At 44.4% G+C, this 72,089-nt stretch overlaps 3 protein-coding genes across 3 annotated transcripts; 1 reads left to right on the top strand and 2 right to left on the bottom strand.

Annotated features, from left to right (window-relative positions):
* Positions 1-45,505: 45,505 nt before the first annotated feature.
* LOC139834323 (cytochrome c oxidase subunit 3) lies at positions 45,506-46,732 on the bottom strand. The gene has a single exon (XM_071824806.1). It carries the CDS (start codon positions 46,730-46,732, stop codon positions 45,890-45,892), a length of 843 nt encoding a protein of 280 aa, XP_071680907.1. The 3' UTR covers positions 45,506-45,889.
* Positions 46,733-49,341: 2,609 nt separating this feature from the next.
* LOC139834332 (DNA polymerase-like) lies at positions 49,342-50,433 on the top strand. The gene has a single exon (XM_071824815.1). The coding sequence runs from the start codon at positions 49,342-49,344 to the stop codon at positions 50,431-50,433; it is 1,092 nt and encodes a 363-aa protein (XP_071680916.1).
* Positions 50,434-63,511: 13,078 nt separating this feature from the next.
* Positions 63,512-68,382, bottom strand: LOC139834325 (small ribosomal subunit protein uS3m-like). The gene is made up of 4 exons (XM_071824808.1): positions 68,182-68,382; positions 67,614-67,808; positions 66,861-67,208; positions 63,512-65,446 (listed from the first exon to the last, which is right to left on the bottom strand). The coding sequence occupies exons 1-4, from the start codon at positions 68,380-68,382 to the stop codon at positions 63,734-63,736; spliced, it is 2,457 nt and encodes an 818-aa protein (XP_071680909.1). The 3' UTR covers positions 63,512-63,733.
* Positions 68,383-72,089: the final 3,707 nt, after the last annotated feature.

Raw genomic sequence — 72,089 nt, 5'->3', positions numbered from 1 at the left:
TTTCGTAAACCGCCTCTTAAGGTCGAAGATATAAAAAATAATACTAAATATAGTAGACAGAACCAACCATTAGCCCTGTCTCTTGCTGTGATTCCATTCCCGGCACCAAGCCAAGTTAGCTCGAAAGCAAGTAAAGAATTAGCTCAAGTAAAAAGAAACAGAAAGAATCAAAAGAAAAAGAGCAGCAAAGCTGGAATGAACCTTGTCTAATAGTATACCTTCTTCGATCTCACGACCCAGGTAGCAGTAGGCAAGTAGTGAATCATACCCCATTCTCTAACTAGAACTCCGAGTGAGCTTTTCAGGGCTATGACGAGGTGCGAAGCAAGGGAAAGCGGTCTTCTTTCCTTTCATGGACCTTTATGAATCGATAATATGAGGAAACGGATGCTCCAAAGAGACAGAGTGGCAAAAAAGTAAAGGTAGAAGGGGCAGTCGTCGCTGAGCACCTTTTTCTTTCCATTTTTCTAAGAAAGGGGTGGACATCTTCAAGGCGGTTCCCGTGGGGCCTGGTCGCACAAAGGATGGTAATTGCACAATGGCCCAAGTCTACCCAATTAAGAAAGGGAGCCAGGAATTGTGGATCAAAAATAAGAAAAGAGAAGTGTTTAGCCGTACCAAGCAGGCACTTCTGCCGCCGACTCCTGCCAGGTTGGCTACCTGTCCATTCGGGGGTATATAGGGTGCCCAAGGACTCCGGTCTAAGGGCGGACTGAATCTGAACTGAAATAGGGGGATAGGCTCTCGGGCGTCCTACCTTAAGGAAATGAACCGAAAGGTTCCATCCTTTAGTAGACTAAGTTTGAACGAGTCTCCATCTCCGCCTACATGTGAGAGTGGGAGTGGGAGGTCTAGGTTTAGCTCAGAGGAAAGGAGTGAAAGCGCTGTCCCGAGGGGACAAGAGAACATCGTTTCTGAGCGGCTTCTACCTTTTTTATTTGGAACGAACCGCTGCTAAGCATAAACAAACCAAGCAAGCAACAACCCCAGGAAAAACATCATAATCCTAGGGAACAAGCAAGCAAGAAAGAAAGTAAGTTCAGTCTCTTCTTTAGGAGTTCGCACCGCGTAGTGGGCTTGGCTTCTATCTATCTCGGGGAAGGAGCCAGCCCTATTCATGGCAAGGAGTGAACCCGCCAGCCCCATAGCAAAAGCTGGGGGGTATCTGACCCGAAAAGTTCTATTTAAGGGGGCAATGCCTACAACTAAGTAGATAAGACCCGGATGTAAATTGGAAATTGATTTACCTATATCAGTCAAAGCGCTATTTGAGCCTACTATATGAATCTATCTGGTACACCTTCTTTCTATCTAATGGAATATGATGTGAACAAAAGCTGCCACATCCTCAGTCAAGCATGTAGATTGGAAGACAGTCTAGAATCGATTTGGATTTATGGTTTACGCACAAATATCAGATAGGTCAAACATTTTTAAGGGCTTACCGGGAAGCCGGTCAGGCGTAGTACTTTTTCAAGTACATGTCATTCCAAGGTTCAGGAAGTTCATCCCCATGTTCATTGGCAAGGCGGTACGCGTTCCTGGGGTTGACCGCTATTACAATAAAAGATCTTTCCTTAAGGAAGGGGCTTAAGTTGACCCTTAGGGTGCTGTGCGTTGGAAATCTTTTTGATTTATATGACTTTTTTTTTCATAAGCGCGGCTGAGTTGACGTTGATAGACTTGTGCGTGCTCTGCCGCTCGTAACCTTTTTTTTCTCCCATCGATCGAATCGAGGAGGTCAAGTTTCGAGAGCAGAGCCTCTCGCTTCTGATTATCAGTCATATCGTCGTCGAGCAGAACGCGCAGGGAAGGAATCGTCGAGTTCACTGGGAAGAATGGCGTCCATGCCAACGACTAAGGAGAAGGGTGTTTGACCAGTGGCTATACAGATTGACGTCCGATAAGCCCAGAGAGCCTCAAGAAGGCGATCTGGCCAGTCTCCTCCGACTCTAAAGTGTTTGTAGCTATGGTATGGGTCTGGTCTGAAGACCAATGGGTCAAAAAAGGGGATATCCTCTTCTTTGGCTACACCAACTAATGTAGTAGATTGCGTTCCCGGAGGACACTTTCTCCATTTCGTCGGTACTGGTAACAACAGATCTTGACCTCGTTTCTTTTTCTTGTTATTTTACTTCTTGGAATGGAATTCTTCTCATGATAGTCACACAAGCGAAGGAGAAGAGGATGGGTCCCGAGGGAACTCTTTTTCTTCTATTTTCAGTTTTGATTGCACGAGCAGCATAACAACATAACTGTTTTGTGTAAGGAAGTAAGGAAAGACTCCCCTTTCTTAAATTTAAGGACTTAATTAGCCTGTCGTATATAACAGATAATGAGTCTCAAAGAGAGTTTCCAATGGGTTAAGTTCCATTCCCAGTATGCGAAATCAGTAAACACGAATATCTTTATATAAGAAACTTCTATTCCAATCCACAATCGGTCCAACAAGGCAACTGTCGTCAACTAGATCAATCAGGAATAAGCAATATGTCGTACCCTATCTGTCATATTTGTTTTTCGGTAAAGGGTACACACTAGTTTCTTTTTACTTATTCCATTCTCTGTCTTGCTAAACACAAATCCTTCTTTTCTTGTATTGTATAGACGAAATCAAAAAAATGAGAACTAAGTAGGTTTCGACCCATTAAAGGAGTCAATGGCACGCACACAAAGCAGGAGGAAATCGGTACCCCGCGAGGCTGGCGAAGTCGGCACAAGAAGTAGGCGGAGTAGAGGCAGCAGTTGCGGGCTCAGGTGCGGCTAAATCGAAATCAATATTCCCGTCTGGGGTTGGTGGAGTTGGTAGAAAGCACGGTTGGCGATAAGCTGGTACTAGTTTCATTCTTTCTATTCCAAAATCCAATACCCTGAACTGGTAAATCAAACAATGTAGGCACACGTTGGCACAGTTCTGTAAATAAGAGATGTCTCATCCGGTTGAGCTGTCGCAATCAGTCTTTCTCTTCCTTTCTTAGTAGCAGATCCAACATGATTGTATTAAACCTTAAGCAATCAGGGTTAAGCTAGCTCATTGCCTGAAAGTGGAAGCTCGTATTATACACCTTGACCCCCACCTTTTTTGAATCCTTCCTCCATATATATTGTTATATAAGATAAGTCCCATAACTGCCTCATTCAGATCGATTCCAGTCGCCGCTACGGTCACATCAATCCGTTATGGCTCGGACCCTCTTAGCAGCTGGATCCTTCGGGAAGCCATAGTAGGGATTACGTCAGTACATTCTTAGGCGAGCAGTGGGTTATATCACCCCTATTTTTTACCATCTTTCTTTTTTTAGGCATGGGACCAAACCAAGGTTGATCGAAGTTGAACATTCCTATGGAACTCCCCTTCAGACGACTTCTCTGCGCTTGCCCAGCACCTTTCGTTTTATGGACCAGGACCAATTTCACCTCAGACCATGGTCAAGTCATAACTGACTGGATAACGTTCTCTCAAGGACCTGCAAAACTCTCTAATGCTGATGATCAAACGTTGCTTCAGATGTGTATGAGAAGGAAGCGTCTCACAGGACTCTTAGATAGAAACCAGCATAGTCTATGAATTAGCATGAACAGTTTATTGAACTTGGTTGCACTCGTAAAGCGAGCGTGAAGAGAGCAGCGAAAGAAGCCCACGGAACGGAGCGGTTATTTTTCCTGACTAGCAAGTGGACAGGCTCAGATGGCGTAGCTGATGTGTCATGCTAGGTATCTTTTATTGGCCATTTTTTTTTCTCTCAAGGGATTGAAGACTTTCCTCTATACTGACAGAAGCAGAGAGGCTGGTCCAAAATAAGGAAGCAGGCTGGGTACACATGGTAATAGAACCCACTGGAGATCATTCAATCGGACGTCTTCCACAAAGTCAAGCTAGAGTAAGTGGCGTAAGATAGATGCTCACTTTCATCGACCAATGTACCTTAAATTCCTATACGTAAAGTTGAGAGCTAGAGATAGTAAATGAGACGTTCAAAGGGTGAAGCTAACGCTTCCCTGGCCACTAGGGAGTCATCAAAGTCTGAGTCCATACACTTGCTAGCTAATACTGGATCGTCAAAGATCTGATTCTATTTCATAATACCTTCTGTCTCTCTCCTAAGGGATCCAATCAGAAGGAATTCCCTCACTTCGCTCATGATAGTCGGTCGAGTTCCCTTTTCCTTTTTTGTTGAGTTTCGCCTCTCCTCCTTTCCTTGTCTCCATTCTGATTGATTCGCTTCTTCGCGCAAGCACTTGGTTCGCCCCTTACTATAACCATCCCACTCAATCTTTTACACCGATGTTTCGTACTCTCTCGACCAGGTCATCATAAGAAAATACTGCCAAATCTTTCCGAAATGAGAGAAGGAGGGAAGGCGCGCTACAACTAACTGCTGAAAAACGCAAGATTAGCGCTAAGAAGCAACCCTAGTTTAAGTACTAGCGTCCCACCCCAACGTTCTTGTACTTAAAAAGACTCTCCCCCGCTTGCTGCTCGCCTCAGCCAGACGTGGCTTATGTAGTGGTCGGCATTCCTACGTGCTCCGACTGATCCCCACTGGAGATTATATGAGGGGTCTTGGAAACTGTCGTGACGCTTTGGTGACGAAGGTCACCGGGGTGACTATGGAAGGATTCCGTGGTAGTCTCTGACTCCCTCCAACTCAATCAATATCAAGAACATGTCGTGAGCATGGGGTTTGGTTAGGCTTGGTTGAGTTTGTAATAAAAGATAGTAGGTTGAGGGGCTTCATTGATTAGTAAACCTACGGTGCTGGTAAGGTCGGGACCGTGGTCGTCCGTCTCCGCTTTGCCGGCCGATAAGATCACTGAGATTGACCAGCCAGCTGGGTAGGTTTGGCTATTCCTTTCTATTGAAAAAGGAGTCAGCTGTCTGCGCGAGTCACCTTCCTTAGGCTCCGAGTCACCTTCTTCTAAGCTCCGCTGGACGACACGGCATTCTCGTTCTATAGGCCGGCCGTACTTGTGATGGTTCCCCAGGATCCAATAAATCCACTTAGGTCTACGTTGCCGCGATATTGTTCTATGGAAGCGGGTGGGCTGCTTTTTAGAAGTTCGGCCCGGTTTTGAATAAAAAAAAAGGGGGGGAGGGATTGACCTTTCTAACGCATATTCTGTCGTACCGGCATGGCCCCACTGATTTGTTTTCGATCGGAGCATCAAGCAGCGCAACCCGGTTCTACTTGACTAAGCCCCGTGCTCGTCCAAGGAGGGAGTTTGCTTTACCCAACTCCCCTTTTTGATAACAAGGCAAAAACCTCCGACCCGACATTCATGAGTTTTGAATGAAGAATGAAGAGTGCCCTGCCCCTATTTTTTGTCCCTAAATCTTGGATTTGGAAGTTGGTAAAGACCCACCCCTTGTTTAAGTCAGAATGAGTCCCCGAGACATTGGCTTCCGCCAACAGTGAACTATTAAGGATCGCATCCCGCGCATATTCTACATTATAGCCTGCAACTAATTCAGCTTCCGCTTCTGGGAGATCAGACGGAGCTCGATTAGTTTCTGCTAGACGAGGAATAAGGAACATAACCAATACGGGGAACAAGGGAATACCGGACCATATCTGCTTTTGCGCCATGACAATCTCACTCGAATTACAGGGACCTACACATATTAGTACAGTATACCGGGGTCCCCGGCCAGAACCACACGTGCAAGTTTCCCTGCATGTGGCTCGTCCGTGCTTTTATCCGAGGCGCTGCCTGCGACTCTGCATGGGAGAAGAGGGCTGAACTGCAAACTTTCGTGTTCAGAGCATTGCATTGTCTAAGGGAGTAGGGTGAGTAAGCTGCGCCTACCAAGCTAAGCTTTCGTCGAAAAGGCGTCACTGCTTCCTTTTCGGCGCCCGCCCTTTATTTAGATGTTGGGGCAAGGCAAGCCCAAGGAAAGTCTAGGTTGGCGCTCCATCTCGGCCGGCATCCTGCTCTCGAGAGGGTGTGGTCCTTGAGCGAACTAGTCATGTGCTGTGTTGCCCCAACGCAGGGGCATTTGGTGAGGAGCTACGGTCCGGTGGTTGACAAGCCACTGATCGGAGGCGACTGGACTGGAGTGCTTTCATCAAATGATGCATGTGGGCTGAGCCATTCCCATCCCAAGTGGTGGCCCGATTCGGCCTGGCCTGGTCGGAAAGAGATTCTAAATCTCGAATATGCGCACCGAGAATAGATATCTATGTTAGCTAGCGGGGGCGGGCTTTCCCCTGGTAGTCCCGCTGCGTCCTCTGACAGTCCGTCTCGTCTCATCTTTCTTTGGCTATACTTGTAGCCAGCCATATTAGCTCCACATTCCACCCTTTTGATTTATGACGAAAAAGGCAGTCGCCCCCTTTCCTATTTAGCTTTGCTTGCTGCCTATTATGAGAATAGGTCCCGGTTCAAGCGGCCCGCCTTTCATCATCATCTATACCAGCTGCCACGCACGATCCCATAGGAACGATTTCATCGCCCTAAGAAGCAGAACGCGCCATCACCTACAGCCCTTTCCTCTGCCGGGGACTTTCACGAAATGAAAACGGGCGGCATCATCGTATGCTCGACATTAGTTGCCCTGGTGTATATCCCGGAGTACTCCTATGGCCGATCTGTCACCCATACATGAAGGCCTTGGCCCCGTCCCGTGTGGAGAATGCCCCCCCTTACGGCACGGCTTAGTCTGTTATTTTTTTTGTCAGAGTGGATTCGGACCGCCACTTCTCTGAAAGCATGGTTCTTGCCTCCCTCTCTCCTCCCTCCTTGGAGCTCGTCCATTCGTTGGGTGATCCCTTGCTCTCACGTTCGAGTGTTTGCTCGTCGTTTAGGCCGGTGAGTTACATTTTTGCTCATTGCAGTCGCCTCCGGGGTTCTTCGCACCTGGGTAGTACCAGGACCCTTGTGCCCCGGACTGCCCGCCCTATGACCCAAAACTCCGAATGAGCCTTGCGACGAGACGCGGACATTCCTCATGCTGCGGTTCCCTCCGGTCCGTTCCCGGGTTGGGTTAGGGGAAGATCCGAGCGATTGCCTTCGCGGATCCAAACGTGCTCACAAGGCGCACAATAAGAATAAGACCAATAGAGACTTCATAAGGGACCATTTGAGCTGCAGATCGTAATGCTCCTAGAAAGGCATATTTCGAATATAGAGGACGTTCCCAACAATCCACGAGAATATCATACCCAACTATGAACCGTACGAGCACATCCTCTGTCACCCCCACCGCGCTTACGGCTCTATACCCCAACCCAACTTGCTCTGGCCCTGGGTCCTCCCGCATCTCTTCCTCGGTAAGCGGACCGTGGAAGCTGGGGGGGGTATCCGCTTGGGACTGATAGAAAACAGCATATCTTTATTGTCCCTCCTAACCCCTATAAAATATAGTTGAAGTCCGGTCGCGTCGGAGACATCTTTATCAGATTTTGAGGCTTCGTCGTCCGGCTCCTCCAAAATTCTGTTAGGATCGGCTGGCTCATCCTCATCATCCGAAAAGAAAACAGAGACAAAACAGATTTGTTTCAATGACATATCTAATCAGACTTAAATTGATGTAGAAGACACGATCATTCACATCAATTGAAGCAGGCAGGAAGGGCGCGGAAGCTACCGTTTAACGAATGCAATGAAAGCAAGGGATGAGCGCGAAATCCGTTGCTTGTTCTTTCGGTAGCCTTCTTTCATTTCCTAATTTGCTTGCGAGCAGTCCTTGCATTAGTATGAGTTCGTTGACCGCGTAAGGGCGATCCATCTTGATGACGAATTCCACGATAACGAGAAATAGAAATTAATCGTTCGATGTCTGCTCGTTCTCCCCTCTTCAATTCCCAATGAACAACATGATCTTGAGCTATCATTTGTTCAATTTGGTCGATCTGATACTTAGTTAACTCATTCATCTTGATGTTCCCACTGATACCTAATCGATAACGAAGCTGAATGGCTTTTTTCGGTCCAATTCCATCCATTTTAGTTGAGGCAATTCTGACTTGTTCATCGGGAAGTGATCTAGCTCCTGAGATATATGACATTCTTTATCCTTATCTTTTCCTGGTCTTCTCGGCTGGAATCTACAATGGTTGTCTCCCGAACCAAACCCAATATCTTGACCGGAACCATGTTCTGTTCAACAGCCCAAGGACTTTCCGCACATTTTTTGAGTGAAATGACACCAGTCTTCTAGCAATGATGTGATGATCCCACTCTCATTCTTGGAGTAGACCGGTTACCAGATACTACGACCCCTCGGGGTACTCTTGGTAGATCACATTGGTCCAGCTACCTTATCGATTGAAACCGAATCATCATCAATATACAATGTTTTGAGATCCTGTTTCTTATTGTTTGTTTTTTTTTGATTTCTCATATCTGTCTTCCTCTTTTTAATAAGTCAATTTCTCCTAAAGTAATGTATGTTGATGAGATTCGATCTTATTAGCTCGATCTTGTAATAACTCTATTCTCCCTGGGTCAGACTATTCCAAAGAAAGCTCTCCTCTACCGCCATGGGATCTCGCACCCACAGCTGTCTACTCATCCTCAAACAAAAGTAAGAACTAGTTCGTTCACTTTCGCAGACAGCATCTTTTCATCCGGGTCGTACTAAAGGCAGGTAGACCGAACACACGGCACCTGTCCCAATGACTGGTACACTGACGGTGGCTTATTGGTTCCTTCCTCCCTTCCATCCTCAAGTCTTACTTTCCTTGATGCCTTAGTTTACTTGATGCCCTATTCATTCCTCCCTATATTCAATCTCTCGAGCCATATTCTAGAGTCAGGTTTTACATTACTTGCCTTTCCTTACTTTCTTTACTTCACTAGCCTTACTGGACATACCATACATACTGGACTGACTGGGCTTAGCAACTAGTTATGTCCCTATTGGACAAATCTCCCCTACACCTTGCTTCTGGGGACATTGATTATTGAGTTGATAACGCACTCCGTTTACTAACATTGAGAACTATGCCATGGAATGGAATATTCCCATTTCCGATTGTTGAAAACAAATGCTACTTTCAAAAGGCACATCAAATGTATGGACACAACGATTTGCCCACTGATTCATTGATTCATTAGCTGCGCTGCTTTTGTGAGTTCCACTGGCGTGAAACTCCGAAGGGAGAGCCCGGAGGGAGCTTATTCATTCCTTTCGTGGCTTGCCATGGTTATTTCCTTGCCCAGGGCACAGTCTGGTTATCTGTTTTGTGCCTCATCGGGCACCCAAGGGTTTATCTTATGAATGGTGCGATCCGGCATCCTTGAAGCTCGGAACTCCTCTCTGGAATTGTGACCATGAAAATGCCATTTACCCTTAGCAATGAAGAAATCTATTGAACAATCTGTTTCATTGCAATACCTCGCTCTAACAACTCCTATTCCCACGGCATTACCACAAGGATTTCCTGTTTCCCCGATCCACCAGCTACGTTCGCACACTTCCAAATAGTAAATGCTCCCGCGGTTGGAGTTGAGACTTTCTTATCCCTCTTGTTACGACGGATCGAGCATATGATTCTTTTATTGATTGAAATCATTCACTTTTCCTTGAAATCGTCACAAAGTAATTGGAAGAAGAAGTGCTTGAGAAGCTCATGGATATATTCTATGGTGGCTTCTCCAATAGTTCGAGCCATAGCTTCATTTCATTGTTTCTATAATTTTCTTCACTTTATCATTGCCCTCAAGTACAAGTCATTTCTGACAAACTTTCTTTCCCATGGTTCGGGTGGGCACGGATATGGATGGCAGGACAGGAGTGAAGATCCCTCAGCTAAGGGCTAGACCGGACGTTTCACTGTCTGATGACGAGTGGCACACAAATCAACCTGAGAAGGATTCTGCTATGTAAAAAGTGTTTATATAAACGAATTGTTTAACGCCAAGATGCCAATAGCAATGATGGATAAAGCAACTCCCACGAGTAGGGCTCGAAAGCCGGGGACTCTCCTGGCAAAGAATCTGAACGATCTGAGTTCTTTTCTGAGAAAGAAGAAGATGCAAGGCATGGATCCAAGCCTGAAGGCGACGTGGAGTGTTATTATTATCGTTACTCCAGAGGTCTTGCGAAATGCAGTTATGAAATCTGTAATCTAGATGATTCTGGTTGAAGGGGACGAGCGGTTACGAACTTTTTGTTCGATTCAAAAAAGGATTTCCACTTGAGTAAAGCTATGGTGGGAAATAAACTACCAATTAGGCAATGCGCGTCTCTATTTCTTGAATTCTCTGGTCTAGGCAACCCGAAAGCACAAAGACAAGTCTGAATTATCCGGCAGATAAAAGACACTTAAGTAACCACCAGTTGAAACTGAGCGAGGATGCCTCTCCTAATGGAAGTTACGGGCTCAAACAATACCTAATGGTAGGCTACTTTGCTACCCGAGCATCTCTTTCTTATTAAGAACGACATAAATGTTTATTTTCTACTCTCGGGAGTAGGTAAGGGGGACTATGCCCAATAAAATAAGGACTACGGTAGGCATGAAATGAAACTTCTTATCTTAGGTGTGGCTGTGTATGAACTTCGGGACTCAACTAATGAGTTCGAGGAACTGGGGAGCGCAGGTATGCACCAAGTGGTGGTGAAATGTCCTATGTAACAATTTATATATGCTCCATTTCTGCTTCTTTTGGCATTTAAGGCGTGGCGAAGCTCTTCAATCCATGTTTCTTGGGCATGCTAGTAAAGCAATTGTGATTCAAAGCTCGGCTCGAAAGCCATGTGAAGAAGTGCCTTGGTCTAGTTCTTTGATCCATTGTCCAATGTTGCTCCTCGAGGGCAAACAAAGAGGAAAGTCTTTACTCAGTCATTCGCCGGATCGGAAAAAGAAGTGATAAATAGCTCAAGAAAAGATAGGTTTGGTGGACAGCACAAGGTATGGATTCAATAAATTGCTAGGTTTGCTACATGTGAAGTAACCAAATGAATGAAAAGAGAGCTGATTTCAGTGGATTGGAGAGGGAGATCAGAAAAAGTGTAAAATCCAATAGAACAGAGAACAAACAGAACAGCTTACTTCCTCTATCCGAGTTGGCAATCAATATCAAGATCAGAGCGCGAGAGCAATGATTTCGAAAGTCCACAGTCCCTTCACCCGAACGCTGGCCAAAGAAAGGAGAAGACTAAGCTGCTCAATAGGGTCTCGAGTACGACTATAGTACCAAAGCTTGGTGCTTCTACCAGTCAAGCAATTACCACGGGTGGATATTCAATAGAAAGCCTACTTGAGTAGGTCAAACAGCGGGGATCTCTCAGTTCCAATGGCTGGATCTCAGAATCGCGTAGATGGGTAGAAGTAATGGGCAAACGCACCTAAGTTAGAGATTTCAACTACTACGGTAGTGATGGGGTGCCTGTTTCCCTAAGTTCAAAAGTGAATGTGGAAACGCTGTCTATGGTCTGGTTATAGCATCCCCTTTCTCAATTCCTTTCTGGTCAATAAGGATGGTTATAGCCAGCTTAGAAGGGAATTCTAAATGTAAGAAGTTGCTGGATGGTTTGCTCCAATGAAGAGGTACACCTAGGTAGGAGGGAGGGAGCTTTCCCACTTTGCAGCCGAGTAGTTCTGCCGCTCCGCGTTGGATAGGAAAGGGGTGGAGAAGGTTCATTTATCAGGAATCTACTTGTTGCATAATGCACATGCCACAAACGATAAAGTGGAAGCACACTCAGATGAAGAGGATGGTGAATTGATCAATAATCCCATGTCTTTTTTTGCTGAGAAATCTTGGATCAAGACATACAAGGCAGCATTGGTCAAACATAGGACTACCTAGGCTAGGTCATTCATTGCTTGGTCCGCTATATTCGTTTTGTCTTCTAGTTCTCCACAGGGACTTCCTACTACTCCGCCGAATCTCTCATCTGAGAAAGTAGGTCACCTGGGTCGGGTAAAGCAGCGTAGATAAGGCTGGAGTTTATGAACAAGTTGATGTCTACTAGGGCATTGACCGTACAAGCAGGTAAGTATAGGGCTCGGCTAGGAATTCGTTTATGCTTATATTTATAAGCTTTCTTCTCACTAGGTAGGGCGGGCAGTTGGTCTTATTGCCCTGCATCATATGAGAAGGAGTTCTTCCACGAAATAGAGGTCGTCTATGGTCTTTGTGGCATTGATGGATAGTACTGGTCTGTTGTCAACAAATAGACTGGCTAGGTCACAGTCTGCTAAGTCTACTAGTGGGATATGAATATGCATTAGTAGTAGTTATTGCTGCCGGATTGGTATTAACAGTTGGTCAAGTCTAACGTAACGTTTTTCAAGTAGAAGGATAGGGCATTAATTACCTGGGGTCGATAGGTACACCTTTATAATCAATTATTAGCACAAAGCTCTCATCTCACTTTTCATAGGTAGGCGAAAACTCTATAGTGATAGTGTAGTGTATATTGGCTTGGATTCTTTCTATTGTTATGGGAAAGGCATATCCCCACCCAGTTCTTCTTCGTCTTAATTAATAACTCCTTCCTGAACTTCAAAGTACGATAGAAACTTACTTATATCTCGTAGGAAAACTAGAGAATGAGCCATCTCCATCTCGTAGAGAAACTAGAGAGGTGCTGGGCGCAGCTGAAAGGAAATCCAAGAAGAGTCCATGAAAGGCTAGCACGATTAGGATCCTTTGTAGGGTTTATCTCGGAAGAGAAGGCTATGAAGCGAACATCTCTTCTTTGGGAGAGAGGGGAAGATCTATGCAGGACACTTAACCCGTGCCGGAGGACTGCACACAGCTGGTACAACCTCGTGTGGTACATTTTACATGTTCTTACAAGTCCGATGGTACAGTTGACCTAGTATCGAATTATTATAGATTCCGTTGGCAGCCATTGCCCCCCTGCATGTCGTCTGACACGACCGAAACGAAACTTTACACCCCCTAGCAGCCCCCTGTCGGCATCGAAAACGGAGGGAAGTGCGCGTGCTGATGTTTAATCATGCGATGCCAATGATGTAAGCGCGGGCCCGCAGGTGCAGACAGGTTCGTCGGGGGCAAGCTTCAGAGGTGGGGGGTACGATTGTGGAAGATCGCGTGGAGGCAGGGGTTGGAGATGTGATGCAAGGGTGCGGGGAATTGGGTGGAAGGACAGTCGTTAATGTGGAGTCAGGTTTGACGGGCGTGAGGCAAGAAGTGGAGGGAAGTGGGATCTAGATTAGAAGAGATAAATACGATATTCCTGATCTGATACCCGCGGACGATCCCTAGCCTAGCTTGGCAATCCCTTGAAAATGCAATGCATTTTCCCTTGAGATGAAATTGCTTTTTCGGTGGCAACTAAAATCAAAAAAAACTCTCAAATCAACTCACGCATATTCCCTTGCTTCTGTTAACTACGCATATCTCCTGTTTCTATACTTGCTAGCTAGCAACCTCTTATCACACAGAAAGCGTGACATGAATGCATACCCCCGTGTATACAACTCCTTACTATCTCTAATATACCGTTGCTTGTTCGGCGCATAGACCTATTATTATTATCGGTCAGGCTTTCCTTTTGGCAGGTGATTACTATATATAATATAGCGGGCTTTCCCTTATCCGTTCGCTTAGGTATCTGACTGTGTAGCGTAGTTCGCCGATTCCCGGGGCCGGCACGGCACAACCGGATCCCCATCCTTAGCCAAAGTCCGTACTTGACCCCGTTCCTGATCCCCAATGCCAGGGTTGAATAGTAGCCAGCCATGAGATCTATACTTTATCCATTGGTCAAGTAGCATAATTGTTTACCTGGTCTTTCTTCTTGGATAGATATGGCCCTACCTTCCTCTTGAGGAATCCGTTCATGATGCCCTGGCTACACTGACTGGACTATGCTGTGCGCTTTCGAGAAGATTCACACTACCGGCGAAAGGAAGCGGATAAGCTTATCACGAACGGCGCATCCTAGGACAGATAAATATGTATCATCCCTTTTGGAGATGACTACACTACCGGGGAAAGAATCCATAAAATACTAGTGTGTTCAATTGGAAGATCATAAGTAGGACGGATAATATCCAAAGACACCAGTCCATCCAATTCCCTAAACTTCAATCAAATCAAGAAGAAACTAAAGAAACCGCGGAAGAAAAGCAATGGTTGTTCGGGGATAGGTCCCGCAATGAAAGTATTAATAAATCTAAAGTAGATTGGCAAGAAAGAGCAGTTGGTCATCTCGGAAAGATAGATAAAGCTAAATCTAGGAAAGCAAGCTAGGAAACCCTAGATAGGAGCAATCCGTTCCACCACTCCTGAGAATTTAGGGCATAATCACCCGCGGAGCAACTGGGGTACTCAACACTGTAGTAGTACAATCGGTTGTCTTTCTCTAGCCAATAACACGGCAAGAGGTGGACGGCAATTAAGTTGAGGGTAATGACAACAAACTCAATCCCAACACTTAATGCAAACGGCTCTGAATGGTCTAAAGATACGAATTATTCGACCGAGATGGGTTTACCTCACTCGTTTGTAGAAACACTTTCGAAAGAACAGACAAGATCCACCAGATAATAAATTGGTACGCCACGCACGGCTGCTCCGGCGAGCGACGGGGGCACGGGCGCGGTGTTTCTCGCAGTTGCTCGATGGCTAGGGGAACGGATAAATCCCCTTTCGAAATGACTTGATTATCCCTCGACTAGGAAACAAGAGTACTCTTGACCATAGGAAAGAAGCTAACTCTGAAAAAGAGAAATGGAATCATCGAGATAGGAGCTAGTTCCTGGATTGAGAGAGTTCTGCCCAATGCCTAAATTGGATGGTGGATCTTCAGCTTTAGCGAGTTCACTCGTAGAAATGTCCGTTTGATTGCTCCTCGGGTGCTTCCTTCTTTCAAATCTAGATTTCCTAGAATCATACCTTCGTCCATTCTTGGCAAGCCTTCTTCTCTGATGGTATAGATGAAGACACCGGATCCCCATCCTTAGCCAAACCTTCAATTCAAGCTAGGGCAACAAAGGTTTCATCAGAAAGGGATGGATGGCCTCCACTCGGGCTTGACCTCTCATTCCGTGGTGTCATCCGTGCGTCATCGCCAAGTGTGTTACTCGATTTATCCTATAGTCATTTTGACTCCCCAAATACATTCCTAAGTTGGTGCGTGAAAGGATTACCTAATCTTGATTGATTGAAAATCATCTGGTGTCTTTCTCCGATCATAAAGAACCGGATCCCTATCCGCCTCCCCTGCCTTGGTACGAACATTACGCTCGGCTTTCCCAGCTTTGTTTCTCTTATTGCTAGATCGGGTCAATCGGATCTCTCTTCTCGGTTCTCGCACTACATTACCGACCCAGGTACATTCTTCTTGGCAGCTCAAGACCTTTCTTGTTCCTTGCTCCCAGCAAAAGAAGCTGCTTCTTAAGTGGATTTATCCGGGACTGATACTCTTTTCCGAACTAATAACCAATGATTTCCATTTTGACCAATGGATACAGCTCATGGTAAGACAACATATGGCTTCTTCCTTGAGGGAATGTTCTAGCCGCCTCCTTCCGCCGTGCTTCCTCCGATCAAACAGCTACCTAGGCTTCCTCGCATACTCGGCTTTATCTAGTTTAGGATTTACTATTCTCTGGTGGATTATCTGGTGTCATAGTAGGAATCACCCCTTTCTTCTCAGATGGTATAGATCCAGTATATTGGTCAAGGCAGCTTGCTCCAATCATGCTTTGTTTATTGAATGAAGAGTTCACTCGTAGAAATGTCCGTTCTTTCCTTTGAGTCATATCCGTAAGAAAAGAAATGAATGTAATCAAGTGGTAGAGCCATCGACATATGAAGAAGCACTTAACCCGTGCTCAACCGACCCATCTAGCTTGAGTATGATGGAATGAAGCCCTTCTTCCAATTGAAATTGAGATGGAATTCCTATATTATATTCATGATTACCTATCTTTCTATCAGAAGCTTGCTTCACCACTACTCTATATACTGGTATAACTACCTTTCATGAAAGGGTTGATTGATCTATCTGTGTTGATATTTTGAATCATCCGAAGATTGGGGATAATCAGGATTCCATGGTTTGGGTGGTACAATTCTTACATGTATGGTTTGGATGGTACAATTCTTACATGTTTTCAGCACAACTTATGAAATACGAATCCTCATACCAGGATTAATACACGGGAACTACAGGCCTTATCTTCTGGTCCGGTACTTTTCTACTTCGAGAGCTCAGATCATTTCTTCTGCTTCTTCCTTTCCTGATATCTTTTCTTTTAAGGTAGGCAAGCTTCGTACTGAAGGTAGTGGAAATCGCAAGACAGTTGCTCAACTGAAAGGTGTTGACTTACTTCAACTCAAGTGAGGTATTTCAGTAAAACGAAAGTGGAACAAATGGAATGACAGATTCCCAGATAAGTTGATCGAAATCATTGAATTTCATTATCAAAAGCAAGTATTGGTTTTAGCCGAAACATGCGCATATTCACTTTGAGCACAGCCACCCGAAGAGGATTCGAAGAACAATTGCTATTTCATTCCTTTGGCTAGGAATCGTAGGTATTGGCGTACGTATATTCGCTCGTGTCTCGTAGGAAAGTCTATCGATGAACGGAAGCACCCCCGCGTAAACCCCCTTGAGGTGATGTCTGGTAGTTTAATGTCAAGAGTAGTATACCAACCTATTTGAAAAACAATACAAGCCTTTCGAGACAGTAACCAGGTCAACTCTGCTGCTGCAGTGCCAAGGATTGCAATTTAGCTCTTTGCTTTTCAGTTGAGGAGCGAAGCCCTGTAGTAAATACCTCCGGAAAGTAAAAATCTCATATCCTAAATGCCTTCTTTCTTTTACATAAAGGGAGAAGGATCTGATAAAAGGCGAAGATAAAAGGCGGATTCTATGGATTTTCCCAGCATTTCCTCAACCAGTGGTGTTCCCATGTGGTGGTATACCAATATTGAATTTGTTTCATTCGCTATCGCTATCCCGGGCCGTGCCTTGTAGGAAAGGATCGCTCGCTACAGGTAACCCGTTAATTCGTAAAACGTATGTTTCGTACGATATTATGTTTCGTATGTTTCGTAGGAAGCCGAATCCCGGTATTCGTATAGGAATAGGTGTCTTCGGCCGATCAATTGGAGCCGAATCCCGTAGAGGAGTCCGTTTTCGTAGCAAGGAAGGAGCCCTAAGCTAGGTAGCTGTTCTTGGGATTTCCGTTCTTTTAAAAGGGCGGAAATCGCTATGTACTTACTTCTTCTTGCCGAATGGACAGTAGGAAACCACAGCTATCTTATGTAGTACTTCCTGCCGAAAGGACGGAATCACCTATTGTAACTACTGATTTACGAATTGACGAATGTATGAAAACAACAAAATTACCTGGTTATTCAACCAAAATGGCTTTTATACTTTGGACTAATTAGGCGAGTAAGTTCATAGCCTAGTGGGAAACGCTAAACTAAGGAGTATTCGTCAGTTTTCTGTTATAAAGTGCAAAGACTTCCCCTCCCAAGTCAAGTCCTACTGCCTCTATGGATCGTACTGTTGTGATTCTACCCGCCGCCACTCCCCTCGGTCGATATTTGATAGTTCTTTTTTTTTTTTTAAGTTAAGATCAGAGCGTAATCTTCCATTCGGGAAGACCCTTTTCGCAAACCTATCCCCCCTCCTCTAGTCAGCATTCAAAAAGCAAATAATATCAAGTTTTCTCTTTTTCCTAAGAGTTTAAGCCCTTTGTTTTGGGTCGCTGTCCAGGCCTAACCATTCCATGATAGAATTTTCATTTTGCCCCTCTTCCACTTTTTTCTTTTATCTGGTCCCCCCTGCTCCAAATCCTGTAGCGCCGGTCCCTACAGACCAGAAACCCGTTTCATTTTCTTTGCCAGGTGGCTAACATTCTTAATATAAAAGTCTTGTTTGTTATGGGAGTCAGGGTCGTCAACCAATTAGAAAAAAGGGGGATTGCTTCGACAAGACAGAGTCGTGTTAAGCTATCCGCGATTTCGAGGAGGACCCAGAAGAGGTTGAAGTGAAACAAACAAAAGAATCTGCGGAAGCTAAAGATGCCGAATGCCTAATGAATTGACGGCGTGGAAAAGTCATTGAAGACAGGCAAGCACCTAAAGAAAAGGAAAAGAGAAAAGAGAGGCGCCAGGCCAACCCTTTTCATGTAGCGCAAAAGTCCATCTTTACTAAAGCAACAAGCCCCAGCTGGTGATGACACTAGTGGAAGGTGGTATCAATATTTCCTCATAAGATGGACCGGAACTTTAATACACATTAATTGGAGAGAGGCCTAGTGTGTGAAGGATCCATCCCGGCGGGTTCTGCTCTCTAACCTCACTTTTCCCTTTCAAAACTTAGGGCAACCAACGAGGGATGGTCACAATAAAGTATACAAATCACTTTCAGATGTAATTGAAGGTAAAGAGGGAAGGTTTCGCGATACTCTGCTTGGGAAACGGGTCGATTACTCGGGGCGTTCTGTCATTGTTGTGGGTCCTTCGCTTTCATTACATCAATGTGGATTACCTCTAGAGATAGCAATAAAGCTTTTTCAGCTATTTGTAATTCGCGATTGAATCACGAAACGCGCTACTTCTAATGTAAGGATTGCTAAAAGGAAAATTTGGGAAAAGGAACCCATTGTATGGGAAATACTTCAAGAAGTTATGAGGGGACATCCTGTACTGTTGAATAGAGCACCTATCCTGCATAGATTAGGCATACAGGCCTTCCAACCCACTTTAGTAGAGGAGCAACCAATGAGTGCGGACGCATACACCCTTGATTAGGACTAGCAATTTGGAGATCGTCCTCGAACAAAGAGCTCAACTGCTTTTGATTTCATACCTACTTTGGATCAAAGCACTTCTTTGGCGGAGCACTAAAATAAGTACGGACACTGGGATCGACCATCCACTATTCTTTAAAGCACCTGAACCAATTATGAGAATGAACTAATAGCCAAATGTTTCTCATATATAGATGGATTCCTTCCACCAATGCCAACATTGAATTCTAGACGACGTGCTTCATACTTCAGACATACTTTACGAAAAAGGGGAAACTCGGTTTTCCAGTCGAAGTTGAGTTTTAGAGCCCAAAAACCCTCGATGAATCAAGGGAATTTGAAGAGAAAGGGCGGCTCTCGTACTTTATAGAACTTCCTAACATTCGTATTTTCGTTCGTTATATAGCGGCGAAAATATCCCATTCATCCGTTAGTGATTTCTTGCTTGCATTGGGCATTGAATATTCATGTGTAGTGACTGGGGCTTCCATAGCCGCCAGATACCTCCTGCACGCCCTTCTGGGTTTAAGATTCCTACTCCTTACTGTGAGCAGTGGGTGGCATAGCTTTTTCTAGAGGATAGCATTGGCTGTCTTGCCTTCTGGATTGTACTTCCTATTAGTTCACGGGAGATAAAACCCATCCGGATTTGAGAATATCTAAAAAAGTACGGCCTTAGTCGCGCATTGGTGTGAGCGAGGGGGAGATTCAGAACCTGCCGCTATGGCATATTGCCAGCCGATACAATTGGAAAGCGAGACCAAACACTCTAGACTCTTACTCTAAACATCGAATGCAATGCAAAATTCTTCGACAGACGGACTTAGCTGATTGATGTCATAAGCAATCTTCCTCGTATAGCGAAATCAAGAGTTCACGCTCAGCGTGAAGGAAAGTAGAAACTGCCTGGCCATGCTGAGATTGTAGTAGGCACTCGCGAGGACTATGACATGACCGGTACCGATATCTGTTCAAGAAGTCAGTACTTATGCGTTACTGAACAAAGTGAAATCCATCAGAAGAACATAGCGCATTCCTTTCTATGCCTTCGTGGAACATAGTTAGATGCCGTAGGCAAGAGAAATAGCAGGCGTTTCCTTCGGTTAGTCTACCCGAGCAGCCTGGATCCCCGTTTGTATCGAGAAGGCCTCCGAACCAGGATAAAATCATTGTGCTTTGGAGCGAGAAGAAGCCTTGCCGTAGTGGGAAAGTACCGAGCTGAGCCGATCACACAATTCCGATACGGATCTTGCCACTATCACTTTTCCATATCTTTCACCCCCTTACTCTTACTAAATAGGTCCTTGCTCTCGCCTCGGGCAGAGTTTTCTCATAGCCCTTCCTTTTGGGAATTGAACCCCGTGCCTTCTGATCAAAAGCAGATTTCGTTGAGAAGATGTCATGGTTGTCGGGGATCCAAAGTAGTTTCTCTTTCTCACCAGCAAAGCATAGAATATGGAACAAAGAAATGGTGTATAATACCCGTATTCCAATAAGAAATCACTTAATCTGCTGCCCATGTTGAAAAACCTCTTACTTGTACGAGCTATGGTACTGGCGTACCTCTAAAGTTGTGCCCCGAGGCCAGTTCATCATCTTGATCTTTTGGTTAGTACGAACGATGAAGCAGCAGATACCGGGGTTCTTGCTTGCCTTGTCTCTGACTGCGACTTGCCTAGGTATCCACCTTAGGCGCCGCTCTCTTGTTTCACTCACAATTCCGTAGTTGACTGAGCAATTTCGTCATTTCCAAAAGTGCACTTCGTTTTTCACTGGCTCGGGCGTACCCCGACCGAAGGGAGTGAAATCGGTGCCTTTTCTTTCCCATGCAAATTCATATGGCACTTCCCACAAGCAAGGGATACAGTGGTCGGTGATGTTAAGAAAGTCAGTATGCTTGCTACCTAGTAGTTATGCCCGTACGAAAGAGCACTAGTGGACTTTGAAGCAGGTTTAAGCAAAGGAAGTTTGTGAAAGGCGCCAGCTCTCCCCCAATTTACTAAGTGTTCGCTGAAGTGGAGGGAAGCACTTTCTTATCTATCTTGAATGCAAATGCAATGGGCTCCTTCCATCATACTCGGTGTATACTGTCTACTTCATCTTATCATAGAATAACTGCAAGCCATAACATCTAATGGATATGGGAATCGGGCATTAACATTGGATTGAATCAAACAACAGCTCTAGTACTTTCGCAAGACCCTATGCTTTCTTTTGATGACAGCCCTGGAGTGTAGGAACATGGTTCTTTGTTGATCGCCTCTCGGCTCACTCACCTTGTCTGTCTTCCTCTCTTGCTCCGAGCTTAACAAGCAGATGCTTTAGTGCTAGGCTGGAAAGCTATTAGCGGATCTTTTGTATAGGGCAGGCAGAGCGCTCGAGAGCTAGATTGGCTAGTGAACAAAGAACCATCCTCAATAGATGAATTTGGTAATCGAGACAGGCCGACCTATTTCTGAATCGGGTCTCTCTCTAGATGTCCCCTACGCCCTGGCCGGTGCCAAATCAGGAACTTAAACAAAAAAAAATAAGAATTGGGATGGGGATCACGAAGAAAAAGAAGAAGCAATAGTCGACCTTGTCTGGTCGAGAAATGCCCAATGCAAATGCACCGATGTACCGAAGGGAAGTAGAAACTTCTCTGTAACATGGCCAGATACCGGTCCCACCAACCTTTGAGTTATTGGCTCGCGTTGGCAGCATTCATGAGTCGCTCCTTCATGCTTCTTCCTTGTGTCCCTTGAGATTCTGATTTGGAGATGGATTCGGGCTACATGGTATATGTTTTTGCCTTTGTTCAACAACCGGCTCAACCGAAACAACCGCTAGACAATATAAATCAGGTATCTCCGATACTGCATCATTCCACTACCTTCGTCTTTTTTTGTACTCGCTTTCGTCCGGAGTCGAGCTCACTATCCGATCCCACTTACGAACTTCACGCCTAGGAGCACTAAGAGTCTAGAAACAGTAGCTTAGTTTCCTTTCTTCCATGTGAATAGCTTACCAACGGAGAAACATGAAAGTACTACCCAAAGGTGAGATGGAAGTTTGAGAAGAGAGACCGCCTATTGTACACGTCTCCTTCTTTTCCTGACTCTAGTGAAGGTTTAGGCTTTCCTACCGAGGATCCTGGCAATGAAATATTCTTCTTGAAGGGGAAAGTGGGGGCTACTGAATCCAACTCAAGAAATCATGCTTTCCAGCAAAGCCCTGGACCTGCTGGAAATGTTCAATCAAGATTGGATTTGGTCGCGGATGATCCCTTATTTGAGTGATAAGTTCGAGTACCAATTTACTGTAGACAGGGAAAGAATCACCTATGATAATAAATCCAGCAAGAATAACCAGAGAGCTAGTTGCCTGCATGCCTGAGAGTGACCCCCTACTTGTTGCTTAAGCCATATCTCTATGTTGAGTGGGTGAGTGGAGCGAGTGAAGGAAACGCTATGTCAGGGTCAGGCTGAACTAAGTCAGTCGCCTCAAAGAGTCGATTCGCATTCTTCAAGTAGAGCCCTTGATCTGGTATCAGCATTCGATGGAAAGCAAACAAGCGTCTCTGAAGTGGTGCGGTCTTCGCTTCGTCTTGAGGAGTAGAGGGTCACCAGGGTGAACAAACATACCGAACCGGGATTCCAGTACCCATAGAAAACGACCAAGGCTCGGGTCAACAGTTAGAAAATGACCTACTTAGCTCAGTTGGTAGAGCAGAGGATTGAAAATCCTCGTGTCACCAGTTCAAATCTGGTTCCTGGCACAGAAAAAAGGATCTACCTAATAGGTTCTCCCTGGACTCTACGCAGGACTTCTTTCTAAGCCTAACATAATTTGAATTTCTCTGACATTCCATGTTTCCGAAACGGATCCTATAAAATATTTCACTTTTTCTATGATCATCTCTATTTTAGGTATTCGGGGAATCCTCCTTAATAGACGAAATATTCTTATTATGTCAATGCCAATTGAATCAATGTTATTAGCTGTCAATTTGAACTTTTTGGTATTTTCCGTTTCTTTGGATGATATGATGGGTCAATCATTTGCTTCATTAGTTCCAACAGTGGCAGCTGCGGAATCTGCTATTGGATTAGCCATTTTCGTTATTACTTTTCGAGTCCGAGGGACTATTGCTGTCGAATCTATAAATTGCATTCAAGGTTAAACATAACTACAGGAGAGTTACCAAATACAAAGTTCTGTTCTCCTTTCGTTCTCTTCTTTCTTTTCTTTTTGCCATCAAATAGCTTCGATTTCCATTATCCGTTGAAAAGATGTACAATCCAATTTCTCGATTCAATAGAAGCCCAAAGAGGTGCATATGGTAGGATTTATGATTGGGCAAATCAAGTTGGTATCGACCTACTTATCTTACCAAGGCCCAGCCATTCGGCCATCTCATCTAGTGAAGCACTAGTTCTGCTTAAGCTTGAGTTGTTCTTACGATTGGCATATCTCAAGCTTTTCTCTGATTTGAATCTTTCATTGATTTTATTCTCTATTCGATTATTGAACTTGAGTCGAACTTGTGCCTTACCTGCTAAGCGTGTCTTCTCTCACCGAAACGAATGAGTATGCTAACTTTGTAAAACAGCACATGCTTATCTATGCTACTTTCCTGATCAGCTTACACAGGATTTTCTCCTGAACTGGAGCTCATCGCACCCGCATTCGAAAGATGCCCGCTGCTCTAATAAGGTTTCTTCGACTGGATTTACCACCTTGTTTTCTTTTGAGATTCGCTTTTTCGATACCTCATTCACTTCAAGGGCACCCCATTGCAACTAATGAATAATGAATTTGCTGTCTTCTATCTGGGCCGAGACCGGGATTCACCACAACCCTTTGTTGTATTTTGGAAGTAAATCCGTAGTCATGAGTTCTGATTAAAGAAAGCAAGCCATACATACATAGAGACATACATACATCAGTGGGCTGAGAAGCAAACAGTTCCCCCGCCACTCCATGCTATATTTCCTGCCTTGACCCTATCAAGCAAGAGAAGAGGGTTGGGGTGTGCTGTGATGGTCTTACCGATATAGAGCCCTTCCCTCATTGAAGGGAAAGATGCCCTCACCCGATAGTTCTTCTTGCTTTAGCTTGGATACCGGATAAGTTGATCTGATTCAAGATATCTTAGAACACAGCACATTCAGTGCATAGGCCGGCCATCATCTCTCTCCTGCATTTACTGAAAAAAAGTCTTTCAGTCATCGTCCCATCATAGATACATACTCCTCGCTTCATCCATCAATCTTTCTCTTTACTACTTAGTATCTGTTGATACCAGAATTGCTTATATTGCTCGCCCTAAGATGGAAAATGCGATAGAACCCACTTTACATACCTCCATAGGAGGAGATCCCTTAGAAGAGAGTGAAACAGGCAGTACAGCAATTCACAAGCCATAGAGAACGAAACTCGGAAGAAGATCTAGTTTCAAGTCAGCTAGGAAGACCTCTTTCTTAAATGAAAGGGAAGGGGTCCACATAAGCCCCAATTATTCCCTAGCTTGTTCTTCCTACATATCTGTAGGCGTGTGTGAATAAGAAAGAGTTGAGCGAAGAAAGGGACTAAACCCATCTGTTCAAGTAGTACCGAAGGAGTATCTCCGAGTACCGAAGGGAAGGAAGAAAAACCAAGTGAAAGAAGAAGTGCACAGCCACAGTATGGCAGAGAACAGCGTCTATCTCTCAAAGAAAGATCCGCAAGAGAAGAAAGGACCTGGGACAGAAGAAAGAACCGAACCCTATAGTTGTACAGAATTCCGTTTGTCCGCTTTCCATTTCGACCACTCGCTCCTATGTATGAAGAATGGCTCTTCCTTGTCTTCATCTTTTCCAATCGACTGCCTTCGGGCGGATCCACACACGGATATCGAGTAAGTCTAGTGGCTCATGCTGCTTAATAGTGGAGGCGGGTAACAACTGCTCTTTCTTCTCGATCGAGTAGCCACCGCATAAATTGGTAAGCTTCCCACGCCAAAGCTAGTCTTCCTTGCTTTCCCAACAAACAATAAGACCCATAGCATGTGCACCAGGATGGTCTTTCTATCCCTATCTATTCTCACCGAACTAGACCTCTCATACCCGGCTACAGGAGAGGTAACTACCTATGATTTATTTTCTTCGTCATAAATGATTTCCGCTGACTCAAGCATAGCATCTTACCCCAAGCCATTAAGCTAATATCTCCCTTGCCATTAATTCAACAAGGCTTCCGAGAAAGGCATGTTACGAACCTAAGAACACCTACCCACCTATTAACTTTATGAATTCTGAGCTTTGGACGTTAAGGAATGAGTGGAATGAATAGACGACGTACTCTCTCTAATCGGTGCAGCCTGCTGAGTGCCCTTACTCTTGGTCATAGGCTTCGGAGAGTCGCTATGGGAAAGTTCGCTATGGAAGGAAAGCATTTCACTACCTCACATCTGGTAAGTGTAGCAAGTCCAAATCCCTCATCTCATACGTTTCCCTCCACCTCCTCCGCTGGCCTCATAAGCCTCGTGGCCAGTAGGCAATGATCTTACTTGGGCGACGGAATGTGTTTTACAATAGTTCCAACGTTTGAGTAATTGAACTTGCTTCTTCACGGAGCTCCACACTTTCTTTTCTTGACTCGCAGCAACAAATAATGCAGTAATAGGTAATGTTTGAAATCCTATAAGTACTTTACTGAGTTAGGACTCTCAGCTCTTAGTTTAGTCTCGGTGCTGTTTTAGTCTAAGCCATTATACAACAATTCTGGACCCACAGCAGGAACAACTGCCTGTGGCCTCGGATGTAGATACCAGTCCCCTAGCCCCAGGAGTAGTAAGCCCGAACCGAAAAGTAGAGAGGCAGTGTCAGCCAGCGACACACCAAACAGAAACCTGCTTTCTGAGCCATAGATTGCGAGATCCTTGCAGCTGTAGAAAAAAGAGTAAGACGATCGGGCAGAACGAATGGTCATGCCAATGGCTTAGCTTAAGTGAAAGACGGATACCAATGAAAAGCCAAGAAGTCAAAGCGGAGAAGGAGTGACTCGCATGAGTCAACACTTACTACTCAGGTCCGGTAGAGCAATCTCCAATTCTCATATAGAAATGTTAATGTTATGATTTCGGTATTGATCAAAAGGTGCTGGGACCTTGGGGGATACATTAGTGCCATGTTCTATTGCGGAACGGTCGTATCCTGGTAACCTAGCCCCCGTAAGAGCTCTACCTAATCGTTGACATAATGGGTAGAAGGCTGTGCTTATTTCTCGGCAAATAGCTAAGTCGACACCCCAAGGTAGCAACTCAACTCTTCGTAGATCAAAACAAATGTTCCGTCCCTCTCTGATAGCCTTTTTATTACGTAAAGTACAGAATGGCACCTTCACCCTTTGCCGCAATAGGAGTTGTTCCCAGTACTACTTGGTTGTTCTGAAGCATCCTTTCTTTCGATATAAAAGCGAATGAACTACGCATTCGACCCTTATCAGCAAGGTCATCACTTGTACCAGGTCTTAGAAAGGCAGCTGCGGCACGTCTTCTCTATGACGTTAGGGCAAGGCTACCTCGCCAGCAATGGTTAGTGCGGTAAGGATAATCGGATGTGAACTAGCTTGCTCTGCTTGCGGAGAAAAACCAACCAAGAGGCGATGGAACCCTCAGAAAACTTCGAATATTGCCCCGGGCAGTACTGGCCATAGACTTGAGCGCAAAGGACAAGAAGGCAGGAGCTGGTAGACAATTCTGCACAAATGCTAGGTGCACGAATGCTATCGAGTACAGTGGGAAGGTACTCACGCTAAACCGACAGTGACGCTGGCTCCATACCGGATATGATTGGTATAGTTGATGTTGTTGCTTTACCGTCACAGTCTGTCCTCAAGAGAGGCATCCATTCCTGGCCAGACAAAGTTCCTATTAGTTCTCTTATAGGAAGCTAGTATACCTGAATGGCCTCCGGTAGCTGTCCCATGCAGTTCTTGCGCTATCCTGGCTCTTGCATTTCCAGCGGTCCCCACATAAAGCCTCCCTTTTTTCCTTAATACCCCTTCCTCCTCTTCCCAACCATCTTGTCCTCCTCTCGCTTCACTAATGCTCTTCTTAACTTCTTCAGCTAATGAGTCTCCTTCGTAGCTTTGTTTCACTTCTCCTATCCAATCCGGCAACAACTTGCTCACAAGGGTGTAACCACTGAATTTGTAACGACACAATGATTTGAAAAACAATCCAAAGATATGTAAAGAACACAGACAGTAAAGGCAGAAGATCATTTCCGGGTAGATAGACATACTTCCTGCTAAGATGGATGGCTTTCTTTGTTGCACCTCCACTTGAAAGACGGCTGTCAACTTCAACTCTTTGAGGGATTTGCTTTCTCCTGACCCTCAATCCAAAAGGTTTGGCGTTGCAGTTCATACTTTCGATAGCTTTGATCCTCTCTTGCACGATACTTTCCAGAAAAGAAAACCCAAGTTTATGATGCCTCACATGGTCTGGTATCCCCCAACTCTACTCAAGGTGGTTAAGAAGCAAGGCATTCAAGTCCAAGAAATTGAGAGCGATTCAAAGAGTGGAGCCCTTCTTCCCTTATGCCTGCAAGCCGGATCTATAGTGTCGGGGACATCTGGACTCTAACTTGACTAGACTCTGTGTTCAAGCTTCTGGTGATCCAACTGTAAATAAGGTCCTGGCACTCTGTAGTATCCAAATGAAAGGAAAGGAAATCATAGTTAGGGATGGAGGCTAACAATAATATTCGATCTATCAGGAAGCTCCGGGAACCCGATCGATCCGCGGTTAGTGAAATACCTCTATCTTCGATCGGAGCTGTAAGGAACAACTTTACGTTCTGACAATGGTACATAATATGTGAACTATGGCCTGCATCTGGAGAAGGACCGGGCCCACCAACTTATCCTGATTGGAAGATATGGGGAGATAGGGATGGCAGCTACTGGAAAGTGCCTACTATGACTCAGCTTCCCTCCTAAGATTAAGCTAAAGGTAAAGGTGAAGAAATGGCTCTAAGCTAAATGCAATATGAAAGTAATTGTCATGCCATGTACTGGATCGTGTGTCCCATTCCGGCTTGATTTTCTTAGCTTTTTCTAGACCAGCAACATGTTTATCTAATTCTTTCTTTAGCTTAGGATATACCAATTTCGTATAAGCAGACTTTTCGTCAGTATCAACTCCCCAACGCAGCGGTGAACCATAGGGAGAGGTACACAGATAGGAATACTCTCGACTTTGAAATGACATTTGACATAGCTCACATCACTCTTGAAGTGCTAAGATGCATAAAGGTTATTCAGGGCTGGATGGATGGGGTATAGAAGAATGGAGAGCCATACCCATACTATTCGATGGAAGCTAAAGGCTTATTACCTGCAATAGTGAGAAAGGAAAGGTTGGTGCCGATCTGATCCAATGGAAATCCCGCATATCTGCATCGACATCATGGATTTGCAGTTCGGATACACAAAGCCAAACTATGTAGGAGTCGACCATACTAGAATCCAGCACCAGTTCATCACTTTGGTATGGCAATCTCAACCCCAACTATTCTCCTTACAAAGGATATGAGAGCATGGGTGGGATGCTTTGCAATCTGTACGCTCAGAGTGCTTATGGAAGTTGTGCCCATGTAGGAGGCGCTTACTAGTAGGTGTTCGCTGAAATGCAACCCCCTGCTTATGTGTATGGAGACAGTAGGAGTCAACCCTCAGTAAGAAGGCCAGATCAAGGTACAAGTCTTAGTGCCATTTCTGCTGGGCAGCAGGAACCTAAGCCAAAGAGGTAGTGAAGTTCATGCCAAAGGAATACTTGACCTTCCTTTCATTCGTTGCTTTGTCTCCACAAGTTGGTGTCACAGCATCACCGCTTCTAGATGTGGCTGGGCCTTTTCCTCAACGCATTCGAGAGCCAGTATATGATGCAGATGACGAAGAAGCTAGTGCCTATCCAAATGGATTCGCTGATGTGATCGATGCTTACCTATTAGGTGCAAGAGCAGCATGATGGTGGTAAAATGTAAATTACTTAAGATTCCAAGGCTCAGTTAAGTAAACTCCAAGCAGATTGGGAGGTCCAGAGCAAGAAAAGAGAGCTAGAGGCGCAGAGGAAGCGTGAGCAAGAAGAAGTAGCTTGAGCACTTTCTATACCATGCCTTTGACATAATTGAGGAAGTTGAGGTCAAGATAGACAAGGGCAGCCCAACAGTGAAGTGACCCCTTTTGATGGTGTGTTCAATTTGGCGAGTGAGAAGCTATCTGGAAATTGTGAAATATCAAGGAAAGCTTATAAAGTTAGGCCAGCAGCCCATAAATGATCTATTGGAATCATCCAATGGTGGTGAAAATGCATTTCAGCTATAGACTGGCTGATGCTGAACTTCTTGCCATGGAAGGAATCACAAAATGCATTACTGTAAGATGCTACTATCTCTTCGCCTAAATGTTCCTGATTCGAAGGCCCATCAAATTCAGCATTGGGAATAGCATGGCTCATTGGTTGATTCAGAACTGTGTTATGAAAATGGAAGGGTAGACAAGATATGCCTATTTCAAAGTTACTAGGTAAAGTAATGTAAGGGATAAGTAAAGTAAGAAGAGAAAGATAGTCAAAGTTTACATCTTGAAATCTACTCGCATGGGCCAAGTAAGTGCTTCTAAAAGGAGGCTAAAGCATAAAACAATAATGAAAACTATAGGCATGTTGGATCATCTATAGTCCTAGAACATGTAGGACCTGGAAAATGAATCCGAGCGAGCGCCAATTCCCTTATATCCTTTGAGTCCGAGCATACAAGTGGTTGTAATTCATATGACTTTCTTCCTGCCAGGCTTACTGGGCACTTCGTACCATCAAAGTGAAGAATCAAAGTGAGGTAACATCCCGCCCACGCTATCTCCAACAGCAGAGATCTTAAGGGAAAGACTGAGTTGAATATAGAAGTCAAAGTTTCGATTTAGTAAGCATCAGTCAGCTAAGCCTACCTTACTTACCATACTTTGTGCATTGGCAAATGTTGTTTAAAATGCTAGACCTGCGTTCTTAGAAATCTTCCCCGGTCTAGGCGGATTCGATCGATTACCTACAAAAGAACTAAGCTGTTGCTAGGCTCGTTAGCTCCAAATCTGAATCTTATACTCCTTCCGTCCAATCTGGCTCGTAAACTTGAACTACAAGTTCTGTAGCTCCCAAACACCTGCAAGAAGTAAGAAGTGGGCTCGCTTGTTTCATCTATGAAGAGTAGAGTAGCTATCTCGAGATGTCCATGCTGAGATTCAATGGTGGAGTTTGGAGCTTCGAACCTATACTGAGCTTTAGACGGATCTAGTTTTCAAGGCACGGGTTCAATTACTTTCCTTTGTTTGCTTCTCTGTAGTGGAGGTAGGTACTATCAACATCACTTATTTGTTACTCTGAGGTCGGAAGAAGGCAAACCAAGGGTTCCAATCCGGAGAAGGAATTGGTGCGTAGATATAGATCGTCATGGTTAGGCTCACTACTTATAACAGTGGTACGTGAAGACTGGTATGCGCAGATTGGACGAAGACAGTCGTCCGCAACAGACGGGTGTTTCCAATTCAAGTCACTACTAATGGAGCGAGAGGAATTTGAATAATTTGAAAGAGAAGGCCACAGGGAGTGATCACGAGTGCACTTTCGGGCTTCTGGACCTGGAGTTACGGACATGTCCAGATGACGGTATGTTGTTATGCAGGCGTATCCATCTTCCTTCATCACCACCTCTCTCTCCCGCACCCCACGACGATGAAAAATGTCCACAAGGAAACTGTAGTCGCCGCCCACGCTGAACGTCTGGTGACTCGCACCGTCGAGCTCAGGAAACTGTACGCGCCTGCTGCGAGCGGAAAATGATTCAGAAGCGGCAATGCGCAAGGCCACCAATCTGCACGCCGATCCACACCTGCTCCGCCAGACAGTGCCGAAGGTAAACGCTCTTACTCGTTGCGCACCGGCAGCACGTCGTAGGCCCCTGCACTACGCTAAAACGATGTTTCAATTGCCAGGCAGGGAAGCCGTCAGTTCTGTGCCGCATACGCCAAGTATCATATATCTTCCATTCAAAGATACTGTCCAGCAGCAACAACCAGGTGTGTCCCGTGCGTTATCTTACATCCTTTCGTAGTCCCGCGCGCTTACTTTTGTCCATCTTTTCATGGTTCTGAGCTTGATCTAGAAATTCACTAACTCGACCTATCCCTTTCCTATAAAACATCGTATGGTAAGATAAGGACAAGGCTGGCTCACTTGGAAAGGCAGATGAGGCTCTGATACCTACTTTATACTTATAACGAGCATATGCCTTCCACAGAGAGTGCGGAGAGTTGAGAATAACCGCGTCTGCGGCTTCCCTATAACGAAAGTCCAGTGCCTTCTAAACAGAAGAAGCGGAACATGGTGAAAATCTTAGTCTTGTGAATAATTTCTATATTGGGCCATGCCCTTGATAAACTAACTCTTAGGATTTGGTCTGGTAACCAAATACCTTATTGGGGATGTCTGGGCAGTGACAGTACTTAATGATATGGGAGTCTAATCTCATAAATGTAACAAAAAAACGTTATCTTCACGAGAAAAACGGAATAAACCCCCGTCTTATGTGCGCCTAAAGTACACAATACTTAGGAAACAGGATCGCCATAGCGCCCCTTCTTAACTAATACCCTCTCTTCTTGTTTGTTGGTCAGCGCAAAAAGCAGTAATTCGAAGTTCTTGTAATGACAAGTCTCCTCGGCAGGCACCCCAACCACCTTAGGTGGAAAGCCTAAGGAGACCCCTCGAGGAAGCAGATCGAATTCAATCAAGTGTGACTATTTATTTCCCCTTCCTGCGTGCGGGTAGTGAGGTATCCATGATTTAGGATATCTAAGCCCTACATACAAGTTTTAATAAAGTGCTCGCTTCTAGACGATTGACGGGTTGGGGCATTGCCGGTGCAGGTTTGGTCGCCAGAGATTATCGAGGGAAGTTCATTGCTGCGGCATGCAGGAAGTACAGCAACATCAGAGATCCTTTTACAATTGAGCTTATTGCGTGCCGTGATACTGTCCTGTTTGCCAAGGATAGGGGCTCCGGGTGAAAGTGCAGATGGAAACTGATTGCCAGATGGTTCAATCCCTGTGGCAGGATAGGCAGGGACAGCGAGCTGAAGGGATCCAGTTGTTGCGCTCGATGCAGGTTCTGTTTCAGAAGTTCAGTAACCATCTGTCGTTCCTTGAGCCATAGATCCAAATCAGGAACAGAGCAATTGACCGGTCCCCATTGACGAGGTTCATGGCCATACAAGATCACAAAAGGAGAGTTCTTGATTGCCGAATGGTGGTGTTATACCAGTACTCAGCGAGAGATAACCATTGGCTCCACTTGTGAGGATGAGCGTGAACTCTCTCTAGCTAAGGCGTTGGAAGCAGGCATTAAGTCAGCACCGGAAGATGTTTCATAAAATTCCCGCTCCTTATAGAGCTCGTGTGAAACTCAGAACCATACTGATCCGATCTTGCGCAGATAGGTAGGGACGATTCATCCAGTAACCATGCCTAAAATCATAAGCTGACCCATTACTTCTGTAGGTGCCTCAATTCTTCCCATTTTCCTACTTATATAACTCTTTGGGGTCCATACCGCACTTGGGGACGGGATATGATTGCTTTCTTAAACAAACCTTTTAGAGCGTTGTCATCTTACCAGCACAGGACTCAATAGTAAGGACTGTCACTGCATTGATATCGCTCATGGATCGTGTTATACTTGGGAAGATCCGGCCCAAGGGGAAGTCTGTTATCCACAACCCAACCTTAGATGAGGGAGAAGTTAACGCTTGATCTTCGACCCAAGACAATGGAAGGGAGCTAAAGCCTTCTTCCTTTTTCAAATTCGTTTATGTGGAACGATAGCTCAAAACAGCATTCCATACAAACGTAAGACACTTTTAGAAGGTTTGGACCTCGCGCGGAAAGGGATGTGACCTTGTTACCCATGTTTCACCTCATCTTGTTTTATTTTAGGTGGGATCTGGATCTCTTAGACGATTTGAGCCTTCTTCTCATTTTGGATACCTTTCTTCTACAATCACTTAAAAATGGAGCTACCGTCACCGCTATGTTCTCGGGACAAGATAAGATCTCGAGTAAGATTTCTCATGAGGATCAGTGTGGCAAGGATCGGTCTAGGTTTGAGGCGTTTCGCCTAAGAGAGCCATTGAATCTCAGCATGGCCAGAGCGAACTAGAGGAGCACGCCCCACCCGTATCTATAACGCACCATTGAGTTCGGTATAACCATGCCAGGGCGGGCAGACAAAGCGTGCAGTGCCAACTTGCTACTAGGTCAGGGACCTAGCTGACAGAACGGAACTGAATCGAAGACTACCAGTTTCCTCTTGTCGACTGGATTGTTATCCATAAGGAGTCGGTCACTCGTGTCCCCTCGCTTTTATGGATCTGTGGGGTCCAAAGATACCATGGGCAGCACCTGGATACGATTCCAACTACAAACTAATGCATAGCGTAGGTCTCCTGCGTGCCTCTAAAAAGGCCGGTTTTCGTGGTCAATAAAATCACAATATCTATCTCTCATAGCCATGAAAGTAGTCATTTTTCATTCTTCATCTGAGAAGTCAAGGAAAGAAGAGTTCGTTTTAAAAGTCAGTAAATTCCTTTGGATTGGACGGTGATTTAGGATTCTTCGGATGGCATAGTTTCTTCTAGTATGATGGACAAGATGATAGCTTGTAAGAAAATCATCCACTAATCTCTTGATACCTGTTTCCATTTCTCGGGAGAGGGGAGAGGCATGCTATGAGCAATAAGAAAAGCGGAATGTAATGTACCTAGTTCGCCACACAAGACAAGATAGGCCCTCAACCATGAATTCGATTTCTTAGTATTAGTAATGAAATGATCCACAGTCGATGATTTTCGATCTTAGTGAAAAGCACAACAATGAGGACCACCGCTTTACCTTACCAACAGGAACTCCCTTCCCTTGTTTACCAACTGGAACTCGCTTGAAACCAGTTACTTTATCAAAATAGGGAATATTAGCATCTTGTTTAGGAGACAGATTGCCTTACTGCTTGCAGCTCAATAAATGAGCGGACACCCAATAGGGGACATGGTCATGTGATTGTGGAGATTAAGCATCTAGTTCAGCTCCTTGGAAAGGTAACATTCTAGTATGGATCAGAATAGGGTGGCTCATGAGCTCTAGCAATTGGGCACACGTGTTGTGTCGAAGTCTAGCTGGCTTAGGTCCCACCTCTATCACTTTCCTTTTCGTCCCTCATAGCTTTCATTTTATGATTCCCTTTACCTTTTTGATATTAATTCCATGTCACCCTTATTTATAGGTAATAGGAATGAAAGAAGAAACAAAGAATTTTCATACGGCCATTAGGAAAGGAAAATGAACCGCAGCTATTGAGGCATAGCTAAACGAGAAGTAGATAGATTGGATAAACAGCGTATAATGATAGACGCTTCTTCGGCACACATGGAGACATACCTCCCGTAGCTGACCCCTGAATTCAAGGATACTGCCGGCTTTGTTACTAACTGATAGAAACCCCTTAATACAACGTTTTTCAAAAATGTCATAAGGTAGGTAGACCCGGTCTTGCGCTCGTCCGGTTAAGTGGCACATTGTGCTAAGTGCTCGAACCGTTGGCTGATCTCAGCTGTATCGCCTCATACAAATTAGTTAAGCGAGAAAACAAACGGCTACATAGGAGCTCTATGGTGGACCACCAGCAGGAAGATCGAATGGCTTAGCGCATCCTGCGCCTACTGGACCTGACTTCGTAGGATACTCTGATAGACTAGTCGAATGGCAATGGCCTAGTGGTTGTATCTGCTTGCCGATTCCTATTAAGAATACGAGAGTGACAAATGAGATGGAGATCTTGGCTATCATCAAACCATCCTCCCTCCGCTTATCTCTTTCCTTTCTATATGATAAGTCTACTCGCGCCTCAAGGGCCGGTCATTTACGCTCTCCACTGCATGAACAGCACTCCCAACTAGATCTGTACGGCTTCCGTTGTCTCCTCCATTTCCTTAAACAAATCATCACTCACTTTGTTTTTATAGGTTACTAGGTACAGATCATCATCTAGATGAGTTGAATCAATAAATCCATCCTGAGAAAGGGCCATTTTGTGAGATTCTTCTCTGCTGACTATAACACACGTAGTGCTTTCCGGCGATATACCAAAACGGCCATAAAGACTGTTCATAGTTGTTTTGTGAATGAAAGCCATTGCTTTATCCCCTTTCTCCTTTGCCTCAAGCCTCCTTTGGTATAGATCGTGTACAAAATCGTAGAATGGTGATTTCATTCTATCAAACTGCCAGCCACGGAGTGGGACGACCAAGTACCCATGTTCTTCTGCAAATTTTAGCTCCTCAGAGAAATAGACACCTACAAACTTACCTGTAGGGAATACCAAAGTACCATCACCACTCCTTTTAAAAGGTAGAAAAGGACGCTGAATATCTTCCGGACATGTTATAAACGCTTGAAAGAAACCAAACAAGTTCTCCAACAACGGTATCTCCGAACTCAACGGCTCCCACGATTCGGAGCGATAGCGAATTCATACGAGGACTACGAAGCGAATAATTGCATTCCTTCCTGGAGGTTTTAGTCGAGCGCACGCTTTCCTCGGTTTCGAATCAAGGGTTTTTAACAAAGATAGATCCTCGGTAACGGCAAAGGGGATAGCCTTGCTTTTGAACATTCATGTGCATATATTTTCATTAGATGTGCAATCGAAATCAGTAGGAGAGAAACTTTCATCCCTATATTTCCACTGAAATGGAATTAGCGATACCTTTGCTTTTAGTTTGAATTCATGAATCCTGTTTCTAGTGGCGAGTAACTACTACGAAAGGTACGGAAAACGGGAAAGGCAAAGCACAGGAAAGAAGAATATATTCAATAATGTCATCCTTGTTTCGGTACCGGATTCAACTTCTCAACTGAGGCTTCTGCTCGTAACGTCACTCACTGGATCAAATCAAAGGGCTCGGTTTCTGCTCCTCGGCAAAGTCAATTCAATAGGAATCCGAATCCTAAAATCTCAGGACGTAAACACCTGTCTGATCCGCGTAAGTATGAACGCTGGTTTCTCCGAGCTGTTTCAACACCTCTAAGATCTCACCTATTCCTAACCCTTCAGTTCTGGGGTACTCCTGGCAGTAAGTGATAACACGTATGACACGCTGTGAACCCTCTGATAAGACAGCTATCCTTATATTATAATAGCTAAGCCATGGAATGATGGCGCCGCTTAATACTAAAAACAGTCACAACCATCGGTTCGGATAAATAGGTTTTCTTAGCGTGATACCCGAAAGAAATGCGTCCTTCATTGCTGTAAAAGACGTGTGTGACTATAAGCAACCTGCTCCTACTAACTTCTTGTTACATAGTTCTCCTACATCCCTGTTTACAGCTTTCAAGTCTTGTTCCTCAATCTACTTCCAGCATCCTGTTTCTCCAACTACAGGTACGAGGGACGCCAACCGCTTTCTTTGCTTTATCAAACAACTCCTCAACCTGTTTATAGCTTCCTCCCAGCTACAACCTGCTTCTTGCACCCGATCCCCGAGTCCTACTTCCTTTTTCCCATTAACAAAACCCTTTTTCTTCTTGTTCTTTGTCATAACGCCTATTCCGGGGCGAGTACTACTTTTTTTTACAAAATGAATTTACAAGCAGATGATTTTCCGACCCTGACTACCAATTCCCCGACTACCTCTCTGGCTTATCAATCTAGCAAGCATAGGAAATCCTATTTCGGTAATCTTACCAAACAAGCAACGGATTGAGCAACTAGCGCGAAAGCCGTTGCGCGTTAGCGCATCCGTTTTCTTGCTTGGATTCAAAAAGAAAAGGAAGGTTGATTGGAACTGAAAAGAACAAACAGGCAGGCATGCTTTCAATCTGTTGGCTAGAATTTGAGAAATGCACTTGTCAAGAGTACTCTAACAATCGACGTCTCCCATCTTCTCAGGATTAAGCACTTATCTATTATGGAAATTGTCCGCTATCTGCACCTTACTCTTACTTTACTATTACGGATTTGGAAGTGGGAAAGCCAACCTGGGCTTTTAAAGATCACTCTTGCCCGTTCCGTTCATAATTGCTTAAAAGGAGAAGTCCAAATAGTGGCTGCGGAAAAGTCAATTCTATCATTTTTAGAAAGTTCGAGAAAGGTCATGCACGAAAAGAAAGAATCAAGGAAAGAACTGACTTTGATACGAAAGAAAGACTGAATCTGACTATCCCAATTCAGGAAGACGGAAATTGCCGGTTGGGTTAGTCCAACCAAGAAAGAAATGGGATTCTTTGGGCATTGCTTGGGCCGACTTCAGTATGGCTATCTCTAAAGATCTATCACTGCACACTTGAGAGATCTCTGTCTCCAGCCAATCAAAGCGTCTATAGCAGCTCCGCCGCTTTCTTTTTATGAAGCGGCTTTCTCAATACGAAAGAAAAGGCCTAGCTTGCATACAAGTTTATGCAAATAGCATGACATTGGCTGTTGCTTGCCATATTGGACTGATGCAGCAAACAAAAAGGAAGACTAGTTTCAGCGAAGGCAGGATGTTTTCCAATGTGCCAGTTCCTTCCCAATCGTCACTCCAAAAAGTAGAGTCACCAACACGCCAGTCCCCTACGTAGTGGAGGATAGGCCGTTTCGGAAAGTGACCGATCCCTTTTTTTGCGGTGGAGACAGATTCTCTATGTATTCATAGTCCTGTGTTGCTTCAAGATAGATGGTTGGCTAAGCCATTAGGTTGGATTATTCCCAACTTTCTGCCATCCTTCCTTTTGCTTTGATTAGCTGTTGTCTTTGATCCTTGAGGTAGGCTGCTCTGAAACAGAAGCCAAGGGATGAAGTGATTGTGGTTGGCGTGCCAATTTCGAACATGGAAACTATCTAGGTGGAAGCTCTTTTAGACGACCTTGCGGGTCATCCAAACATTGAAATGAAGCTCTTAGAGCAGACAGTGAATAAAGCTATGAATGGGGGTAGCAGGCCGAGGCATAATGCCGTTCATTTCTTCTTTTGTTTCGCAAACTTCTCCATCCGAGTTCAGCAATGTCCCAATCCTGTTTTGCCTTCGCCTGCTTGGTTCCTGGTACATGAGCGGTGAGTCCACTCTTACCCCAATGAATGAGTTACCACGCTCTTAACTATCTGTAGAAGTGTGAAGTACTACTGTTTCATTTATGGAACCAACTGCTTTCGCACCGGGGGAACAAGATGGTGGTGAACAAGGAAGAGTTCTCAATGAAAATGACAAGAAGGTTTCGTCAAGTTCGATTTTGTGTTAGTATATAACATATATCAATGGCTTTCTCTCTGCCTCTGCCTACTATAAGAAATGAAAGTTGGCATGCGGATACAGGAACTGTAAAAAAGAATCTCATGGCAGATAGGAAAATCGGTGCATATTATCTTAGATAAAGAAACGTTGACTTGGTGGAAGAAGGATCCCGCTTGAATCGACTATTTGGTCTAATGGTTCGCTTGCTTTATGATAGCTAAGACCTACAATAGAGGAAGAATTGAGCAACCAATCCAGTCGGCGTACTCGAAAGCAGGTTCCACGCACTTCTTGCTTCCCTTAACTAAATAGTGCATCGATTCCTCTAGACAGGAAAACCAAATGAAAAGGATTTCAGCCAGCATGCTTTGAAATAGTAACCTCAGTAGGAAATGCAGTATTCTACTTATTTATACCTACGCAGTTGTCTTATGACCCGGGCTCACTCTACCAACCATTCGAACCGTGATGAATATTTCCCTTCCTCACTCGCGGAATGGCGAACAAAGGAAGAGTTACACTGAAATTACGCTAGGAAGGAGGATGAACCTATCACAAGACCTGTCTGCGACTCCCAAAGGGGATGTTGGACAATAGAAAGACAAAGAAGTTGGACAATAACGAAAGAGCAGCGTAGGGCTATACCTGGCAATTCAGCTTTCAAAGAAATGGAGTACTAACACGTCGACTCAAAGCATCAGCTACTTGATTTGTGGCTCCTGATTTGTAGACAATGAGATAGTTGAATCTCTCCAAATAAGCTTCCCATCTTGCCAGCATGCGATCGACATGTTGATGATCTTTGAAATGCTTCAAGGCTTGATGGTTAGTATAGACAAGAAACTCCTTAGGCAGCAAATAAACCTCCCATGTTTTCAAAGCTCTGAATACAGCATACAACTCTTGCTGATATGTACTCCATTTCTTCCTTGCATCACTTAGCTTCTCACTGAAGAAAGCAATAGGCTTCCGTTCCTGAGATAGGACAGCACCAATGCCAACTCCACTTGCATCACATTCAAGTTCGAAAGTCTTGTCAAAGTTCGGCAACACCAAAAACCAAAATCTGATAGATGCACTTTGATCTTCTTGAAACTAGCTTCAGCATGTGGACTCCAGTGAAACTTGCCTTTCTTCAAGCATTCTGTGATAGGCGCCATGTGCCGTACTGAAGTTCTTCACAAAACGCCTATAGAATGTAGCAAGACCATGAAAGCTTCTCACTTCTGAAATGGTCTTCGGTGTTGGCCATTCTCTGATAGCAGCAACTTTGGATTCATTCGATAGTGAGGCAAATTAGGAAGACTAGCACAAGGAATTAGATCAATTCGGTGCTGAATATCCCTCATGGGTGGCAATTGTTGAGGCTCTCCCAATATACATTGAAATGCAGATAGAAGTCCTTGCATCTCTGCTGGAACCTCAATAGAAGCGAGATAAACTCCCTTGACTACAAGTACAGCACATGACATAGATTCCCTCACATCTTCAACAAAATCACTTGGGTTGGAAATAACAGCAAACATGGTCTTATCCTCCACTTTAGAAATAGGCTTCTCCATGCTCTTTAAAAGAATAACAATCTGGAGATTGTTCCATATAAAGGAATAAGAGGATTCCAGACTACAGTGTGTAGCATCAACATCATATTGCCAAGGCCTCCCAAGAAGAATATGGCTGGCATCCATATCAACAACATCGCACAACACATTTGAGCGATAGTTTTTACCCAATGAAAGAGACACATAGCACTTCACGGTAATCCTCATGCTTACTCCCTTCTTGATCCAGCCAATAGTGTAAGGATTCGGGTGAGGATGTGTCTCAAGCTTCAAATGCTCCACAAGCTTTTGAGAAACCAAATTCTCACAGCTGCAGTTGTCGACCACCAATTTGCATACCTTGCCATTAACAGTGCACTTGCTCTCAAAGATTTTCTTTCTTTGTGTATCTTCAGGCTGTATTGGAGAGCACAGGAGCCGCTGAATTACACACACAACCTCTTCGCCTTCTTCTTCGCAGAATTCTTGTTCACGAGTCATTCAGATTCTTCTCTTCCAATGCTTCCTCACTGCTTGATTCTTGGTGAAAGGTGTTAACAAACTTGATCTTTGGACAGCTGCTGGATATATGTCCTTCTTCACCACACTTGTAACACTTGATGGTTCTGGAGGACGGCTTCTCTCCCCCCTTGGGCACTGTTTGCTTCGCCTCTGTTTTCTTCGCTTTAGGCGGGGCATATTTATCTTCTACCTTGCTGGTTTGGTTCCTTAAAGTGTTCTCAGCTCGAGGAAAGGATGAAGAATCCCTTGGATTCTATTCTTCATTAGTCTCTCCACCTTCATAGCAAGAGATTGGGCTTGATCGATGGACCAAATTTGTTGCATCATCAACCGATCCAGGATAAGATCATTGAGCCCATTAAGGTACCTTGCAACTTGCTGGTCTTCAGTTTCAGCAAGATTACACCTCACTTGCAGCCTCAAAAACTCCTCTGTATACTCATCAACAGTTCGGCTTCCTTTCGTACAATTCTGGAACTGAATAAACAGCATTTGTTCATGTTCCGCAGGCGGAAATCTAGCCTTTAACAGTGCGATCATCTGCGGCCAACGATTTACACGTGGTTCTCCTTTCAACCTACGCTCCTCCTGATGGCGATGCCACCAAGCACCAGCTCCACCCTGAAGCTTAAATGCCACCAAAGGAACACAACGATCGATGTGACAGAAGGCTTGAAGTTAGATATTTAACAGTGCCGGGTTGAGTTGGTTGAGAAGCTGGAGTTGGTGCTCTTGAAGTTGAAGGAAGAACCCTTGTAACCACGCAAGCAGCTATTCCGACATCCATCAGGTTAGATAGAGCACCAGCTCTTCGTATGAATCGAATTAGGAATCTCTCGTCCAGATGTGGCATTTGACACCATTGATTCATTTCCTTTAAACAATATGGCATTCGAGGCTGGCTTCTTCTCAGAGGCCACTTTCACAAGGTAAAACTCACTTGAGTTATCAGTAATTTGGACTCAATAAAAGTATCCGACCAGGGGTCTTGGTCTAGCCATTAGAGATAGAGACTAAGTTGAGCCAAGCAAAGCTTTGCTAAGAAAGCAGTCTCATGTTTTGGATAATCAGTTGGTCTCAGGTAGCCTAATTCTCCTTTCGAACTACGGAATTCGGGTTGGATATGGTGATAAGCCAAGCCTAAAACTACCATCGCTTAACCCGGTGAAGAAGAGCTTCCAATCGAATATGCTTAACAAACCCAGCCGTCGGGCTACGAGTGGGGATTTCTAGGGAGATTCAAGCTGTGGCTCCGCTAGCTTTAGTCGGCATAAGAACAAAGAACAAAATGGGTCTCCTTAGCCTTTTGTTAGCTTCGGTGGCCTGGAGTCTTCTACGGGGCATCTCTTCTTTATAGATGAGAAGTCGATTCAGAACACGCAAGAAAAGGGTTGATGGAACCATGCAAAGAGTGCTCATTAACTCACTAGCGTCCCAATAAAATCATTCCAAAGTACTTCTCCATTTCGGAACAAGCTCTTGGTGAAAAAGACTGGCGTGTAGTCCGAAAAGCGCCTATGGAAGATCCACTATTTTCCTTCGCACCAAGTCAATCTCCATGCATATATTCTGCCAGTTCTCATTCAATCTCTTTTCATCCGGGAAGCTTCCCCGCAACTCCAACTACCGGAAACATTAGCTCGAACATTCGAGTTAGAGATGAAAAGGACCGCCCTTCAGCTAGAACCCTCCCTTAAAGAAATGCAATTGAGTCAGTGACCCTATGAGAGAGGAAGAGTTCCGTTGTGTCCAGTCATCGTCTATTCAACTCAAAGAACTTCTAGTTTGATTAGCATAAAGAAAGTGCCAGCTAGGCCAGCCATTAGTACCATAGCTTTCCCAAGAAGGATAGGAGATGGATCAGACTCTTCAGCGGGAAAGAATGCGATCAAAGGAGACCCTATGAATACTACTAGCCGTAGCTGTGGTTGTGGCCAAGAAGCAGGCAGGGAAGGAGATGTCCTTCTTTAAAGGAATTTCGTCAGGGATCTATTCCTTGAATCAATAAAGCAAAATAAAAGTCTGGCAGTGCGAGAGGCCAATATGACTATCTATATCAGTTCTTCGCCTTGGTCTACTCCATCATGTAGTGAGTCGAGGTCTGTCCCTAAGGAGAAAGACGAAGCAAAACCCCAACGATTAGATTATAGGGTTGGACCCTATTTTTTCAAGAAGGAGCATGAAGGTGCCGAAAATAGGGCTTTTATCACGTTTGAGAGTTGTTCCCTCTTATCTTAGGGCTGAAAGTCTTCGAGTATCGTCGTCCTTCTATTGATAGATTCAGGATTCGGATAGATTCAGAGAAGGCCAACTTATCTCGATCTGGTCATTCACCCGATATGGGAATACCTTTTAGGAAGGCAAGACTAGAAAAAAGTCCGATTGACCGAAGATGTGAAGAAATCGACTGCATTAGCCCTTCATAAGGGAATACCTGACTCAGTCAATTCTTTAGTTGACATCGAGACCAAGTCCCATTGACTCTCTTGGAGGAAGATCCGCCAAGGGGCGAAGCGGTCCAATTCAATGTTTTACTGTTACGCTAAGTCACTCTCCTGTTAGGAAATCGATCTAGCTGCTTATCCTATAGATAGAGAGTGTCGGCAATCACCTCCGCTATTTCAGCTGTTGTCGGCATAACAGCTTCGGTAGTATACCTACCTAAACAGATAATTCGTACCATGATTAGCAGACCCTTCTCAACTCTAGCGATTTCAAGCGGACCAGTCCATCCAATTCCCTAAACTTCAATCAACTCAAGAAGAAATCTGCCCCATTTGCCCGCAGATCATCTTAGTGAGCAGTCCCTTCTACTCTTATTGGAGCTAAAGAAAGCAGTTTATGTTTCAGAAATCATAGTGCTCGTTGCCAATCCATAACCAGATCGCTTACTAATCGCTTAACTCTTTGTTCATAACATTATACGTGTATCACTGGGATCGATCCGTTGTCAAAGAATTTCCTATGCCAAAGAGGGATTCGAGATTTCACCGCAGACTGGACCTACCTCCTGGGCCGGGCACTGAAATTTTCCTTATTCGATTCATAGGTCAATCCGGAATCAAGCGTAAAGGAAGTACAGTACACTTATTTGGATTCGTCGTGAAACAAAGCTATTGTCTGGTTTCTGGTCCTGGGTGGATTATTTCTTATCATATTGTGAGGCGGATCATAAGATTGCAAATTAGGCGGATCATAAGTAGATGCTATTTTACAAGGGTGGGCTTTAGCTGAGAATCAAAAGTACGATTCCCCAGAAACACATTCCCTTTCAAGCTGAGCTGAGACGTATCCGGCACCTTTACTTGGTCCAGTGCTGCCTCCGGCACTTCTTTCTCTTTCTTGTGCGAACAAACTAGAACCTGCCAGCCCAGCCCTATCTTCCGAATCAGAATGGACTAGTGATTTTGATCTATTGCCAGAGCCCTATTCTTATGATGGAAAGATCCGTGCTCACATAGCTGTCAGAAAGTTTTACTTGCATCTATTTCAACTAGACGTGAGGTCTCTCCACGGCAACAACGAGGAGGAGGAGATCCACATTTAGAGGGCGAGGGGTTCGAAACTCGGGGAGGTCACATATGGTTGTGGAAGAAGAGCTTGTACGGGCTCCGAGGTCAAAGAAATTCGACAAGTTCTTGGTCGATCGATACCTTTCCATCCCGGGTCAGAGCAATCCCTCGGCTAAAGGAAAGGAAGGACGGAGGTACTTTATAGGCTGCTTCAGTGTTTTGATAGAACTCAAGCGGTTGATATTGCTAAGGAAAACCATAAGAGTGAGGGATTGAATTTCCATGCAGGAGTATTGGCTTTGGCAAGCAAGTCAAGGAAAGAAGAGGAAATTAGAAGTTCCCTGAGTTTGATGGTACTAAGTTAGATGTCACAAATAGGAATTCATGGCCTACTGTATGCATGTATGTGCTAAAAGAAGATCAAAAACCGGGGAATCACTTAATAAAAAATGCTAACTATTGTTCAAAACTCAAAGTACCACAGAAGAAATAGAATGAAATGGTTAACTAAGAATGAGAGAGTGAAAAAGCGGAGTAATAAACAAGGAGTGGCTTGCTATTTATGATGACGAAGAGCTGGTACAAGCCACCCCCGCGATGAAAGCAATCTACATCTACATGATTCCAAGATGGTAAAAGATATAAAGTCAAAGTGCTATGGAACGCATGGTGAACAACCTGCGGGAGCACGGTAATCCCGACGAGTAGGATCTAGAGGAACTCAGGCAGAAGTACTGCCTCCTTGATTGGATCGCATGTCAACTGGCTTTTCAGAGACCTAAAAAGACGAAGCCCCTCTCCTCTCTCTGTAACTAGAGAGGTAGGCAAACCTGAGTTTAGAGCCACCTCGATTCGGGATGTCGGAACACCAACCGGATCGGAAACCTCATCCTAAACTTACTTCGGAATAGGTTCGAGAGCTTCCATTTCAATGTGTCTTTCCAAAAATCTTTGGTATGCCTTTTCCTGGTCAAAAGGTTTGTTTGGGAAAGCTTCTAAATCTAGGGTTCAATGTCCCCGAAAAACCCCCTGGGGCAGGATAGTAAAGAGCTGATTCTAGGGAAAGCTAGGATTTCACTTTTATCTCAGCCATCGAGTTGGAGTAGTTAACCTTCTATATGCCGTGGAAGAATACGCATAAGCATTAGTTCTTGCCCTTCCAGTGTAAGTGGCAGATCAAACTTTATCTAGTTCCACACATTGCCTTTTCCCTTATATGTCGTGGCAGGCGAGCTCCCTTCTGGTAAAAAGGATTTGAGTGGAAGGTTGAGCGCCCCTTAACGTTTAGAAGTATCCTTTTCAACGGTTAGAAACCTTTCTATTCTATGACGGCTAAGTCGAGGGCAGACACAACAGGTCACGAAGAGCTAGAGGATATAGAATTCCTATTTACCGGGAACGGAAGGAAACATTGGCTCTTCCGAGATCTTATGTAAGGAATACTATAAAAAGTAGAGCAAAAAGATCTAAAAAACTCTACAAGAAATGTCTTTCCCGCAGAAGACTCTAACTCCTCATAGCATTACGTCAATCTGCAAATATCGAATGATCCATTCAGCTTTGAAATCGGAGACAAGGAAAACTTCATAGAAGCGCCGCGGATCAATATAGAGATGCGAACCAATATCCTTTTCCTGGTGGGCTCTGAAGTACTCGTCTTTTGCGCAAGGCCTCGTGTCAAAAAACTTCCAACCACGTCCTCCTACCTCGCCCATTTGCGGAGATCATCTACATTTTGCTCCGTGTCGAGCTCCAGCCGGCCCAAACGTTTTCCTTCGGGAGGGCATAAAATCGCTTTCTTTCTGTAGGGAGGACGGATGATTCAAGTAAGGGCTGAGAGCCTACATATCACTGAGATGGGCCAAGGAAGAAAAAGCACCTACTGTTCGTTAATTGAAATTCTCTTTGCTTAGCGCCCTTGTGTTTCGAATAGAAAAGCACTGGAGATATCTGTGGAACTGTTGTTTTTCTTAGGGCAAGCTAGCAGAAAGAAGTAATCTATCTGGTCAGCCTGGCGAAGCATTTAGGCAAATGGTCCCCAGGGGAAGGATAAAAGAATCCTAGGTAAACAACAATGCTTTCCGATCGAAACACCCTTTTTTTCCTATGTTATGTCAATATTGATAGATAAAACTTCCATTTATTTGTTGAATAGACAGATTGGCCGAGAATACCATAGCTATACTTTAGAGTAAAACAAACAGAATAGCCCAGTTCTCTTTGTCTTCGAGCTTTTATTCCTCAATCCACTTATTCGTTCCCTTCTTTCATATACCTCCCCACCAATAGATAGAGACAAATGGGAATAACCGAACCACGTCTACAAAATGCCAGTACCATGCAGCTGCTTCAAAGCCAACGTGATGCTTCTTGGTCAGATGACCAAGATATTGGCGAATACCACATACGATCAAGAAAAGAGTACCTATAATCACATGAAAACCATGAAAGCCAGTTGCTAAGAAAAAGGTAGAACCATAAATACTATCCGAAATAGTGGAGGGTGCTTGGTAATATTCCATTCCTTGAAAGCCAGTGGATACTAGAGCCAGTGAAACGGTTGCTACTAAAGCGTAAACTGCTCGTTTTTCCTTCCCCGCGAGTATAGCATGATGAGCCCAAGTTACGGCAGCTCCGGATGAAGGGAGAATAGGGGTATTAAGAAGAGGGATTTCCCAAGGATCTAAAACCCCAATCCCTTTTGGGGGCCAAATACCTCCGATCTCTACCGTAGGTGCCAAAGAAGAATGAGAAGAAGCCCAAAAAAAAGCAAAAAGGAACATAACCTCCGAGACTATGAAGAGAATAGAACCATATCGAGGTCCTAATTGTACAGCTTTTGTATGATGCCCTTCCAACGTGGATTCACGTAGAACATCCCGCCACCATACGAACATGGTATAAAGGAGAAATATTAGGCCCAAACTGAGAAGTGTTGCACCCCCTTGAAATGAGTGCATGTACATCACACCTCCTACGGTGGTTGCCAAAGCTCCGAGTGAACCCGAAATAGGCCATGGACTTGGATCTACCAAATGATAAGAATGCCTCTGAGATTCAATCATAAACCACTTTGCCCCGGTTGTATGTAAACCCCCCTTCACCCCCATCCCCTAAAGTGGTAAAGAAGGAGGCTCTTCTTTGTCTCATTAGGACAAACAAATAGGAAGGGATAGTTCTTTCATTGCATTGATAGAAGTGATACTATCAAAAGATCTCTCTATTATTTAGAGAAAAGAGTTGGCGTGGGTTCTACCAACGAAACGCAGAAGTTTTTGATTGGTCTTTATCATTTTTTTTTTGATTGCACAATGATCCGCAGAAGCAAATAGCATTTCCTATTGATTTGTCCCCTGGACTAGACCTATGTAGATTCGGAATTATCCGTCGCTACGCTGTTCCCAAGGACTAGCAAAATCGAAATAGCGAAATTCTTGGGTCATCTCAATGGGTTCAGAAACCACACGTTTCTCTGGATCATCATAGCGTACTTCCACATATCCACTCAGAGGAAAGTCTTTTCGTAATGGATGACCCTCGAAACCATAATCTGTTGATATACGGCGTAAATCCGGATGATTGATGGAAGAAACACCAGACATATCCCATACTTCTCGCTCCCACCGGCCGGCTGATGGAAATGGACTGACTACCGGAGATATTCGTGTTACTTCGTCTGCACTTGTTTGTACACGAATGCGTGAGTTATACCGAGTACTCAGTAAATTATGGACAACTTCAAATCTGCGTTTTCGAGAGGGATGATCCACTCCGCAAATATCGATCGAAACTTGAACCCTTGTATAGGTATGCCATTTTAGAAAGCACAACAATGGAAATGGGTAGTCAGTATTGGTATAAGATCTATTCCCATGTTCCGATCTTTTCATTTTATGTACCCATTTCTTGGGTAAAATCTCCCAACTATATTGGAAAATGGATTGGTTATCCATAAATGAAAATAAAGAAAGCTTTATTTTGGTTCCGCTTCTTGCTCTAAGCAGAAAGACTTGTCGGAAATCGCCGGTTGGGTTGGTCCGACCAAGAAAGGCATGGGAGTGGAGAGGCAGAAGTGAAAGACTGGCTACCAATAAAGATCCCTCACTGCACACTTTATATAGTTATGTATCCAGGATCGGCTGCATGCTCTAGTGTTGAATCGGGTATAATAGAACCCAGGATGCTTGGTTACAATTCCGAATCCGCTAAACCATCGCTCGGGGAAAAGTATTATACAGAGCATTAGTACTTATTCTGATCCTTATAGTAGTTTATTTAAGTCGTATTCGTATCCTTACTGCGGTTTAGTAAGGGTAACAAATAAAAGTATGCAGGTTCCATTTTCTTGTTCCGAGACATATGATGATAGCATTGAGAATGGGGCATCTTCTGGTTTACTTTAAAATGAAGCGGGTAAGAAAACGACTTATAGTCCCCGAAAAGGATTGAAGATGATTAAAGATCACTTCTATCAGTCTTGGTATAGATTAGAAGATTTGATTGATCGAGAGTATTTCAAGGATCCACATCTGGGCTTGAGAATAGCTGGAGTGGATTTTCAAGAACCTTACCTCAGATGTCAGGAGACTACGATTATAGCTTTGGCCGTAATGAGACTACTCATTAAGTTTGTGTACAATACACGATTTAAATATGCCAAGTTTACTATTGGGTATAACATGATAAGCCCAAGAGGAGAACTTGTCTCCTTTATTATAGGTAATGCTATTCCATTGGAAGATTCAAGTGGGAATGCAGTGCCCAATATGAATGTCTATGCTATGATTGAGAAGCTAATAATTTGAAAAGCTGAAGAATACGATAATAAAAATTATAAGGGTGTATACATTCGAGTGTACCTGCTTGATAGACATGAAATCACTAACAATGATATCCCTAGCTCCGATGAAATTGCAAGCATAATTTGGAATCTAATAGAATCTGGCATAGGTAGTGGTGAACCACAATAACTTAAAGCTAGAGCTATGGGTAGGAATCGTAGAAAACACCCAGAGCGTATCACGGCTTTGAAGCAGAATAGAGTGAAATGTCTTCCATTCATAGTAGCCGATATAGAGACTGTTTTAGTAAATAATGCGCATGTACCTTATGCAGCTGGGTTCTTACTGGTTCATCCGGGGGATGATGTGGCCGCCATAGATGATCAAATAGACACATATTTTAGTGAGGAATACAATTATATATTACCTTCCTTTGAAGAAAGGAGTACAAAAATGTTGGTAGAATTTATAGAGCGTATAGCCCAACTGGTATCTAAACACAATGACGTGAAAACCGTTTACTTTCACAATTAATTTCTCACGATTCGATGGTATTCTCTTAATGAAGTTTTTATCATATGGTCGAGTACTCCATTAAACCTCTGATGAGGAACAATAAGCTTTACCAGTTATCTGTTTCTAGGATTACTCCATCTGGGCGGAATAAATTGTTGTTCCATCTACGAGATTCCTACACTCTACTCCCTAATAGTCTAGAAACATTGGCTAAGACTTTATGTCCGCACTTAGGTTCAAAAGGGTCAATAGTACATGACGAGGTTCAAGTGTCTTCTCTGAAGGATAATAGGGCCCAATTGTTGGATTATATGGAACAAGATATCCGTCTTTTAGCTGGTGTGATGCTTCGGGCTCAATAAATTTATTGGACAAAATACAATGTGGATATCGGGCAATGTTTGACATTGTCATCGCTAGCAATGAGAATATATCGAATGAATTATTACGATCAAAATGATAGCCCTATCTATATTCCAAGTAGTAACCAGGATGCATTCATTCGGCGTGGTTACTATGGAGGTCATGCTGATACGTACAAGCCATATGGTTCAAATATTTATTATTATGACGTCAACTCTTTATATCCATATGTAATGAAAACATTTGCTATGCCTGGTGGAAAACCTGTCTGGCATGGTAATTTTGAAGGCCTGGAATTGGATGATATGTTTGGGTTTATTGAGGCTTATGTTGTTTGTCCTACTACTATTACTCGCCCATTCTTGCCATACAAAAAGCAAAATAATACACTACTTTTCCCAACGGGGAAATTTGGGGGTGTATATTACAGCGAAGAGCTGAAGTATGCCCGCGATTTGGGTTACCAGATTATACCACTCAGGGGTTACTTGTTTGAGGAGATGATTAGTCCTTTCGAAAGCTTTGTGTCAGACCTCTTCGCCAGCAGACAAGAAGCTAAGAAAAGTGGTGACGATGCTATGGCATATGTTTACAAGATTCTCATGAACTCGCTATACGGTAGATTGGGTATAAATCCGGAAAGTACTATAACGGAGGTATGCAAAAAGGAACGATATGAGTATTTGATACAGAACTCCAATTTCATCTCAGGTGACATGCTAAGCGATCATTACTATATGGTCAGTTATAATAGCAAAACAGGACATGTTGACAACTCATCTGACTGGAATCTTCCTACTAACACAGCTGTTCAAATCTCAGCGGCTATTACAGCATGTGCTCGTATTCATATGTACCAATACATTAGCAGACCTGACTGTTACTACACAGATACAGACTCCGCTATTCTAGGAAATCCTCTTCCTGAAGATGAAATCTCATCTATGGAATTGGGTAAGTTAAAACAGGAGCACATTGTAAAGAATGCATACTTCTTAGCACCAAAAAGTTATACGTTACTTACACCCACTGGTGATATAATTATAAAGCACAAGGGTCTAGCTAAAGACTTGGTTGATTATGAATGGTTTGTCTCACAATACGCCGATCTGTCTCGAACTAAGCAGGGCACCGTGGTGTACAACTTCTGATTGTTTATCATACTTTCATTCCGGAAGATACCGATATGTCCATTGGGAATTAGGATAAAAGCATTTGAATGAAGAAGACGGGGCCTTTCCTTGGGTATTGATACGGTTGTCAACTAATTCATATGACGCCTTCGGCTCCTGGAATGCCTTCTCCCCACTTGAATGGATTATTTTTTACTTTTTCAATCGGAAGGCAGAGGTAAACTCCCCAACTCGATCAATGGGCGCTCATTGGTCTTCTTAAAACTCCCCAACAGGCGTAGCTGTCGATTGGGGGAGCCTCGAGCATCCAGTATATGACATTAAGATTCCCCAATGGAGTAGTCGAAAAATCAAACTAGCATGTAAGCGAAGCAAGAAAAAGGCTTTCTATTTAGCTTTTCCAGATCATTTTTCCTCAATCTGATACATAGCGGTCGGACCAACTCAACTAGAAGAGTCAGTCTTTTACTTAAGGTATGGCTGTGAGAAAGAATACCGATCCGATCAAGATGACCAAGAAATCTGGATGACCGAGAAATCCAATGCCATTGTTATAAATAAAATCGACCTAGAATGCATTTTCTTGGGTTTTGAGTCCTCCAATGGAACTCCGCCGGGGTCTCATCTGAGGGGAGGCAGGCCCTCGTTAAACGAATCCACCTTTCCCGAAGGGAGTAAAGCCTTTATTTTCCAGTTTATATCTAGAATGTATTAGTAATAAAGGGATAATCTATTTGATAAACAGGTTTCTAATTGGTATTCCTCTTTCCCCATGTCAGTAGCTTCTGTCTTATGATTCCCTTTCACAACCCATTCCAACAATCTATTCGTCGTAAGCCCTTCTAGCAGCAATCCAAACGTCCCTCCATCTGCATCTCCCTAACAGTCTCTGCACGTGGATCTCTTCTACTAGTGATTCAATTGGGGCCAATCCTGCCGCATCCACTTCCTTCCATCAATTAGTGGAATCCCCAAAAGCGGAAGAAGTTCTTTGCGCTAAATACCTTCTTTGCAAGCCGTGGTCCCACAACGGACCGAAATGGCCATCAGAAAGCAGATTCTTTTTATGATAGAAAAAGCCACTTTCTCGATTCAAGATCTCCGCTTCCGCTCCTTATTTGGATCATGTGCATTTTAGCCTTCTTTCTATTTCTAGTTCTAGACTCCTCTCAAACTAGCCTTTTTGAGGGCTTGCTCGTTCAAACGGAGATTGAATATTCATAGTCTCAAATGGGTTCTACCTCTAGGTTTCTTTACTCCACTTTCACTCTTCCAGAAGTGAGGCTAAGACGGAGGTTAAGACATAGGCTTGTCGGGCTCACTCACCTCCTACGCTTTGTTATAGCCCACGTAGGGCTGATACCCTTCATATCTATCCTATGACAGCTCGATATCGACGAATAATTTCAAGAAGACGGTCAATCTCCATAGGAGTCAGACGAGAACTCACAATAACAGGATATGTATTATCATATCCAATAAACTCATATCTCAAATGCTCAGGAAGAGGTTTCAGATCTACCTTAGGAGCTGCAGATGGTATAAGATCATAAGTAAGAGAAGCCTCCTGAGAAGAATCAATTAGAGCTACAGGAGATGGATCAATAGAAGTATGCTCATTATAAAGAATAGACTTCTCATCCTCCAATGCTGACACATCCTCTGAACTCAAATATGTCTCAGTAACACACTCATCAATCACATCAATGGTGAAACACTGGTCTGGACAGTGAGGAAGGTGAGTTGGATGCCTCATGTCAAATGATACTTTCTCCTCACCAAATTGAAGCGTGAGCTTAGCATCTTTCACATCGATGACAGCCCCTGCAGTAGCTAGAAAAGGTCTCCCCAAAATAATAGGCTCGCTCTTATCCTCCATCTCCAAGACAACAAAATCAACTGGAAATGCGAAGTTACCAACTATCACAGGGACATCAACCAAAATGCCTGCCGGATGGCGATAAGTGCGATCAGCAAGCTGGAGAGTCATGGTAGTCGGCCGTACATCACCCAAAGGTAGTGCCTCGCAGACAGAGAGGGGAATCACACTCACACTAGAGCCAAGATCACATAAAGCATGGAAACTTTTAGATCCTATCAAGCATGGAATACAGAAACTGCCTGGGTCATCTAACTTGGGAGGTAGCTTATTTTGAATGACTGCCTTTATTAGCGTTTCCTTTCCATGCATGCGTTCTTTCTCTCCTCCCCTCAGCCACACATCTTTTTCGTTCGCTCCCCTTTTTATTCTCTAAGGAACCCTCTCCTTAATGAGCGTAGATTGATGGAGATGGCTTTTGTACCGGTCAATCTTTATATCCTTTCTGGCATAGTTTTGTAAAAGATCGGCAGGTGATCCGTCCTTTCTCCTCTGCCGTGGTTCATGCATTCTTCCTTTTTGGAAAGCAGATAGGGATCGGGTGAATTAGAGAATAGACAGACGTCCGTTGGCATTTCAGCCTTTCTTCTCCTTTCAGGGCCTATCCGAAAGAGAATCCAGTACCTATTGGTCCTAAATATCAGAATAGGACGCGCAACAACGGAACAACAAGAGCAAGACCGCTCCAAACTAAATCACAGTAGAAGTTATGGCCACTCAGGCTGGACCAAAACAGCAAGCGGAAGGTCTCCGAAAGTCCTACATTAGCACCAAGCCATCCCCCAAGGGAGGGTATAACGGAGTGTGGGAAAATCCAGTTGCTAACGCTCCCGGCTGTGGGTTCTTCACAATTAGCAGGGCTTCTATTCTAGTACAGAAATCACCACTTGTTATGCCAGGGTCTCCTTTTTCGAGTTGGTTACTGAGATCTTCTTGTTGAGCAACGTTTTCCCGGCAATCTCAGCTTATTAGGGTGGCCTCTAACAGGTCGGGAGAGTACTCAAAATCTTGCTCATACGCCTCGCAAGATTGAACATCTGCGAAAGTCGTCTCGAAGCTCTGACTCTCGAGAGAAAGTCTTGCCTACCAGTGACTTATTTTACTGAATAAGAATGCCTACTGTACTAGCTCCTTTCTTGACTCCATTAACTCAGTTTACAGAAAGGAATCCGTCCAGTCCAGTAAGAAGGAATAGAGAAGAAGAAAGTCACTCATCAACTCCTACTTTGGTTATTGAGACTTGCCCGCGTATCTGACCTATGTGTACCTATTCCCTAGCCTAAGTAGCTTACCCACTGTCCTAATAACTGTCTGTCAATCCGGCAGCTTGCCCTACTGCCTATCGACGCTACTGTCCTAAGTCTCCTACTCATATACCCAAGGTCAAAGACTTTGCAGGGCAACAAACTTCTTTCGGAATTGCTTAACTGCGGAGAGCTAATATCGGGGAGTAGTAAGCCAGCCCACCACAAGATGAATGAGTGCTCCTCTCCTATGCCGACTTACTAGCCAGGTTGAGCCTTTGAGCCATAAGAGGAGGGAGAATCTTGTTGATTTTCCAGGGAATGATTATATGGATTTCAAGGAGGATATTGTTACCTTCATCAGATTGATTGATAACTGGTCGTCGATTGACAACTACTGCTTTTTCCAGTGAGAAAGGAAGGAGAAAGGGGATCTCAACAAGCCATGGATATAATATATATATAGCCTACAGCCGAGTCCACAAAGAAGACGGTTTCAAAGCTCGAAGAGCATATTTGTGAGGCTGATCCCTAAGTGCAGAGTTTCATGTGACGAACAACGAAACTCCATTTCTTCAAACACAACCCTGTGCCACCGACAAACGTTTGACTTTGACTGTGTTTTTTTTGGGCTATGAAGATTCTACTTATACCCAATGATGGAACATTTTGAAAATATGTTCAACGGGGATGGTAGTCTTAAGAAAGGCAAATTTAAGGCCTGTAGTTTTGAAGATCATCTCGCTAATCGAAAGATGAAGGATAGCGAACACTAGATGGCTAGTGGCCTTATGCAAACAAAGAAGAGGGATGCCTAACCAATTGATCCTAAAAGATCTTATTTGAGATAGGTCAGATTGGACTTAGTGGCCAACGTTAGGGATGGTAGAGTCAATATGGGATGTGGAATTCCAGGAAACGTTCTTATCCGCGCTCACTGATAATGTGAACCTGGTCCTTAGTTTCCTCCAACTGATTCCTGTTTTTTTGAGCCTTTTGAAGTCAGTCCTTAATAGCTCAAAATGCTTTGACTCTAAGGGTTACCTTGGTACCTTTATTCGGATATGCTTCTTTTCGGACAGGAGGGGCAGATTGACATTCAGGCAATGGCACATGGATTCTATTGAGAAGGGCTAGCTGCAACTGAATAGGCAATCAGCAGTGCGGCTTTGAGGCTCCAATTACAACCCTAGTAACCGGCTCCGCATCCGGTATTCCAAACAATAGAGCTCATTGACACGTAATTTAAGATTGAAGTAAGTACTTCATTGACAGTATAATGCTCCATTTTCCGAAATCTTGTAAATCCGGCACCGGTTGGCTTGACTTGGCTCTCTTTCTTGGACCAGAAACGTTGGCATAACTACCTCGTATAGATATTGCATTTGCCGCATCAAGCGTGTCTTCACTGTCTAAGCCGCTGTGTCATGCCTATGTTTTTCTAGATGGCTCTTCTTGCCAATGGACAGGTTGTCCTCTTTGCTAACCAGAGTATACCACGTTATAGCTTCACTGCTAGAACGAGACTCTCATCTAATCATGCATGATATTGCTTAAAAAGAATCGAGCCTCTGGCTGGTGGAACAGCGAAAAAACTAGAGTAGTATAGCACGAGTTGGATCGGCGTAAAGAACAAGACGAACGTGGTATTATCTCTATTAGGACGGTTATGAGGCTCTTCTCTTTTTTTTCTTTATTCAATATCTATTCTGAGTTTCTTATATTCTGCTAATTGTTATCTTGAATGTATCTTTATGCTTAATAGATAACTGGTGATGCTAGAGCTGTCAAGAAGGCATTGTTTGCAGTATCAACCATCATCTACAAATGCCCATCAAAAGAGACCATTTCTCTTTAAACTTCTGTCCCTCCAAGCATTGTACATCCTTCAGAGCTTCCTGTCTATCCTGCTAGTAACTTCTACTCAGTGTCAGATGCAGCTATACCTTCTGCACATCCAAATCTAGCTATCTTAGCAAAGGAAGTGGCATTCAAATCTACAGGTTTTTCTTCTTTAGCCTTTTCGCCCAACGTTGTCATTATTGACACGTTTTTGCGATCCCTGTTTTTGAGATCCTCAATGACTACCACCAGAAAGGGAATGTGACCACCATTCTTATTTTAGAAAAGTGTCTCCACTATAGCACTAACGATCCTAGACAGCAGAGAAAGCTTGATTGGAGCTAAGAACTATTTATAAAGGATCCCTTCCACTCTTGTGTGGAAAGATCTTTCTTCGTTCAGTCCAGTCTGATTTAAAACGTGTCGTCTACTATTATAGGGGCTGTCGTTAGGGTCACTCCTTCTTATGCCGGGAGATGGCAGTTATCTATATTTAAAAATAATAAAGAATATGGGTGTGATTGTCATCACAATGGAGTGATCGAGTAGGTTCCTCTCTATTTAGATAGACCCCATCAACATGGCCATTCCCTTCTCCTGGTAGCAAAAACCCATTAGAGGTTTGATTCTCAAAAGAAAACAGACCAGAAACTCGAAACTATTCCTACTCGCCAGGTGGCTTTATCAATTTTCGTTTCAAAATAGGCAAAAAAAGGGTGTCAAAAGTAGAAGTATCATATCTTCTTAAGGAGCCCAACTCTAGCTAGATAATAAGAGGATTAGGTTTTGGCAGGATGCGAGGTGCCAACTTATTAAGCACGAGAGTCGTAAGATCCCGGTTATAGAAGAAGAGTAGGCCAATCCCAATCTTAGGCTGCAACAAACAAGGAAATCGCAATCCAAAATCCCTATATACGATAGATTCCGGGCACCTTGCTACATGACACTTGTCTCGCATTGCATTACTGACTGCTTCTTCTTCTGATTTCTTTGCTTTGATGATGCCCTTGTCCCAAAGAGAGTTCTTCAGCTGAAGAGTACTTTGGCACCGGCACCCTAGAACAGAGTCGACTATGAACTTATTTATATAGGAAAGTTTATATAAAGCCCAAGGGTTAAGACGAAGGAAGGTATTGTTCTAGCTCTACCGACCTATTCTCATCAAAGAGAGGGTGGATGTAATGTTTTGCAACAGGAAGCGGAAGAAAGTAGATTTATGGCAGGTGCAACGCGTCCAACCTAATAATACGATGGCAAGCGAGGGTCACATTTCTTGAGTATCGGGCTGATTAACATAATAGAAATGAAAGATAGGGACGGCCTCTTTCTTAATGAATGGAATGTGCACACCGGGCTTTAACCAGACCTTATCTAGTACAGCGGGAAGGAAGAGAACTTAAAATAAGGGGATAGTCCAGGCCAAAGAGATTAGATTACACATGCGATTAGCGCACTGGTAATAAGAAAGATGAAGGAAAGGAATTGAAATGGGAAGGGCTTAGAAAGGCATTTATGAAACTAAGAAAGCATCACTCTGGCTTAGAGTCACCAACCATCGAACCATCTCCAGGTCACAGTCACCCACCAGGAAGGCATAGAGGCAAGACAGAAAGTAAAGACAGCAGAAATCGAACCTAGGAATAGTAAAATGATCATTCAAAGTAGACTTTTGTCATAGGGCAAAGGAGCTTAGAAGGGTGATGTAGGGAAGTTGTTCGGGATGAAATCACTTAGATAGAAGGATGTTGTATGACTATCCGATGACTTAATGCTTCCATTTTTGCTTTTGAAATGACGTAGGTGATGTGATAGACTCCGTCCTTCTTCCCATTTTAGATTGAGAAAGCGTCTGGCCCAAAGAGGTCTACAGTAGTGCCTTGCCTTGCGAGGTCGTAGACCCGGTAACCCATCGTTCGCCTAAGATCGAAAATGCGATGTCACTCTGAATTCAGTTCAGTCCATTTGTTTCACACATGCATGTCCAAAGAGATGGCGATGACAGTCTATCTCTGTCAAATCGAGATTGTATCCTTCGAATTCGAATATGGGCCAGCGCCCGGGTCGATAGTTGTAACCAATAGTATTTCAAGCTATAGATTTGTTGACACCTGCTTTTGCCGGTATATAAGTATAAGTACATAAGATAGTTCAGAGTCATCTCCGGCTAGTTCAGACTAAGATCTAGTTACTTAGTTTCCAGCTAGATCAGAGTAAGCATCTGCGCAATATGAGAAATCATCTATTCCCCGGGTAAACGAATAGCCTAACGTAGGCATGTTACGTGATCCCAATATACGAACATACATATCATTTATCCAATCCTATCTATCTGGGCTACGAAAGTGAACAGTATTCGTCCTCTGAGAACCCACTATAGCAACTCAAGATGCCTTCATCAAGATTTAATACGTCTCCCCGACAGCACCGAGCATCGGGTTGAGCCCGGTTTCCTTCTTTCTGAAAAGAGGTACTCCCTAATTCGCAACTCTTCTGTATGGAAATAGAGGTAGAGCCAAGTCAATGACTAGACATGAAATGACAAGCCTTGCCCAACCTAAGCGAAGATAACCTTATTCGTACCCAAGTCCAAGCCTGCCGATAAATCCCATCCTGATGTTTATCAATGCAACCCGCATCCTCCGGCACTCAAAGCATTTACTAGATGAGATTCTTTAGCCCCAAATAGGTTCATTGGCAATCGATTTTTCATGTTTTGATCCGAGATCAGACGAGAAGTCGCCTCTTTTGTCCTCAGTTTTGCACAAGCTTTGAGAGGCAAAGAGAAGTTAGCTAGAGTGAAGAAGCTGCAATACGTGTAGAGAGTTTTTAAAATGGGCTATCACCGAGAAAGAGGAGTTCTTCGTTGCATTTTCAGAGGTCTTTTGGGGAATTCGCACGGCCCAGATGAGTAGTTCCCTACTTATGGTGCTGGGAATAAAGCTATCATGCTTCCACTTCTGAGTGGATCAATATGGGTTCACTTTCATGCCTCAGGTTCCTTCCTTGCAGGTGAGGATGTGGACTAAACTCTCTCCTATGTGTCCTATCATTTTGTTGCGGAGAAGAGAAGTCTGCATTGGTGGCCTGTACCCTGCTGAACCAGGAGGAAGTGTGCTAATGACTCCATGCTCAGGAGAATTCCTTGGATTTCCTTTCCTTGCTTTGGAGTTGGAGTTCAAGCACGGCACCTTTCGAATCGAACACTGGAATCATCTGAAACAGGTTCATGAACCCCACTTTTGGGGGCTTAATCCGCCGTTCCTACTCTTTTGAAGGTCTCCGGCCATAAATCCACGTAAAAGCTGTTTTTCAATAGTGAATGGATGCTATCCTGACCTTTTGATTGGTCCTCGGCCTGTTGCTAAGAAGGAAAGGAACGAACTCTCCTCTCTTGCTTGTAAGCAGGAAAACTAGTCCAGAAAGAAAAGCTCTTTTGAAACCAAGTCCCGTAGCAGCTGTCGGGTAGGTCTAAGTTGGAGCAGTTTGGTAATTCCTTTCGCTGGGCTTTTGAAAACAAGTACTCGAGATGGGTAAGCAGGAGCGAGATCCTTAATATGTGAGAATGACTGGACTGGAGACATATCAACGAGGATCTTGGATTCCTTTAGACCCGGATACATATACACCAAGCTAACAAATAATGATTGGCAGAACGGCTTAAAATAACCGAGCATCTAGATTCTCTTACCCCAGACTTATCCGTAGCCTTTTCCTTTGATTGGAATTCTGGATATCATAGCTTGGTTGTTACCTTTCTCTTTCCTTATCTTTACGGGCTAGTATACATCCTATGAGGAAGGTATCCGGTTAGCTGGTTTTGAGCTTGGGAAGAAGGTTTGATAAGAGAAGACAACTAAACAGATACTAGCTGGGTAGGACTGGTCAGCTGCTCTTTCATGAACATAGGAAAGTCGTACTCGTTGGAGAGTGTCAGCTTTACAGGTTCTCCGGTTTAGTGATTCATAGCTTCTCTATATCAGCATTCCAGTTTGTTAGCCAGGGACGGTTTGAGATGGTTCCACAGGTCTAAGGAAAGTGAGTCTATCTCCTCTCCTAGAATAGAACTTCCTTTACCGGATGTTTAAGTCGAGGTGACTGGCTAGAGGGCAGTGCTTCTTTCTCCTTCCTCGATCCAATAGAATCAAGCTAGGAACCAAGGTGATTGACCCCAGTCTCTGTTTCTCAAATTGATGTAGAATGAATGATCCAGCGAACACACATTCGCCCCTATAAACATTAGTCAGTAGTCAGTGCATATTTCCAGATCTGGATAGCTTGCCTTGAACAACTGACTTAACTTAAAACGAGTCCTGCCCAGATCCTGACCCGATAGAGAAAAAGGCGAGTGGACTAGACTAGCTTCTTCTTCTGTAAAAGTGCCAGGTATGAATCTCTCAACTAGACTCAAAGACACCACTGCAACCTGTGACCAGCTAACATTTCCTTCCTCTCCTTACGCTTACGTCGAGCGACTTTGTTTTCCTTCCTCGAGAAAAGCACTTCAGAAACCGGAGCTGAGCCTTTAGGAGCAATTTTGACAACATCGGAACTTATTAGACAAACACGAGCTGTAACGCACTTTATCCTGATCAGCGTCGAGACAAAGTCTTCTTAGTCTTCCGCTTGAGCCATGTTCATCTGACTAGGTACTGGAAGTAGTATTCACAACTCGGTATCTTATTGGTAGCTCCTCTCACTCGGAACAGAACTTCAAGTATTTGTGGAACATCTCTATAGCTTGGGTTGGTTTGGCCACCTCTCTTGCTTCCTTAGAAAGAAAGCTTCAAACAGCACCCTTTCGCCTCAGCCCACAATAAATTACGTAGCGTAGAGTTAATTTCGTGTTGCCAAACCTGTTGGAGAAAGTGAAGTAAGATTTGGATAATCGGGAATAGGGTAGACTTCATAGGAGGATTTCCCTAGAAGGTCTGAGTTTGCACCTCTAATTCCATTGATCTAATTCGCAAGTAGAAGTTGGCGGGGAAGTAGCAATTGGATTCCTAGGGTAATTTCCTATTTCCATCATCAAATGTCAGCGGTGTCGATGATCACCTAGCTCTTGTTCGAACCAATTGAACTATACTTAAATTAGCAATGGGACGTTTCCCTTCCTTCGATTCTTTCCTCTACGGGATTCAAATCCTATTCCTATCGATTTAGCGGCAAAGGAACAATCCTTTTTGCGCAATACGAACAGCGAGTACTACGATTCAATTATTTCCTAGCGTACGAGAATAGTTTAATGGTTCTCTTTCTCCTCCCCGGAATGGTGGGCTGGCTTGGTCGTTCGTATCTTTTCGAACTTCCCCCGGAATTTATCAAGCTACTCTCTCTTATCTTTTTCTAAAAACTAGAACTCAATCGCTTGCTTCCCGTAAAGAACAACAGCTTTGATCGGCTTCAGCCGAACCGAAACTGCTATCTCTAAAAACAAGATCTGTATCTGCTTCCCCGAAAGAAGACCCGTTGCACGTCGGGCTCCTCCAAAAGGTTGAACCCTCGTTTCACTCCAAGAAAAACAAACAAGTTATATCTCTCAAACCGGATCCGTAAAGGCAAACCATATCTGCTAGCTTGGCTGGCTCTGCTCTTCTGAGTCTTGGATACCTCGAGTCCGATCTCGGTATCCGCTATGTCCACCCTCCTGTTCCGACAAGAAAACCTATTCCTCAAAAGGATCGTATTCCTAGAGCGCCTTAACTTTAATCAGCTGAGAACAAGCAACGGATTGAGCGCAACTAGCGCGAAAGCCGTTGCGCGTGCCGTAACGCGCAGTAGTTTGCACTTTGTGCCGAGCTATGTGCCTATGGCTGACTCTTAGGAAAACAAGCAAGTGAAAGAAGCCCACATACCCACTCTTCTTTCCCCCCACCCAACTAGTAGGCGGGGGCCTCGTTGTCGCCTTTGGCGGAAACCACTTTTGCTTCCGGGAACAGATAGCTTGCTGCCCAAGTCTACCCTACCTCCCAAAAGCAAGCCCTATCGTAAAATAACCTATCAACTCTACCCGGGGGGATCCCTTATCCCCGTTGAGTATTCCCGTCTTCTCCAACAGCTCCTCCTATTCAGGGGTCTTCCCTCCGCCGCGCTCACGGCTGATGCGACTTTGGTTCTCCCGAATAGCATTGAGCATGGATCGGGCCACGGGGGCATCCTCAGGAGTTTCTTTTGGAAGAAGCCCAAAAAAAAGCAAAAAAGGAACATAACCTCCGAGACTATGAAGAGAATAGAACCATATCGAGGTCCTAATTGTACAGCTTTTGTATGATGCCCTTCCAACGTGGATTCACGTAGAACATCCCGCCACCATACGAACATGGTATAAAGGAGAAATAGTAGGACCAAACCGACAGTCAGCAGCATAGACAAGGATAGATTTGTGAATGATAAATCAAACTGGCCCATATATAATTAAACGCACTCAGATACCATTTTCCAGACCGACACTAATACCCCCTTCACTTCTGGGCTTGCGCTCCCAGTATACAAAATACAGAAAGTGCTCACAACCAGACCCGTGACGACCACCCATTTGGTACGCGTCCCCGGGCAACATCCCTCTTGAGGCGGTGCTTGGACGGGGTGCACCGGCGGTGCTTGGACGGGGTGCACCGGCGGTGTTTGTTGTATAATTATTGATACCCCCCCGGGATTCGTGTTCGGGAGGATGTTTGACGAAACTAAAGTCACGGTGTCTCCCGCCACTGGTATGGCGCTAGCTAAGCTTGTAATAACTGTTGCTCCCCAAAAGCTCATCTGACCCCAAGGCAGTATGTATCCTATAAACGCGCGTCTGAGAAAGACGCCTTTCCTTTTTACTAAAAATAATCGTACAATGAGAAGCATACTTGCCCCATTAGCATGCATATAACGGAGCAACCAGCCCCCTTCAACATCTCTCATAATGTGTTCTACGCTGTTGAAAGCTAGATCCAGATGCATAGCTAAAAAAACGCCAGTCACTACTATCTGAATGACTAAACAAATACCTGCTAACGAACCCCACCAATAACTAAGATTGCTCGGGGTTGGATAATCTATTAAATGCTGGTTAAGTGTGGAGTATATAGGTTGTTTAAGAAGAGAGAATCGTTGGTTCCTTATAGTCATTTCTCTTTTCTATCGTGACAACTCCTCTTCCCCCTTTATTTACCCCCTTGCCTTGATGGAAATTGGCTTCGCTGCGCCCTGAATAATAAAAAAGCTGCATGAGAAGATTCATCCCATTTTGGCGAGAGGGAGGCAGCGAATCACCTGGGCTACGGATTTGTCGGTTAGTTGATTCTCGAAATAAGGTCATTCGGAAAAAAAAACTGCCCTTTTCAAAAGAACGTCGATTTCCATCTCAACAAAGAAAGAACTCCAAATAAATGAAAGCAAGATTGCTTGTTGTCCTATTGCCTGCCTTGTGGAGCTTTGGAAAGGAGAGAATTTGAATAAAGTAACTCTCGGAAACTCCTATTGGACGAGAGAGAGTCAATATGATATTGGCGTGGGTTCTACCAACGAAACGCAGAAGTTTTGGATTGGTCTTTATCATTCGGAACCCTCTCCGTATTAGTAAGCGGGCCCACACCTTTGTAACCCAAGGACCGACGAACAGAAATTGAAACAACGCAACCGCACTATCTATTTACGAGAATTTGATTGCTGACAACATCACGCTTCTCTTTCTTATTCTTATTTATATAACTTTCACTTTACCGGGCCGGAAAAGTGACACCGTCACGTCTCAGGGTCGTATGCCTGGAACAAGAAGGGTCGTCGTACAATTTCGGCGATTACAAAAAAGAAGGAGGCGAGCTCCCTATCCCTCTTTGTTTTTCCACTTCCCTCGTTCAGGAACAAACACTTCGCCAAATTCTTTTGAGTCCCGGCCCGGTTTTTCCCCACTAACCAATTACGTTACGACCACTGAACAAACTTGGTTGACGAACATGGTTTATGCGCCGCTAATCTAGCGGCTTGTCGAGCATTTGACAAACTCACACCATCCATTTCAAATGGGATTTGTCCCGTGGACACACGAGCAATCCAACCCGTAGGATTTCCTTTTCCTCTTCCCATTCGAACTTCTGCAGGTTTCCCCGTAATAGGAAGATCTGCGAGAACTCTTACCCATATCTTACAATTTCTTCGGAATTGTCCGCTCATAGCACGATGGAATTGTCCGATTGTAGCCCGACGCGCTGCTTCAATGGCTCGATATGAAAGACGACCAGCTCTACAACTTTTGGTGCCATATCTTCCAAAACCAAGTTGTGTACCATCCGGTTCGCGACCCCTACTACATCTGCATTTAAAATATTTACTATATTTCGTACGTTTCGGATATAGCACGTCCCTTCTTATTTTAACTATATGAGATCCGCACTTTGACACCTGAAATTCCGTTACGAGTAGATACTTCCGCAGGAGCATAATCGATTTTCTGGTTAAATACATTACAAGATGTTTTTCCATACTTTCCGCATTCAGTTCTAGCTATTTCCGCACCCCCTAATCGACCAGAACAACAAATACGTATCCCCTCCACCCCTTTTGGCATTTTTAATGGAATATCCTTCACTATTTTACTAAAAATGGAACGAAATGAGATTGGATTGTTCCTCAGTTGAAAAGAGATGTCTTGAGCAATCAGAGAAGCACTTTGATAAACAGATTTGATCTTTACCGACTCAATTAAGGTATTAGTGTTTGTTCTATTAGACAAAAAAGATCGCATTTTTTGCACTTCGTTCAAATAAGAGTTGTACCTGTACGGAATTCTCTTCTTTCTCAGTATGATCTCTATCATCATCTCTATTCCCTTTATCAATTTTCCTATCCTACCTAGGTCTATGAATTTATCTATCAATTCCATTATCTTATCCTTACCCATGAGGTTCCTACATTTGATCCTAAATTGAGCTAGGAGTTGTATCCGGGCATACGCAAAAAAGGGTTTATTATACACCCCAACCCCATCCTTTTTAAAAAGGAAGGCAGCACCGAAGAAAGGAATGAGCCATTTGGTTTTTGTTGTTCCCGCGAAGCGAAGATCATTCGCTTGGCGAATGAAGTGGATCAACCTCTTTTTGGCTCGGGCCAAACATTTTTTATCGCCGGTAGAGCTTTCTACAAAAAAAGCGATGCGAGAGCGTATTCTCTTATCTAAGCTTCCTCCCTTCGCTCTCCCCATCGTAGATGGTTCAGCCACACCCGGTGCCACGAAATGATTGAGAACTAGGACGGGGTTGAAATGCATTTTATTCTTAGTATTAAAAAAGTATTGCATGACCGAATAATTCAAGGAGGGGCGCACAGCGGGGAGGGTCCTTTTTAGTAGATGACTCGTCGGGCCGTCAGAGTGGGACTTTTTTATTTGTTTCATTATTTTTAAATAATTTCCGAAAAGGCCGAAAGGGAAAGGTTTGTCATTTAAAAAAACCTTGGCGTATTGAGGAGGAAGACGCTTGAAGGCCCCGCTCACCTGAAGTGATTTATAAAAATGATTCTTTCTCGATGGTGATCGGTCATGGTATCCATAACGTTGCATCTTTTTCGGCCAAATCCGGATTTCGTTTTGCTTCTCCCGGTCGATCGACTCGACTCTTTTCCCTGCCCCCCGGCCTCTCACTTCGTTTCGTTCTTCCTCTGTACCCTCGCTTGAATGAAGACACCCGATCCCGATCGGCCCGACTTTCCCAAATGCAAATGTCGACCACCAGCCCTTTTCCTTTAGTACGGGTATTGATTTCTTGTTTTTTTTTTGTTGTTTTAGTCGTGGTGATCGCCCGGGAAGAAAGAAATGAATGAATGTCCTTTTGGGAAAATGTAGAATAATACACCTACCGAGACGAAAGCCAAAGGCGAGTTTCGTAGGTGGACGTATCGAACTGAAATAAGATCTAAGATTGACATCTTGATACAATGATTTACCTAAATAATAAATTGAGTCAATGGTGACAGAGCCGAGGAAACGGATGCGCGAAAGCCGTTGCGCTTGTTTGTGGCGCAGCCGTTTTCTTGCTGGAAGAAGAGCCGCTTCTTTTTTGCGGCGGGGGCTTCCATTCACCAGCGCAGACTACATACACGTGCTCTCCGAACCGTGCTAGATAGTCACCCATCACACGGCTCTCAAACCCAACCTGTGGTGGATCCCGGGGGACAAAGCAAAGTCAAAGCGCTTGATCCTTTGCCCCCGCTGCTGCGGATCAAGCAGCAACGCAGCTCGTGATAAGCTTAGCTTAAGCCGCTAACGTTCGGTGAATAAAAAAGAAAGATGGGTTTTTAGCTCCTTCCCTTCCACTGCATAGCAGCGCTATCAGGTACTACGAGCCCTCTGCCCCACGCATCTAAGCAGCTCGCGTGGTTCACCGGTTCCACCGAAAACTCTCATTTGTTGAAGCGGAGCATAGTGCGGCGCCGAGGGAGAAAGGTCTCTTTTTTTCGATTTATTCACTGATCTGAAATGAAACTTAGCACCTGTTTTTTTCACAAGCAGAATCAGTCTATCCGAACCGCAGACGCACTTTTCATCAGATCAGTGACGGCCTCTCCAGCGGAGCTGGGCGCCGGGCCCTGGATGCGCTAGCGATCGGCACATTAGGGGAGTACTTGCCCGGGTTTCTCGGCCTGGTATCCTTATCCTCGCGTTCATGATATCTACATTCAACTGTGCCCCGGAGACACGGTCGAAGCACGCCCGCCCCGTGTGCTTCACGACATGCTCTGGTCCCGGGTTTCTTCCTGTGGTCTTCTAGCGTTAGAAGAAGTCGTGTCCGTACCGGACATCTGCAACGTCCTCTCACGCCTTTTTAGTTTTTAACAAAGAAAGATCAGGAAAAGACGGACCGAACCCATTCGGTGATTTTCGCGGTCGCCCTCACTGAACCAACTTGAATCTGAACTACGATTCAGATCAAGTCTTACCGAAATTGGATTTCCTTTTCGTGCCATATGCCAATGTCATAGGAATTTACTTTTGCCCCTTTCTGCCCTTTCCTCTATTTGTTCGATAGGGTCCTCGTTCTATTAGAATTCAAAACCCATTGTCGTCCACAGTTTCCTTGTCGACGCGAAGGGGCAAGCAGCCCCCCCAAGTCTGAGATCAGTATCATTGGATACCGCGGTTGTGGCTTGAAGGCCGCATGCAAGTTCTTCAATATTTAGAGAGATAGTATGTGTTAGTACGAGATCGCGCTATCAACTTATTTCATTTTTCTCAATGATTAGGTATCAATTGTCCTTAGGAACCGTACATGCACCTTTGTTTGGATGCCGATCGAATATTGTTACAATACGAAATACTTGAAGGCCACACGCAATTGACTCACCTACATTTTATGCTCCCACCCTTTTGTAGACTCTGCCACTTATTAAATAGGGCTCTGGGAAAGTGCTCACATCAACAACAAGGAAGGAGCTTCTCGATGGGTTAGAGCGTTTGCGATACAATGTATCTGCTTTTTTTTTAGGATCTTCCACACTTATATTACATCACCAAAGTTTGTGGAATACACAACGCCCTCAGGCGGCGATAACAGCCACACATGCCTTCCAACATTGGCATAAATGGAACTCTTGGCAAGGTTATGTGCGTCGGTGTTGGACCTCCTTCCTTCATGGACGAGCTCAAAGGATTGGAACGCAGCGCCTCTCGCTTTGATCTCCTGAACAATGTGGCCATAAGGTCCCATTCCTTCTTCTCTCAAGCTCCTGACAACCCCCAAGCAGTCGGTCGCCAGTCTAATATGACGCAGCAACAGATCATCGCTGGCAAGCGCCAGCCCCTCTCTGCATGCCATGGCCTCCAGGGATTCTGGGTCGGTCACGTCTTCCACACTCTGTCTTTAAGGTATTTTAAAGCTCCATTAGTCGAGTTGCCCACATCGGATGGCATTCCTAGATACTTTTCGTTCAGCGACTCATTATGGACATTTAGAATTCCCGTGATTTCCTCACGTACATTATTCTGGCAGCCCTTAGCAAAAAGAATTGAGGACTTGTCCAGATTTACCTGCTGTCCCGAGGCACGGCAGTAAACTTGCAACACATCCTTTACCTCCTGAGCACTCTCCCTATTCGCCCTAAAAAACAGCAGGCTGTCTCTGCAAAGAGAAGGTGGTTCACCGACGGAGCTGACGGTGCCACCAAAATACCCTGAAGTGTTGATGAATGGTTTCTATGTTTCAAGAGGCACGAAAGGCCCTCTGCTGCCAACAGGAAGAGATAGGGAGAGATTGGATCACCCTGCCTATAGATGGGTAGGTGCCCCTGGATGGCTTGAAACTTTCCAGGCGGTCACCATTGAACAGAACTGAGAAAGAGACGGTGGACACCAGGCGCATCACCATCTCCACCCATATACGATGGAAGCCTAACTTGAGCATGATAGCTCGGAGATAGTCCCACTCCAGACGGTCATAAGCCTTCCTCATATCCAACTTGAATGCGCAAAACCTCGTTGAAGTCACAGTCACCACAACCAAGGAAGCGAAGAATCCGCCTTTAAGTGCCTCATCATCTCCCAAGTCTTGTAACGAAGGCTTCTGTTTGCTTCACCGTACCAACAGGTTAGCCTCCAAATGTCTTCATGAACCTCCATGCCAATGTGCTACTTAGATAAATTCCTCATGTTTAGCTTAAGAGGGTTCCTCCAGTAAACACGGAGACCTCCACTACGACCACAGCTTCCCACACCAAAAGCGTGATCAAACCCCAAAGTAGCCGCCAAGCCTTCCACTCGATACTTTGTTTGCTATTTGAGTCTCCACCAAGCAAAGAATCGACGGCGCACACTCCTTCGCGAGATCGCACTGAAGGTCTACCCCCTGGTGTCAGCCCTTCTTCGAACTGATCAACAATGTCTGCCACCTTCATCTGGAATTGCACCGTAAACGGGTTCGCGCCGAGGATGCGGAACCTAATGTCGCGAGCCAAGGACCATGCAGCACGCATGTCGTCGAAGAAGGCCGACTGGCTAAATCCTTTCGACGTGTGCACCTTCACAACCGCCATCCACTGCGTATTCTCTTCCACGCTAGGCACCTCCTCTTCCCAGATCAGATCATCGAAGTCCTCGCATGAAAGAATGCCGTGTTCCTGTCCCCTTCCTTTAGGCAATCCACTCTACTTCGTTGTTTAGCCAAGATTTCCTCTCTAAGGAGGAGCTCGGCAATGAATTTGTTTGGCTAGCGTCCGCTCACGATCACTCCCAGGCAGGCAAACAATCGATTTACCATTTTCTGATCCAAGATCTGGGCACAACATACTTACTAATAGATGAAGATGAATGCGTGTCTTTTTATTCTTCCAGTGTCTAAGTAAAGTATTCATTCTATATTCTTTGGCTAGGTAGCATAAAACATAAAGGAGTCTAGGTTCGGGACTCCTAACCTTATCGATAGTGGACATAGTAGTGGACCTTGGCGCAAGCCTTAGTAAGTCGTCTCGCAGGCGTACTCGGTACTCGAAAGTAAATGCTGCTAGCTAATCCATAAGCACGAAAAGAGGGGAGCCCGACTCAAGGTTCACACGGAAAAGGTAGAGTAGAATCGCACACTTGTCTTTAATTGCCTATTGGGTCGCTTCGCTTGCTATACGCTAAACGCTAACTCGACTTGCAACTTTCCTTTCCACAAGAAGTGCCAGTATCGAAGCAAAGGAGCCGGGTTTCCCTTTTTACCAAAAGGAGATTGTGATTGAACAATAGAGCGAGGGGATCGTTTTCTCAAAAGCAAAAGAAAGATTGGAGTCATCGACGTAATTCAAGGCATGGAAGTGTGTCTCTTCGCCATAGGCTGGCTATCAAGTTTGATAAAATCGAGCTTCAAGATGCCATTGTCTATCTTCGAATATTTATTAATTACGACTTTATTAGCGCTTACTATAGACGAAATTCCTAATTTGGTCACTTGGCTCATTCGAAAGGAAAAAGACACTAGGGTCAAACAAGCGATTCGCAAATGAAACTATCTAATCGATCATCAGAGAAGCGAAGAATTGAAGAAGTCACTGCTAACACATTAAATCCAACTCGGTCTTCAAAAACAGTATCTTTGGATCCGAGCTCCACTTCGGGATTAGTGGAAGAAACCGGCTCAATGAAGTTCTCGAAATCAGTATGGGAGGAGTATGGAAGCCGTGCAACTGGACCCACGGGAACCGGAAACTAGTGGGCTTCACCTCTTTCCTAAAATTAGTACTCGCACTAGAGAGGAGAAGCATGAGACGGGCCGCCTACCAGTTGTCTTATCATCGGGTTTCGGTACATTAGGGATTTGAGAGCTCTATGTGTCCAGAAAAAGGAACCTACCAAGATAGAAGCCAAGTGTAAGTGTCATGGCAACCCAAACACGAAGTGGGAATTATCAGGAGCTTGTCGTTGAGGAGGCAGTAGCCCCTCCTCTAAAGAGCTAGAAAATAGTGGTGAGTGTGTGCCTTCTGCCTGTGAGGTTTCTCTTCACTCTTCAACTTCACTTATATATAAAGATAAAGTGGCTCTCATATGTGTGGATGTAGGGCCGTGGAGCTTCTCTGTCTATTTATGTTGGGGAATCTGTTAGCTCCCATGGGTTTCATCCTTGGATAAGTCTGTTATCAAGAGGCAGACAGCATAACCATTCTTCAAAGGTAATATGAATTGGCTCTTTCTCTTGGCCATGCAAAAGAGTGAACTATTCCTATGTACAATCCACTTAAGAATGTGTCACAACTTAAATAGGAGCTTCTTGCCCGGGTCAGACGGTATCTACGCTATCTGCAGGTGTGGTTGACTTGCTAAGCTATTGATAGCGGAATCATCACACCCATCCCTCCCGGTGCTTCCTTATAGCAACCTCGGGTCTTAAACAGAACTTAACGAATGAATAATAAACTAGGGAGAAGCCCACCCGTGCAAGAGAAAAAGCAAAAATGACCTGATACCAAAAAGGGGAAAAACCCATCCTCCAAAGTAGTGAAGTGAGCCAGTACAATAAGACAATAGGTCTCATGGGCCAAGCCTGCTATCAGGCAGTGAGTGGGAATCAATCCTGAAAGAGAGAAGGTCTAGTGCTCTCAGAAAATATTGGATTCGCCGAAAAATTGGCTTTATCAGACCAATCCATGTTCAGAAGCCTTCCATCAAAAGTCAGTGGTCTAGGCCGCTTTCCTTGACTTTGAGTTGGATCTCATTCTTCTTCCCGGCACAAAAAGAGGGTAGACCGAGACACATGGGTTCTTTTGCTTCCTTCAAAGAACTCGTCTTTGAGCCTCTAAAAAGAAGGGCATAGTATCCCAGCCACCTAGACCACCTAAAAGGAAGGAATTGGTCTTTGGCTTTGAGTGATCCAATCATTGGTGAATGGGTTCAGTAAGGTAGAAGGAAAGGGCCCCTCCCGACCTGGGAAATTCACAGCAGGAAAGACTGGCGCCGATCAGCGAAAGCGAACCCTTCAGTACATCGCGTTCAGCCCTCCCTCAAAATCCCATTTGTTTTATTGAGGAATCACTCTTGATCCGGCTCTTCTCCGTCTATAACTCAAAGTCCATCTGTCTCTCATGGAAGCGCTTTAGAGTGCCTAGAAGATCCAGCAAACGGGGGTGCCAATGCTGTCCCAAGACCAGATCACGGTAGGTAGCTGCTTTAAAGAGGTTGGGAGACAGACTGGTGAACAATCTTCTTCTTGTTTTCTCCGACCTAGAGCACTCTTTTTTTTTCAATCGTACGAAGAAACTCCGTGAAAAACCCAGCTATCACTCCTATGAGACGGCTAACTCCCAACTCCCGATACATTCTTTAGAGTTGACCAAAGGACTCGTTGGTTTGGACATAGTTTCTTTGTTCCTGTGTTTCTGTTTTGCTCTCCCCCTTTTTTTTCACTTAGTTTAGTTGGAATGGAAAGAGAACTTCCTTCAGCCTTTTTGTTGCCTGGTTCGGTCTCTCTGAGTGGAATAAGTGGGTCCTTCTTCTTTTTCCTGACTGATGAAGGTCGAATCAAGCGGAGTCTGGATTCCTATGTTCGTACCAACTCAAATGATTGATGAATTGGATCTTGAGTATAGTATGCTCACTTCGCTACTCAGCAAGGGTGAAAGAATGACAAAGAGACTGACATCGCAGAGGATGGGAAGGACCCAATCGCCTGCCTCTTTCTTGGTCCACCCCCCCTGGTGGGTACTTTATAGCTCACAACACGAGATAGGCAGATATGTGACATAGTCTCATTGCTTTCATTGACAACAAGACTCTCTTCCTGATTGGGATTGGTCTGTGCAGGATCTCCTTCCCTAGGAGACTCTTGCTTCCCTTTGAAAGAGGCAGACCCCTACTTCAATTGTCATCTGACGACTCTTCCCCAGCTGTGGACTCAGACCTCTCACAACAAAAAAAAGCAAATCAAAATCAAACGAATCCGAATATAACCAATCTATCGCCTTTGATGACTCGTTGACAGCCTCCTCAACCCAAGCTTCCATCTCCTGCTCCAGACATCGGCGCTTGCCCGCGCCAGTCCATGAAAGGTGGATGAAGGTGAGTTTGACTACGAACTCGAGGATGCTGGGAACGATCTCTTTTCGGGGAATCACTCCCGTCGAGAGGCCCTCTTGCTCCCTTTTTATGAATCTGGGAGAGAGGCAAAAGATAAGTCCAGAGAGACCTCGACTCTTTCAGGGAAAGGAGGGAGATCGAATGCGAGATGGAGTCCCTGCCGAATGGAATGGACATCCTTGGGGACAGCTGT

Source organism: Lolium perenne, unplaced genomic scaffold (genome assembly GCF_019359855.2).
Source record: "Lolium perenne isolate Kyuss_39 unplaced genomic scaffold, Kyuss_2.0 unplaced35, whole genome shotgun sequence".
Taxonomy (NCBI): Eukaryota; Viridiplantae; Streptophyta; class Magnoliopsida; order Poales; family Poaceae; genus Lolium; species Lolium perenne.
This window is presented reverse-complemented; position numbering and strand designations above follow the sequence as displayed.

Bases quoted from the DNA above. Each gene is read 5' to 3' on its own strand.
- LOC139834332 (XM_071824815.1), top strand. From the start codon at position 49,342: ATGAGAATATATCGAATGAATTATTACGATCAAAATGATAGCCCTATC.
- LOC139834325 (XM_071824808.1), bottom strand. From the start codon at position 68,382: ATGGCGGTTGTGAAGGTGCACACGTCGAAAGGATTTAGCCAGTCGGCC. The intron at 67,209-67,613 runs GTGATCCAATCT...CCTTAAAGACAG, and splicing joins CCTACCCATCTATAGGCAGG to AGTGTGGAAGACGTGACCGA. The intron at 65,447-66,860 runs GTAATATAAGTG...ACGTGTATGTAG, and splicing joins ATTCCACAAACTTTGGTGAT to TCTGCGCTGGTGAATGGAAG.
- LOC139834323 (XM_071824806.1), bottom strand. From the start codon at position 46,732: ATGGGGGTGAAGGGGGGTTTACATACAACCGGGGCAAAGTGGTTTATG.